Raw genomic sequence first — 72,089 nt, 5'->3', positions numbered from 1 at the left:
GTCACAGCTGCGTTTGCCATAAAGTCAGCAAGATGTGGAGGATTACAACTAAGGAGCCTCTCAAAATCAGAGTTGTCATCTCTGATGGGCTTGACCTTCTATGGAAAATGCAAGGGGATTTCTATCTTGATGTCAACGGGCCTTCAGTGAAGGAGGCTCTCTGATGAGATTGCATCATCTGTGAAGACAGAGCCTGAGCCACAGTAAAATCAGCCTTTACTAAAAGTGATAAGCTGTAGCTGTTTCTACAGAACAACCAGAAGAGATTTGACTCAACCTTGAAGTCACTAAGAAATGTGTATTGTCTAACAATGAAAACTTGCTGCTATCCACGGGGAACCACAACCATATTTTCAACATGCTATAAATTCCATGGGTACATATTGTACAACTAAATAACTTCAAGAACAAGGTATTGGAGTTAGATTGCTGAATGTAACCTGGGTTTTTTTTTCCGAGTTGTTCATTAGCACTTTGCCTAGTGATGGTTACAGTTGCACATGCAAGTCTCCTGAGGCAATAAAGGGATGATGATATCTGCTCAAGGACTACAGCAATTTACAGCAATTTGTACTAATAAACCTGCCCTGATATAAAGAGCAGTTGCTGTCATGTTAAATACTGTCTTCATGATTGGCTGTCCAATTTTAGACATACAGAAATGACTCACAAAGCCAAGCTGGTGCTTTACAGCACAGTTACAATGTATTTGTCTGGACCCTACTATGTGCTTTTAAGGCAGATCTGGAGATTCAGAGGAATATCACCACTCACTGAAAGCCTCTCACGACATCACACACAAGCCCTCCTCCAGTGGAGATGAGAAGAGAGGAAAAACATTTGGATTATATTCCTGGGGTCAGCATAACACTGGAAATGAAAGTGGCCAAGGGGGCTGATTCATCTGTACAGCAGGAGATCCAGCTCCTACAAAATCATTCGGTTGATAGTGAGACCAGTCCCCTGATGGAACTGAATGTCCTCCCTGAGGTTAACATGATGAGCCTGCTCACACACACTGTCAGTGGCTGTGTGGCGTGAGAGGCTGTTAAAGAGGAAATCACACCCAAGGTAGGTGAAAAGTTAGACCATCAGTCTTTGGGGGGGGGGGGGGGGGGGGGGTGCACTTCCTCCCAAAGGCTTCGTGCTTTTAAGAAAAGTTCATCTGTGGTTTTGAGGCCACATAATATTAGGGTGATTATTAAACACTGTATATGTAATAACCAAAACAAAAAAACTCTCTAATGTTAAGAAATATCAGATAATATTCTGTTACTTACAACAGTGAACAAACAAGTACATTATTGCCTTGGTACACAGGAGGTACAATCACACACTGTGGCTTACATTATGTGCCTCAGCCTTTTGAACCACACCCCAAACAGCCAGTCAAATCAAAGATTATGATGAGCTGACTTTTTTCTTTGTTTGCCAAGAAAGTTGTCAACTACAATAAAGGGAGGTGTAGTACTAGGAATGGTCCCTTCACAGCATGGACAAGCCCACAACGTCATTCAAGTGATACTCCACCCAAATTTTATCTTGTGAGCATGTCACACAATCAATTCTTTGTAGACACGAAAGGTGGCTGTAAAAGGTTGTCATTTGCTCCTTTGTTATGGTTGGCAGCTATCAACAGATTAAGATCACTGTGGTTAAAATGATAGTTAACTGCTGATCCAATTTCACAGCGCAAAAAAAAAAACCCAAACAAAACAATAAAACAATAATTATTTGTTTACAGGACCTTATCAAACCAGTTCTGGTTTAAGAGCAGTAGATAAACTGACTTTCTGTTGTATGTGTTTGCCCAGTATTTATCAAACACTCACATTTTCAGTCTTGTAAGCTTATAATCTCCTGTAACCTCACTGTAACAGACTGAATCTCAAGTGAAGAGAGCTTCTGTTTCCCTCCTAACAATGAAATAAAAAACTTTAACTGCAACCTTTCAAGTTTAATGGAGTGATTGGTGAGGTCATGGAAGGTGTTTCACTTTGTCTGGTGTCTGTATGGAAGCTTTGTGGTTTTGGAATAAGCAAACACATTGAGGGGATAGTCTTTGCACCACAGGGAGCATCTTGTCAAACGGCCTTGGTCATTACGACCATGCAGAGCTCTCACATAATCTAATGACTCTCATGAGATGGTTCCCATGCTGTTACAAATCCACCACTATCCACAAAGCATCTTTCCATATAGCAAAACATAAATCCGAAAACACATATGGACATAACTGTCCATTTTCCATTGCTCAAAGATCCTGGCTTTGCTCTTTTTATGTCATGTTGTGCATGTTTGGATGAGCTCTGTAAAGCTCAAGTTTTGTTTATATTAAGATTTTGTTAGAAGAAAATGTAGGGTTTTTCACAGAAATATTAAGTATGAGTCAGTGATCTTCATACTCTTCAAACATCACCGAAGAAAGATGTTCATATTTCCAGTGACTCATATATATGAATGACTAACGTAAAATCACATTTACATGTATTTATTTCATATATATATCACAAACTGTGCTCGACATTTCATTTCTACGTAGTTAGTACAGATATGAGTGTCAGTGAATTACTGCTATTAGATATTGGTTTGATGTGGTGCTTCCTAAGGAAAAGAAAGGGATTTTCATGATTTCAAGCTTATTTGTGACAGAAAAAAAAATCATTTTCATCACATATAATACAGGAAAACTTCCTATTTGTAATGTTGAGTTGAATTTATTCAAACGTTCCAAGGGCATGTTTCAGCTTGCTGTTGTAAAGGCAGTGCAGGAAGACTTAAAAGGCAAACAACTCTGTCTGATTTTCCACTTTTCCAAAGAGCAGGATGAAGAAGTCACGGTTACGTATAAACCTGTGCACCCAAAATCCTCACTGCACACTCTGAACCATTTAAATCTGGACTGGGTCAGATCACATATGTGGATCTTAGTTTAAAACCAGGCAGTTCCTATTGGGAGCTGAAGTAAGTTGTGATTCCCTGAATTTGGTTTTGCAATATTTGTATTCTAATTAACAAAATACTGAAGAGAGTTTCATTACTGTCACTACAATGCTGTGAAACATAAACATGAAATGTGTCATAACAAAATAATAATCCTCATTTTGAGTCGCCATAACAAAGCAAACTTGAATTGTCATTATTTTGTGGTCAAGACATGAGGTCATGTTTCTTTTTTTCCATGTTGCAATAAAGAGACATTAATGTATCACAGCAGATAAAGCAGCCAAAGTGTCCAAAATCAACCAGTTAAAGGTGTGGCTGACCTGTTCTCAGATGTCTGATTAAGTGTAAATAATCAGCAATATTTCATGTGTGTGACATGAGGAGTGTTGCTCTTTTTCAGCTGTTGACTGAGGTTTTTGAGAGTTTACATACAATCACTTTTTGTGAAACATTAAAAGCTCTCAACACAAGTATGTTGCACTGAATTATCTACACAACTGCTGTAGAGTTTAACTTGGAAAGAATTATCATTTTGTCATATTGACCTCAGTATTTTTTTAAACAATTACAAATGATGCACAAGAAACTGCCAATCTATATTTAAAATGTTTTGTTGTACTCGAACTGTTGCACATAACAAATTCTGCTTAGTATCCAGTATTTGCAATAGCTGTACAAATCAAATTAAGGAAATTTATGTTGCCAAAATTTTACCAAGACTGTATGCATACTTGTATTCAGCAGCGCAGACCACAGATTTTGACTGTTCTCTGACCTCAAAACCTGTGGGAGCAACTCGGGTGCAAAGACACCGACTGGGGTGATATTATTCTGGTGCAAAGCATGCATTTTAAATTGTTTGTTAAACTCAAACATATTTTTCAGCATTCCAAGATTTGTATTATGTAGATCAGATAAAGATAATATTTTACTGTAAATCTAGGGAAATACATCATTATTATCAGTAGCATCATTATTATTATTACAGCCAGTGCCTGTGTGTACACTGTAGCTCTTAGAAACATATTACTGTAGTGGAGTAAGTATTTATTCACATATTATGTCTCTAATGATAAATTTTCTAAAGGCACTTAGCTTCAAGAGATTTTACTTTCAAACTCATCCATCATAAAGAGCCAGATCAAATAAAACCCGGCCCAGAGAGTAACATAATATCTGAATATCTACTGTTCACCTGCAGTAAAATCTAGAGTTTTGTAATTATATCACAGGAATTTCTCTCTTTTTTTCTCTTGCTCACCCAGAACATTTTCTATGAAATCTATGTAACCTATGGAGTCGCTTTCAGTTTCAGTAGATTTCACATAAAGAGAGAAGGCAGAGAGGGGAACAAACGTGTCAAAGAGAAAAAGAATGACGGATATACTGTTGATTGGAAACCATAACTTGTGAAAAGTAAATCTGGTTTCAGTTTACATGCTGACCAACTGCTGGTTCGTCCATATGTCTGTGGAACATTTATAGATTTTACATACGAACTTCTGCTCTCACATCAACAGCCTGTCTTTTTTTTTCTCTCCCTCTGTCTGAATTTCGCTCTCCTCTCTGTCTTTGCTCATTGTGTCCCTCGGCTTTTAGACACAGGCTAGGCAATGACACACACACACACACACACACACAGACGCTGTGTCTCGACTTAGATGAGATTTTAAAATGTTGTTTTGAAACTTTGAGGCTTTTAGTAAAAGTCCAGATATAAATCTATCCTGGTCCCATTGTGACATACAGCTTTAACCAGAAAGAGACAGAGAGAGAAGACTGGTTTGGAAATACATAAAGCTTTGTCCTTTGTCCTTTGTGTTCTTAAAGCTTATTAATTTTGGATCATCGCTATTGAACGGAGAAAAGAAATAAGAGGGAGATGAAAGGCAGCACGCTCCTCTGTGTGCCCAGAGTTACTAAACCAGTTTAGCAACCTGGTTTGAGCAGCCTTGTAAACATATTGTTATTACTTTGTTAGGGTCTCTCTCAGAATCAGTGTGCTTCTGCAGAAGTTGGCCTTTTCATGCAGCAAAGCTCCACCTGCACAAAGCTTCACAGTCACTGCACTAAAATACACAAAGAACTTTAAACCTGGATCCTTGTGTTACCTGCCTTTGGACCCACGTAGGTAACAAAACTCTGTTAGAATAATCCACTTAAGATCATGGGAAGATTACTGCAAAACCAGTTGGGATGTCAATTTTGAATCAGATGCTCCTTAGACTTTTGTTTTTTGTTGTTTATTCTAAAACACACACTACCTGTATCTTCCATTTTATTTTTAAAAGTTTGATTTTTTTTTTTCCTTCAGTCAAGGATGATAGAGGCGAGGGCCCCTGACAAGGTTAGATCTGGCAGATTTGTTAGTTTGTTTTGTTCTGTTGCTGTTATTTTATTTCTTAGATCTAGGTATTTTCCTCCCTGTACTGTTTCGCTGTTTATGTTTTTTTCTCTTAAAAAAAAAACTTGAGAGTTGTGATGAAGCAGTGTACTGTATATATAAATAAACTTCAACTTAATGTCAACAGATACCACGCTGCTGATCAGCACTGACTTCTGCTGCTACCACTGGGATCATCACTATTTTCCACTGCATTAGGAGTAACCTCCCGCTCAGTCAGAGAGCGGAGCTAGCAGCCCCATCTTTTTCAGTCTGTTTTTTTTTTTTTTTTTCTGGCAGACTGTTCTCTCAGAGAGCAGGACACCACAGCTGGACTGGAATATTCTGTTTACAGGTTTATTCATGGTGACAGGCGGGCTCAATGGTGGGGTATTAAAAGGTGCATGAAACAGCTTATGCCAAATGAGCTTTTTTTCCAAAACTCACTCAGTCCAGTTTTGGTCCATTAAGGGTAACCATCACATAGAAGTCATGGTTACAGTGAATATTAACACATTAACTATACAATTTTTATTTAATTTCACTTGTCCACAGCTGTGTGAGTCTGCTGAACTTTCCAGAACGCTCTCAGTCCTCACCCCCTGGTGTGGCAAAACTTTCTCCCATGATGAAAAGACGATGCTAGCTATTATAATTCAACATGACAGCAACTGATGACGGAGCCTTGTTAGGGGACTACATATTTACAATAATATGACCAAACCTGTCATTTTACTTGTACACTATTAACTACAAATACTGTATTATTCATGCTTAAACCCCATCAATTTGGAATTAACAAAACATAAACAGTTTACGAGAATTAGTTCTGCCAAGTTCTGCCTCCACAATTTTGCTCAAGTAAATCATCAGCAAAATATACTTTCAGTACTCATTATGCAGACCGCCCCCTTTCAGAGTGTTATTTATCATGTTAACATTTGCTTTTAAAGCCCTGCATGAACCAGCACCAGGTCATATCTGTGCGCTCTTCATCCACTATTCCACCTCCAGACCCCTCAGATCTGCTGACCAGTTAGTGAATGTAGTAAACACCTGTTATGCTAAAGGTTAGTGGGTGAGGAAGAATCACACCTGCAGTGTGTACGTGGGTCATGATTGGTGGTCACAAAATGCCTCATGCTCAGTCTAGATGTAAATCTACATAGTGCTTCCACAGCAGCAGAGCAGTTAGTTTCCTTTCTGTTCAGTCTAACTCTACGGTAATGGTTTGCACAAGCACACAAACAAACAGGCATTAGAATTTACTCAGCGTTTGATGACAGTCATGACAACACAGCAGCATGTCTGTGTGTGTATGTGTGTGTGTGCGTCTCCTGAGCTGAGTCTCGGGTCGACTCAGACAATAGGACAGTCATACTGGTGAAACCACCGGCTCAGCCCCGGCCTGCTCCTCACATTTTCCATCTCACCATGTTCGCTTTGCCTCTTTTTCCCCCTCGTCTTCTCTTTCTGCTCAGGGGGAGATGGGGAGTGAGGGAGCATTCGTTTATACAGAGTCTCTTTCTTTCTCTTTTCCTTCCTTCCCTGTCTTCTTTCTTTCTTTCACCTTCAAAATCCCTCTTACTTCTTTAGCTTCCATTCTTTGTCATACCTTGTACTTATTTTTCTTACTTTTTTACTTTTAATCCTCTTTCTTTCCTCTTTTCTTTCTTTCTTTGATGTTTTAGGACAATTTAAAATACTATATTAGAAAAGAAAAATTGATAAGGTACTTTCCCACATTAATACAAGTAACATGCTGCCTTGATTTTTCTGAAATGCAGTTGCTTTTAAAAAATGCAAAAATCAATATTCAAGATGTGGAACCATGCTGGGTTTATAAAACGCAATACATTTACTGTAATTGGCCTTCAGAAATTATTTTTATTGTGCGATTTTCCAGATGTGTTTATTGTTATGGCTAAATATTGGATGTGCTTAAGTTAGAGTCTATTGTGTGACTAATCATTCATGGCTCGTTTGATCATGTTTGATATCTACCCCGCGGCCTCATTTATAAAAGCATTACACAAACAAATGTAAATCAAACCAATATGCTTACAGTACAGCATGTCAAAGTAATTCTCTTTTTAACTCTGAAGTCAATGTGGAAAAGGTCCCAAAAGTGCATGCACTCACCCAGTTCATCATTTGCAATTGAAAGAAGCTCAATGTGTGTGGAGGGGGAATCTAAAACGACTTCACTCCACTGGTAGCTTTGTAATAGAGATGAAGTGAAATGATCACTCTGACAAAAAAAAAACTGCTCCCTGACAGTCAAATTCTGTCAAGTTCGATGACAGGAAAAGTAATAACCTCTGGAAATTCTAAAGTGCTAAAGTACTAAATAATGATTTGTAATTTTTTTTTGCCTTTTTGTGATTGCATATTCGTGTTTAGTAGGGGGTTTATAAGTACCATATGTAATTCTTCATGGTCTCTGAACTTAGAAATCAAAAGCACAAGAAATACAAGAAGAACAAGAAGAATGTGAAGAATAGGAGTTTCATCTGTAATGTGTCTCAACTCAACTATATAAATAGATGCTTTAATGTCAACAGACCTCTGTATACAGGACATCTACAGAAATCTAATACTTTAAAAGCATAAGTTACAATATCATGAAATTTAGTTGAAAAGAACTATATCATTTTGAGCACTGCACCGTAATTGATGTGTACTGCGTTTTTTTTCCAGTCGTATCTCAATAGTCTCATGGGCCTGTATGTCTGCTTTCCTTCACCTCTCCTCTTTATGAGTGAAGTGGATTTAAGAGGTGAAATCAATAAGGAGCAAGAGCTTTAACCTCTGTCCACCATCATCAGGTCAGTGCTGCTCTGCAAAAGGAGCAGCAGGTCTTTATATGTTGTTCACTCAGCGAATGATCCCAAGCAACATTTTGGTTACTATTTCCTGTATAAACAATATGTGGTTCCAGGAGGCAAAGAACTAAATCAGAAGAGGATTAATAAATCCAGACCTCCTCAGAATCATACTTCATATACACACACAGAATCAGGGTAAGTCAAGTGTACTGTAAACAGAGTTGATGAGGGGAACAATGGCATAATTCATAATTGTACACACACATGCACATTTGCAATATACACACAGGCTTTCACTACATGTAACGCCCCAAACTCTCCCCCCGACACACACACATCTGCAGACTTATCTAAACACAGTCTAATGCAGTTCTGTGCACTATGGAAAGTGTATACACGGAACAAATTTGATTCATAAATGGGCAGGTTTCAATTTGAATCCTCGCCCTCTCTCTTATGGCTGGCTGCTAAAATAGAGCTCAGCGAGTGGAACTGGAGAGAGACAAGGAGGGGGGGAGAGAGGGGGAAAGAGGGAGGGAGAGAGTGAGAGAGAGAGAGAGAGAGAGAGAGAGAGAGAGAGAGAGAGAGAGAGAGAGAGAGAGAGAATCACCATTCAAGGTGATTTGAACGATAGTTTCTGTGTGGAGCTACAAGGCTGGTTGAGTGAATATGAGCAGCCAGCCACCGAAGCCAATTTTATACATGGCTAGGTTTTCTCTTATACTATGTACCTGAGTGCACACACACACACACCTGCACACACGCACACAAACACACACATACCAACACGCACACACAATCCACATATATACAAACAGCCCCCCACAGGTACACACACATGCACATATTCCTACTTTGAAGGATTCTCACAAGCTCTTTATCCTTGTGATGACCACCAGGGCAAATGAAAACACACATATGCACACTAGAACAATTCATCCCACATAACTCTAATGGCCGGTGTGCTCACCTAATGATGAACACAGTAAAAAACACAAATAGAGGAACATACTACATGCCCATAAGTAAGTGGACAAACTAAACTGACAAAATAACTTCTGAGCACCTCATAGTGAAACTCTAGGCATTCCTATGTTGCCAAAAAGGCTAAACCTAACAATTATTTTCATGATCAATTAATTTGCTGTTATGTTCTCAAATAGACATGTTTGCGTACTTTTGGCCATACAGAGTGTGAGAGAAGCAGAGGAAGAAAGTAAAGACAGTACAGATTTGGTAAAGAGGGAAAAGACAGAAAGGAGCAGGGGAAACACTTTGACTGTTTCATCATCATCCCAAACATAACACTGTCTCACAGCTTATACACCAAATATGTGGAACACATTATTATCTGCTGATACTCTCTGTTCTATATTTCTCTACTGTATATGACTGTGTTTTATACCACACTACCACACTATGTCATGGCAAAGTCAAACAAAAATGGAAAAAATACAGATAAACAATATTTGCCAGAGTACATGAGTGCCCTGTACTCTTTCACTCAGGGCGTGGTTCAACAGACAGGAAACGGTCCCCTCTGCTTTTAGCTGGGGCCCTGCACAGGGTGTGTGTGAGTGTGTGTAGTGTGTGTAGTGTGCCCACTAAAACACGCCAATAAGTAAAGAAATACCCTTATACCACTATTTCGTCAGAGCAAAGCTAAGCCATTGGTCCGCCTTGAGTTTCCAAGCTTGAGTCATATCTGAAAGTGATCCCTAAAGCGCTGAGATTTTTGCTCATCCACCAACTTTCATAAACGAATCGCCCCTAAAAGTAGAACAGACGAGTTGAGTAGATCTTACAGGTAGACATCCAAAACAATGCTTTCAGTGCACTAAATATTTTCAACCAATGGTTCAGAATAACGTAATGCAATATCACAACACAGTGATGAGCTATGTATACATATACAGATATATTCATTTCTATGCTATTCTATTCTACTCTATTCTACTTAGTTTGTGTGTGTTTGTGCGTATGTGTGAGTCCAGACGGACGTCAAAGTGGTCAGTTCATGTTGGCTCTGTTGCCAAGGGCTGGACCATTGTGGTTTTGTTTGAGCTCAATGCCAAAAGACTGTGCATATGTGTCTGTGTGTGTGTGTGTGTGTAGAGTTGGGTTGTCCTCAGGCTAAAATGAGCACCAACCACAACAGACAAACAGATCGACTGATAGACAGACAAAAAGAAGGAAAGAAATTGAGAGAGAGACCGACCACAGAAAAGAGACAGGGCCTCCCTGTGAAATTTAGTTTCCAAACAACTCCCTCACACACGGCGCTTCTCAACATGGAGGCCACAGACCTTCACTGATCCTTTACTGGACAGAGACCCGATCTATACTGGTCCTCCAAATATTGTCTACTGGTATTTTTAGATTTCTTTTGCTATTATTTTGTTGAGTAAATGTTAATAGGAGAGGAGCGATACCATGCACAGGCAATGTGTTTACAGCATGTCTGTAAAACCTGAAGTTGATGGAGAAGCTGTGTGAATAAACAAATAAAGGCCAGCAATCATAATAAAGAAGTAATGATTGAATAAATGAATTATTTTGGCAGAATTACCTGTAAGAGGAATAATTTAACACAACAAATGAAACATTTAAAGCTCTGCGTGTCATTGTGAATTAAATAAAACAGACATTTTGCACAGTGTACTATGCTGGCATGTTGATCATGTTGCTATAGATACAGGTTCTGTTGTGAAAGCCTTACAGTTCACCAGGCAATATATTATTAAAGTATGCAGCAGTACATAGTTTTTAGTAGCAGTACTCTAACTAGTATCTAGCATCACCTGCCTACTTTAGAAGTACTTGTGTAGCAAAGAATATTGGTGAATTCAGATGAAGCCATTCTAAGAACCATGGACCAGCCAAAAGAAACTGAGGTTAACCTGTAATTGGGGCCATGTGCTCTCCCATGTTAAGGTAAATAAAAGCCATGTCCATTATTGTCACTTGTGCAGTATATGACTGAGATGTTCGGGCTTTTCATGTCTGAGAACAAGCTAGTTACTATCATAGCTTGTGGCTTCAGAGCTGCCCAGCCGCAGGACCAAAATCCAAAGAGGCCTCGGCCCTGCTAAAGACATTATCGCTTAGAATAACCCTGAGTGTGTCGGGCTCTGCATGCATGCATAGATGTGTGTGTGTGTGTGTGTGTGTGTGTGTGTGTGTGTGTGTGTGTGTGTGTGTGTGTGTGTGTGTGTGTGTGTGTGTGTTTATGTATGTGTAGTTGTTTTGACCAGCAGTTAAAGATCTGAACATGCAATCGACCTCTCTGTGGTGAAGTTTCTTCTTTTCCTTTTTAACTTTTTTGTTGTTTTCATGCATGGCCATCAACCCAGCCTCCACCCCTTCCTCCCTCCTTCTGTCTCATTCTTTTCTGCTTCTTGTCTTCATAAAACTGTTTTTAAACTTTGTATATCTTTTTTCCCTTTTTGATGAGGTTTTGCACTCCCCTCCGTCTCCGTGCCCTTCTGTTGTCTGTTTTTCTCTCTTTCCTCTCCAACTCTGTCTGTCTTTCGCGACAGTGAACCTTCGTGACCCTGAAGACCAGCCCTCTTTTATGGGGATACCAGTCAACTTAAGAATTGGGGCAGCTTCTGTGTCCTGCGGAAAAGTTGTTTTTATCAGTGCACCACCACGGTTTAACTGTTGTTCCAAGGTCATACAACACTTTTAGCGTACAATGTCGGCTTTCAGTTTTGTCTCTCGCACTACAAACCTTTAGAGTCACAGTTGTAACAGAGTCATAAAATAAATTCCTCCATGTTTAATGACTGTTCAGTAGTCAATGTCGCCCATTTGATATTCTTGCAAAAATTAGAAAAAGGCCAGACAATTCATTGTGCTTGGGTTTTAGTGTTGTCAGTCTGAAGCACTATTAACATGAGCCCGCGTGTGATTTACCCATTTGTCTTGTGTCACACATTCACAAGGGATAAACTAAGTCTATGTTTCACTCAGATTTATAAAGCAAACCCTAAGAATTATCTCCTGATACTGCTGAAAGACAGTGAGATGAGCCTATTTAATTTGCAACCAAAATGCATTCTCAACTCCATTTTTTCTTTTTACTGTTGTCTGTTATCTGAAGGGGAAAAGACACAGCCAAGACAAAAAATGTGACCACCCAAATTACAACATGCTGATTCACACGGGAGTGATATTATCAGATGACCTCTGTATTAGAACATTTGCAATGGACTTCTGACTTGTCAAAAAATTGCAGAACTAATAGGTTTGCATGGGATCATCAGAAATCAGTCAAATAGAGGTAAAGTGTCACACCACACACCCATTGGTTGTCTTCTACCATTGCCAGACCTGCACTGACTGTTCACAGCTCACTGTTTGTTCCAGTTCATTCAGGTTAACACACAGAAAGAAACTAAACTACTTTATGGACCAGAGCAATCATTCATTATCCATTACAGTCTCATCAAAATCAGTGTGTTTGACATTAAAGCTGAAATGCCACGAAAACAAGGACTGTCTTGTTAAGTTTGCTGTTAAACATGCACTCTCGGCGAAAAGGCTGACTTTACACACCATGAGCCAGTAGAGTTTACAGAAATGTTGTTTTTTTATGGTTTATATGAGTTTGAATACATCATACTAATATAGAACAAACCGCCACCACATTTGCACAGGGAGGAGGTTGGGTCATAGAGTACGAGATGGAGAGAGAAAGGAGAAAAAATCTGCTTGCTTTGTATCGTTGGCTCCAATCAGATATTGTTACCAGGTTACGGGGATGGCATGCTGACAGTCAGGTTGTAATTCAATGGTCCAATAGTCATCCACTGTAGACAGCTTATGGACAGTCGAGTAAGCCTGTGAAGCACTTGGCAACTGGCATTTGAGACACACGGAATTCCACATCCAGTGATGAGAAGGAGATGAAGTCATCAAGTGGCTAAACGAAAACGGAGCTCAGGATCAAATCACATCACATCACATGCTACCAGATGTGGATGAGGATGAGGTGGAGAGAACACCTGATTATGGAGCAACATAAAGAGTAGAGGAAGGACAAGGAGAAGAGACATGGACATGATGGGATGCAAAGATGGGGGAAAAAAAATTACAAGTTGGAGAAATATGCTGAATGTGACAAATAATGGCAGAACAGGTTGGCTTCTGTTTCTAATTGGAAATTACAGAGCAAAGATTTTTTTTTGCACAGGAGCACCCCAAAAACCTGAGCACACAAACACAAAAAGAAACAAAGCAGCTGGGAAATGACCCAGAGGGAAATCACAGCTCTGACTGACGTTCCCCCGGATCAATTAAAACTTTTGAACCATTGCATGAGGGTTTATGCAGGTGTGTGTGTGTGTCCATGTGTGAGGCTGTGTGCAGCGGCCAGCAGAAAAAGCAGATAACAGGAAATGGAAAGGAAATCAACGAAAATGTTCTGAAAATTAGAGCTTGTGGTTTCACCAGGAGAGATTTTGATTTCCTCCTGGTTAAATCAGAGAGTCTTTCTCTCTCTCTCTCTCTCTCTCTCTCTCCCTTGCTCCGTCTTTACCACAAGACAGGGGTAGGCATAACAATGAGAGTGTTGTTGCTTCTTGAAGAGTATCCCAAAAGAGATTCATATTCAGCTTTTCTGCCATAATTTACATTGAATATGCAATGGAAGAGAAAGAGGGATACTAAGGAGAGAGTAAATGAGAACATGACAGAGAGAGAGAGCTAAGGGAAGGAAAAGAGGAAATATCCAGGGCCAAATCAGTTATCACATAGTCTGTGAAACATTGTCATAGTGTTACTATTCACCATACATTTATTGCCTATCAGCTACTCACATATAGATAGAGATGATAGAAAAAAGGAGAAAAAATAGATTAGAAAACTATAAACAAAAATCATATAGACTGCTACATTTACGTCACAGAGCAGTGCACCAAACCTGCAGTATATTCCCCAAACGATATGTGGTTTATTGTTGTATAAGACTGAACAAGGAGGAGAAAAGATTGTGGTTGCGGCAAATTCACTATAGTAAAGTTATGATTAGGGAGGAGGCAACTACAACACTGAACATATGAGAAGAGGTGCAGAATCATCCAATATGAATGTAATTCATATACTGGGCAGGTTTTCAGGGGCACCCATGTGTCTCACATTTTTCCCAAGTCTCAAAGCCTGCCTGTGACAAGACATAGCGAACACTGTTGTGTTGTCAACAAGTAAATCCAACAATCCAAATGCGCCTGGATCAGCTAATGAAGAGTGTGTGACCCACTGTAATGTTTTTCCTTGAGTTAACTATGTTTTCATTGTTCAAAAAGGTACAGGTTTCTGTTTTGGATCAGAAAGTAATTTTGTTAATTCTTTGTTCAGACAGGATTTTGATTCGATTGACTTGAAAATAAGTGAAACAAACCACATTGGCTTTGGCTCTGCTTTGTAAGGTGAATTTCTCACACAAGACAGAAAAATACAATCTGACCAAACAGCTCTGAGCAAAGTCCTGTCTCTCTCAATGCGTTCACTTCTTTGCTTTCAGTATTTTGTATGCATTCATACCAGCTCTGTCTGAAAGCGATACAAATAAAGAGAGACTGGTGTGGAGGGGGTGGGCAAGAGCACTAAACAAAAATCCAAACCACAACTCAAAACAGTTCTTGAACAAATGAAAAGCAAGCCATTAAAAAGACACATTTCCAAGTGAAAGATGAATTATGCAGTATGTTATAGGCTTGAATAAAACAGAAATGATAGTTTCTGCTGTGCATCACTCACACATACACACTGCATATAATGCAGACAATATAGTCATCACCGTGCCTATATGTTGCACTCTCTCTCTTTCTCCATCTGTATGTCTCTGCCTCATCATCTTCTCTATTCTCTTCCCCCCTTCCTCCCTGCCTTTCATCCCCTCCTTTTATCTCCAGACCTCCCTCCATCCTTCTATCACAACTCCTCTGTCTCACCTCTCCATCCATCCTCTTTCCTTTCCTCGCAACCGCCCATATATTCTATTTCACTCTCTCATGTTCTTGGTCTTATCCTCTCTCCAAGTATACAACAGTATTATATAGCTTCATTATATCAGCTGACAAAAAAATTTAGAGTTGAGTTCAACATTTTATGGATTGTCAATAAAATAAGACACAGTTTAGCTTTAGTTTGTGTAATTTATCTTTTATGGGTAACAAAATAGGGATGAGGAGGCAGCCTAGTGCTCAAAGGATTGCTGGTGTCAATGGTGAAGATGTCCAAACTGTCAAGGTGCTTCCTTCAAAGCCTCTGTCACTTAATGCATCTATATGTATGACAGTGTGTCTCTTCTGCCAAACTTGACAGAGACGGAGGATTTTAAAATTCCTCATTTTGAGCACAAACTTCCCTAGGTATTTTTCAAGCTGTTAAACTTTTGACCTTTGCTTTCAGTCTTTGTGAATCAATTTTGTATAAATTCAGCTGGTTCAGCTCCTGCAGTTAATGTCTAAAAAGCCACTAGATTTGGCGTGAGCAAAATAAATTGAGAAGGTATTTTCAGAGCAAAGATTTTCTAATCACCAGTAATGTCAAAGCCAAACCATAAAATGTCTTATTTTCATACCCACAAGCATCCACAGAGGTTGGGCATTAGTTATTTTAAATGGCGACTTTTTCATTTTGGAGCACAAAATCATTCAGTTCAATAGAGTGCAGAAGTCCTCCAAGGCCTAATAATCTTCCCAGTTGCCATTACTTTCACATTCACAGATACAAGCTCCCTAAACAAGCCTGCCTGTTTAGAAAGTTTGAAAGCACCTCTGTTACCTCAGTGGCTGCTGAGCTGCTGGCATGGATCAGCAACACTTGCGAGCTCCTGCTTATAAATTATGGTCATTTTGTGCAAAGACAAGTGAAATATTACTGACTGAACCTTTAACATCAGCTACCAGCAATCATTAACATGCTCGCAGCATAATTCCCATTAGTATGCTATGGCACCATTTAGCATTTTCACATCAGCTAACCTGAGACAGTGTGTAGCACATTAACGTGTTAGGTTGGAGCACAGATGGAAAAATAATGACACAGATGAAGAATAGTTATGTGTGTCCTGTTTTAGTCTCCTTAGATACATAGGAGTAGTATGTTAAGCAGATAGCTATGTATGTGTGTCAAAACAGTGTAATTTGTGTGTAGGTGTGTTTTAACATAAACCACTCAAGGAGGGTGTTTATCAGACAGCATCTTGTAGCAATGTGTTTTTTAATCTTCCACAGATTGTGTTATTGTTAGAATTATGATAGCCCACCTCAGGACAAATATCTGAATAATAACTTGGCTTTAGGGTTGAGGTTTGAATTGAGTTTTGGTTAGGGTTAGGCACTCAGTTTTGATGGCTGAGTTAAGTTAAGGGGCTAAGGAATACATTAAGTCAATGAGTGTCCTCACAACTAATGTAAGATAAAAATGTGTGTGTTTGCGTGTGTGTCACTATAAATCATATCTGATTATGATGATCAGGCGGGTAGAGAGATGAGTGATCAGAAGAAGTGAGAGGGGAAGACAAACGGAGGAGGATAGTGAGACATATACACACACATAAAGACAGAAAGCCGGATGGAGAAAAAACAGAAAGAGGTAGATGGATGGCAATACAGAGGTCATAATTCATACCAACAAACCTGCAGCACTCAGCTGAAAAATGATGACGCTTCACTAACATTAAGTTACTAATCACTCATCTATGTTGAGTGTGTGTGCACATTTGCATGCATTTGCTTTGAAAGACTTCACATACATTAGACTACTAATAAGTCATTCTGTGTGTGTGTGTGTTTCTGTGTGTTTAACCAGATTGTGGCCTGAAGAGAGTAAGGAAGAAAGAAAGAGACAGATTTGTTTCATTGACTTTAGAATGTTTTCAAATCTCAGCACTCATTCATCATCGCTATGTTAAACAGGAATGCTGTTTTATGTGTCTATGTGTGTGTATTTGTGCCTATGTGTGTTATCGTTTGTGCTGTGAAATACCAAATACAATTTAGTCGACATACAGTTTGTACAGTGCTGTAAGCATACTGTGAATACAGCAAAAAAAAGGATATTTGCATTTACCTGCAAGTCCATGATAAATGAATAAAAACAATGTTCCCCACAATGATAACACTAATGTAAACCACAACTCCTTTTTTAAAGTATTTGTAGAGATAGGCTATATGTTAGAAGAATTTCACAAAGCAGCTATATTCTTTTTTACTTGTTACACAAATGACCCAAAGTCATTGTTCATTAGCTAAGAGCAACCGTTTATCTTTATTTAGAGTTTAATATGGGCCCATTTAATTTAAAACACCAAATATCTATGTGAGAGATGCTCCATTATACTGTCATTGATACAAAAAAATTATACCTTACAGCCAATGAGAATCAAGACATCTGACTGGCTTGTTGCTCATTACATGTAGAGAAAAGAAGTCCAGATCAACTCTGTGATAGCAACCACAAGCTGCATGTTAACAATACCGTCCTGTGTAAAGTACAGCCCATCTAACTACACCACATCCAGAGAAAACATCACGTTTAAGTGGTTTAACGTTTTCTAAGCATGTTCACAACATATGAGAATCTAATTGTGTGACCCTAAATGCAAAATGAAACACTATACATGATACTTATTTAATACTGTGAATATGATTTATATACAAAAAATGTGGAGTCAAGACATTTTGGTTATGTTGGTCTGTACTTTGTTTTTCTGGCCAAAATAAAAGTGATGTCCTTGGTCAAGATATTGAAGGCCCACAGCTCCAGGGGAGCAGTTGTGTAGCCGACCCTGCGGTTTGACCTTCCTGTTCAGGAGGAAAATGTAAAGATGAATTTGTCCTTTGGGGAGTCAATAGAAAAAATAAAAAAGAAAGTGTGCAAGGCCATCTGTGTCCAAAACACAAAACCCAAAGTAGCTGTAAAACACGGTGGGAGGTGTTGCCATCAATACATGTTGAAACTGGCATCCTTCAGAGTGGGCCTGTGTGCAGCATTTCATTTTTTTCAGATACTCATCTCCCAGCAGAGAGTGCGTGTGTGCGTGTGTGTGTGTGTGCATGCATGTGCGCAGTCTATATGAGTGCAGTGTGTGTTGTTGATGACAGCTGCTGATCAGTAACCTGTATGTTGATTGCAGACTAATAGTCTGTGAGAGAGACATTGAGAGTATGTATGTGTGTTGATTGCACGGTGTGTGTGTGTGCCTGTGTATATGTGTGTGTGTCCGCTGATTGCAGAATAATGCAGATCAGATGAAGCAAGAAATCAGCTTTTTGGCTCCATCAATCATCTCTTGGTCTCTCTCCTCTCTTTCTCACTCCTGTCTCTCTCTTTCTCCTTCTTTCCTCTCTGCCTCCCTCGATCTCTTTGAATTTCTCTGTCTCTGTCTTTCTTTTTCTCTTTCAGGCTCAGTCATTGCCCTTTATCTTTCCCACACATGCTTTATTTCCTCTTTTGAATTTGTCATTGAACCATTGAATTTCACACACAACAGAGTTATGCCTGACAGTTACAGGTGACATTTTCCACTTTTTATATTTTCTCTGGGAACAAAACATCAAGGTTAAACCAACACAGGTCTTTAATTAATATTCAGTTTAAACAAAGACAGATTGGATTCATTCAGCTGACATTTGATTGATTTCCATATTCTGTTTAGCAAAATGTAGCTACTTGAAATACTAACTTGTACAACAATTCACTAACCATCTATTTTGTTCACTAATGTTTGGTCCACTTTATTCAGTGTAATTTGCTTAGTGGGCACATGAAACTTAAAGAATGATCACTGAATAGTTTGAGACCTTACTTTTCTTTTACTGTTTCAATATTAAAGTATAACAAAATGTGCATGCATTGTGCAAAAGGAAAAATGTGTGTGCGTGGACAGGTGAAGGAGTTGTGGCATCAAACAAATACATACGCCTGCAGATAATCCTGTACAAAGACAATCATCCATCCGGCAATATGTTCAGGTACCACATGAAGAGGAAACAGGTGTGCCTCTCCATCAGTTCAGATCAACAGATTGCATAATCCTATTATCCTGGTCTGATGGGATTATACTATATGATCTAATATGAATGACCTGTTGATCTCGACTACATTCTGCTTCTAGCGTTAGTGCTGTTCTGAGGAGTTTGTCACAAGCCTGTTATGCTTATTTCAACTGGAACCACACCCTAGAGTGATGTCACACTATCCTGGAGTACACCTGAAAAATTGAGAATTGGCAATCATGTCCTCATATTACACAAATGGTCCTCATAAAGTAAGAGATACGAGAACACAAACACAACATACACACACACACAGATGCTGACAGAAAGGAACAAATACTCAAGGATTCATGCACTAGATGGCACAGACACACACATTTATGCATACACACAAAAATACACACACATATTCAAAGCCAAACACAGACTCATCTACACAAAGTCACGCACATGCACCGAGCCAAACGCATAGAATGTAATGTATCCAGGAGGCTTACATACACACACACACGCACACAAATGCACGCCCATACAATCAACTTAAACACACACAGCAGGACACACATTCTCTCTCTCCTTTTCTCTCTCGCTCTGTCACACACACACATACACACACACAAGAGAGATAAGGATAGCGTAATGGAAGATAAACAAAGAGGGAGAGCAGGAGGAATAATTAGAAACATGAATGTTTGGTATTTGTGATGATGATATGATGATATATGAGTCCTGCTGCCTGCTGGCCCTTCCAGAGAGTTCTCAGAGGTCATTCCGGAACATTCTAGAACATTCCGCCGCATTCTGATGGGAATCCCAGATCTGCCAGTGTAGCTGTCAATTATATCCAGATTTTCAACTTTACTGGGGCCTCAATGCCACATCAATACTGCAATACCATCCCTTCATCTATCTCTGTCTCGTTCCCTCCGTCCCGTCCCCTGTCCCTCCTCCTTTCTTTCCACACTGGCACAATAGCAAGAACAATGCCAGTGTGCCACCACATCAAACACTGAGAGGGAGAGAGAGGGACAGACAGAGAGAGGGAGAGGGACAGATGAAGAGAGAGACACAGAATTACAGTGCGGGTCGAAATCTGATTGTGCATCAAAGCAAAACTGAGGGGAAAAAACTTCCTCTTAAACTGATTATATATCCATGAGAAGAAAAACCACAATGTCTCTCTCTCTCTCTCTCTCTCGATGTGTCGCTCTCTTTCTCTGTCTTTGTCTGTCTCATGGTGCCAATTGTCTACACGCTACCAGTGTCTACTTTTACACATTGCTATCAAAGTCATTTCTGCGGGATCAAATCCAGCTTCCCATACGCTTTTTCACTTGTCTTTTTCTGTGTTCAGCAGCAAGTTTTATTTACGCCACATGTACTGACAACATACTTTCTACCAATAACGATTCTCAAATTCTGCATCTGAGTGGCCCGATTAAGAGGGTTAATGCACCCTAAACCAGACTTGACATGTTTTCCACTTGATCCCTCACAGCTTATTCCATATTTGTGGACATCAACAGCGTCAGTTTTGGGGGATAAGTACATATTTTCCTCATTAGAACTGTTGGCACAACAGTGAATTATAATTCGGTTTCATGGAAAAGCTCAAACAGACTTTTTTTGTTTCATCTACAAAGTTGATCTTTTATTTATTTTCAGTGAGAATTGGTGATGTTCACTGATAATGTTTGAGTTAATGTTCAAAACTAACACAAAGTGACTGTTTCTCACTTAAAGGGATAATGCAACAATTATTTACATTTTTGTGTTTTTTGTTTGCAGTGTAAAATCTTTTGTTGGACAATTTTTGGAGGGTACAAAAATCATGTTATACAGGAAAAAAGAGCTTAATGACCAATTTATCATAACAGCATTTCATCTCATCTCTGCTAATTATTGTCTCTCTCTCTCACACACATACATGCACACACGCTTGCACACCATAAGCAGATTTCGTATCAAAAAAGTGACACTTTATCAAATAAGCTTCATATCAGTCAGTGATCAATATCCTGATGAAGATGTCAGCGCAATCTCTGAAGGTTTAGCTGAAATATCAGCACATACTCTTGTTATAATTTAAAATTAAATGAAAATTGCGCTTTTTTCACAAGGTTTACTCCTCATGAGAAGTAAAGCTCAAATTGAAAACAGCTGTCTTGCCAAGCCTGAGGGTTAACAAAATGATGTTGCTCTAATGCACAAGTTATATTACAGAAAATGTAAGATCTGTTGTTTTTTTTTAAAGTTCAGCCCAGTGTAAGTACTGAAAGTAACTATACCACTGCCTCTGTTCATTTGTTTTGTAAGTCGAGGAACTTTATAGTGCAAATTTCTAGAGTGCCCCTTTCAGAAAACCTTCAAACACTTTAAAATAGGTAATCAATAATTATGTGCACACACACACACATACAATGCATAGTGCCAGGACAAACAAACCTCAACCAATTCACCCTCACACACACATAAGATAGCATGTAAACTGTACTACACAGCTGATTAAATCTTGGTTAATGTTAATTGTTAATGTTAAAACACACAGCTGCACACAATATATGCTCTCTCAGACCCACAAAACCAACACTAGAATATGTACACACACACATACACATGTGCAAACCCTGAAGCAGTGTCCTTGACTCTGAGGACTGTTGTAAATTCCCCAAAGCATTTGTAGATCCAGATGGGACATTTCCTGGTAAGTCAAAGAATATACAAATAGGCAGCTACTTTGTGCAGCAGACAGGTTGATACCAATATCCCACAGTCCCTTGATCCCTGTCCTAGCACCATCCCTGTTATCAACCCCCCCCCCCACACATACCCCCCATCTTTACCCCATTAGGCAATAAATAAATAATATACCACAGATTGCTTTATTGCTGTTATGTTCTATTCATTTAAATTCTTGTCTCAGTTGTTTTTTGTAAGCCCTCTACTGATCTAATTCACTTATCTAATCTGGTTTAATAAAACACACATTTGATGGCAGAAATAGGTTCAGTCAAGCACTAACACACAAACGGACTCAATGTACTGCAGTGTAAGGTTGTTAAACTATAACTTAATGTTAATGACTGTCAATTATTTCAGGTTTTTCATCATGTCTTGTTTATCCTCATATGATGCAGGTCAGTTTGATAATATACATTATGGATTTAATTATTAATATTTATTTAAGCCCCCCCCCCCCAAAAAGAAATGGAATAAACTGATTTCAGATGAGGTCAGCCTCAGCTAAATGATGTGACATGGTTATTTGTTGCAACAATAATCTTTGTAAAACAGACATAGTGAAAAGAGGAAGAAAGAATGGAGTCACACACATCAAATACAACAATAAATTGCATGTTCACAAGCATGAAAAAATAGATTTGCTCAAATCCATAAAAACAAAAATCATACATATTTGCACGTTCACAAGCCAAAGACACACAAAGTTGTTCAGCCTTAGTTTTCACACAGACACACAAAAACTCACACGCATAAAGAAATGTTTTTGTCTATAAACCACGCTCATCCATCATCTTAGCTAATGTCACATGGGTAAACTGTCTATGACGACACATGATGTTAATTTATCATTCCTCCCCAGTGTCTGTGTGTGTATGTGTAGTGCACTCTATTCTCTTGTCATCTCTTTTCCATTTATTTCTCTGTTAGCTCTGTTTCCATTTTTATGATGTTACTGTTTTCATAAATGTGTGTGTCTCTGTGTGTGTTAGAGCAAGATAGACTTTGTGCATATGTGTTTGTGTGTGTGTGTTTATTAATGGAATCACAGAAAATGTATGTTTTATTTATTTATTTTTAATTTAAAAACCTTGTATCATAATTCTACATATAACAAGGTCATTTTTAAAGTTGCAATTGCAAAATTACAATGGTTTGAAAAACAGATTTGTATTCTGGAGAAAAAGAAAAGGAACCAAAAACTTAGTTGAATGCAATACATAATTCATGCAAAACAAGCAACCACATATGCATGTAATCCTATCTGATTTCGTTTTCTTTTTTTTTCTCTCTGCTTTGCACATCTCTGGCTGAGAACAGCAACTCTTGTTTTCTGTTATGAAATCTAGAAAGGAAAAAAAATCAGTCTTAGTGAAATTGTACACCGTTTTGCCTCAACAAAACTACTGTTGTAAATTTCTCTGAACATTTTTTATGAGTTATCTTAATTCAGTTGTTTCCTTGTGTGTATCTCACTTTATCTATATTACCACTGTGGCCAAAAGATTCTCAGCTTTTACTGCTTTATAGATGTCACAAATAAATGTCACTGAAATGGAAAAATACAATGCCAGAGATCTGCTCTGATTAAATCGAGGTTAATCAAATTTAATACATACAATGTCCCGTGCATCCCCTCATTTGCCCTATGTTGTTACAAAATGATTAAGGCCTTGGGTGACAACATTTTGACACTTTAACAGGATCCTTCACTGTAATAACAATGAGAATTTCCCCACAATGGAGATACAGAGTTTTGGAAATTACAGCTTCGGTTTTTGATGTGAACAAAAAACATGCTTTTTTCCCCGTCTTTTTTAAGTGCCTTACAGTGCGCGTCACTTTTTTTTCCTCTGACTAAACCATATTTTACTCATTTAGAAAGCCTGTTATTCATGTCACTCTCATCAGCCAAATCCATAATAAATAGGCTTTTTGTGTGACTCTTTTCTCTCTTTGTTTCTGTCTGTCTTTCTCTCTCGCTGTCTCTATGCCTTATCGCTCTCACCACTTGTGTAGTTGTAATTTTCCTTTATTTAGATGCTTTTTCAACAACACACAGTGTTTAGAGAGAACATTGTGGGATAAAAAAAAAAAACACTTCAGAATATGAGAAAACAAACAGCTAATTTTTCACACACAAGGCCAGAACTTGTGCATCTACATTGTGTAAGGATTTGTGTGGCTCACTTCTTCTTTCCTCTGCTCTTTTTCCCCTCCAATCCTGTCACTTCTTTTTCTCCCCTCCTCTTAACCCACCCAAATGCTGTCATCCTCTACATTGTTCAGAGGCGGTGACACTCATATGCAGACTGGATTTGTGCATGCCAATGTGAGTGTATACTGTGTGTGTGAGAGAGAGAGCGAGAAAAAGAAAACGATGATGATGATGATGATGATGAATAAGGCTCGGGAGAGGAGGGAGAGAATTACCTCTGAGCATAAGGGAGTGAAATATAGACGGAGAGAAAGGCAGAGAAAAAGAGACATTGAAGTAGGGAGAGAAGGAGTGACAACACAAAGCGAGGCGAGTGAGAGGGAAAAATGAAATAGAAGGGATTGAAAGGGAGAGAAAAACAGGGAGGGATGGGGTGAAAGAAACTGGATACAAGAGAGAGAGAAAGAAGTAGTCCAGACTGAGGTGTGAGCACGTTTCACGATTCCCATGTTGTTTTGGATGGTGAGAGAGAGGGATGGAAAGAGAGATGGATAGGCTATAATCGCATTTTCTGTGGTGTGTGCACGTTTCATGAATCCCATGTTGCTTTTTGGCTCTGGGCAACAAATTGAGGGTAAAACTAGCAGCAGAGATGAGGAATGAAAAATTTAAGATAATATTCGAAGCTTTTCCCAATGGAAACCTATCCTGATTCACAGAATATGCAAGTAGGGAGAAGGGGGGTGAGTGAGGAGGTGAAATATTGGAGAGGAGTGAAGCAGTGGATAGATGGAGAGAGGAAGACAATGATAGTAGATAATGAAAGACGAGGAGAAAAAAGTTAGAGAAAAGAGAAGGGGAGAAGGAAAGAGGACAAAAGCAAAGAAAATAGAAAAGGAAAGAGGTATGAGGAGTGAAGTTGGTATGGAACAAAAAACAAAAAAAGCCTACAAGTGCATATTAGATTTCACCTGTAGCTGAGTCTGGGCGATTTCTTCCAAAAACACTGCATAGCTGAGTGTGGCAACATAATGACCGATTACCTGGTGGGTCCAGTGGAATGCATAAACCCTCCAACATACTGCAATTACCAGCCACCACACACTTGTTGGCGTCCTAATCACAATCCCTGTGTGATTCGGCACAAGCTCACATGGGCTGAATTCTTTCCTGCATCCAAATAAAATGGGTGAAATGTTTGCCAGGAGGGATACAAAATGGCTGCCTCAAAAATGGCTCCAGATGGAGTTGTGACATCAAACCCAATATGGTGAGGGACAGGATACCTAACTTGAGGGGCTTGTGGAGATGCTGGCCAGGTCTGCATTAGACCATAATGAGTCCCAACGGTCTGCCTGCCTCTCATAATTTATTCATGTGCAGGAGGCAGGTCAGGTTGTGCCATATTCTGTACTAATGTCAAGTCAAGTTTCACAACGAAAGCTCTGAGCACTTACTGAAATCTTTTACATACATGTACACAGAGTGTGCTCAGGTTTGTGAATATACCATCCAAAATCCACACAAATCGCTCGATAGTCTAACTGATCCAGAGTCTCAAAAATGCTACAATAACTCAATGAACCGTCTACGTGACCTGCATGGCCTGTTCAAATATGTTTTTTTCATTTCAGTAATGACATCTAATTTCTGTGTAATTTCAGTTGCCATTTTCACAGGGAACAGATAATGGATGTATCCATGTGACAGACCCTTACTGACTTAGAGAGAAAGAGAGAATTGTAAATGGGGTCACAGAAATACATAGAATTACTCAATGCAGATAAATCATGAGTCTTCTTAAAGTAAGAAATGTTCTTAAAGCCACCTTTTCTTAGGCTAAGCTAAATGAATTGCTTCAAAGTTATTTAGCTCAAGATAACTTACAACACAACAGCCAGCTAATACAAACTCCATGCTGAAATGATGATCTATTAAAAAAAAAAAAAAAAAAAAAACTAGAGCCACATAGCAGTATGGTTTTCTATGGAACCATATGCCACCAAAAGAAAAAGAAAAGGCTCAACTTTCAAATTTAATTGAAATAAAAAGAAATGCTTGTTCGTGTAAGCCATGGACCAAAGAAGATAGTGATGTTGGGGACACCAACATGGGATAAGCATACACAGTAATAAAGTTCAGATGTCACCACACAGCAGATGTCTAGAAGTTTTTCTTTATTCCAGTATAAGATGAGTACTTTTTTGGGGTCAATGATGTATTTCACATTCAGCTTCTGGTTTTGCTCATCCAGAAATAAAGAGTAACTCGAAGAGATCTGCTGGTGAGTTGAAATCTGAACATCTACAACAATGATTTATCCTGCACTCTTCCAGCAGGCTATTGAAAATTCTTTTTATTTGTGCCGCAGTAAATAAACTCTTTCAAGTCAGTGGTGAGTTCAGACATCTGGGACCCTCTGCAAACCACAAACAAAACTGCTTTTTAGGGATTATAACTCCCCTTGACTCCCACCATGATGAGATATGATGGTGGTGGTCTGGTGTTTTGAAAAACAAATGTTATGCAGGACACTGCTGCATGCTTTCCATCAACACGTCTCAGCTCCAGAAAAGTGCAGAAACACAGGACTAAGAGTGCTACCAGGACAAACTTTTTTTTTTAAGTAACTCTGCCAAATTTCAGTTATTCCTGCTCTGACCTTTAGTCCTGTGTGTTTATCCATGAGTGACAGCAGCCCTCACAGAACTGCTGGCTCATGATAGGATCCAAGAACTGCTGAGTCATTGCATGATGTGGATCATTTGCTGCTAACAATATTCTTTATAGCCTAATTATGACTTTGCATTTTCTATTCTCCTTTTCCACTCTCTGTTTCCTTCTTCTCCTTTCTCCTCTCTCTGGAGCAAAATGATTGCTTTCAGAATTGTGATAAAAATCTGTGGTGACAATAACGAGGATTTATGTCGAGCATAGATGATCACACGTGATATTTTACTTGATGTACTGACACTTTTGGCTGCTCACTGACCTGTAGGTGAAAGACATATGTAAGGACAATCATGTAAGCTGATGCACTTTAGTCCTGTCATAGCCCTCTGGCCTTGGCTAGACCTGTAAGCCTTACTGTAAGTAACACTGCTAAGTCAAACCTCACCACAACAAATTTAATGTAGGCTACAAGAATTCACTTTATGTATACTTCATTTCATCTTTCAAACAGCATAATCATCTCCATCCAAGTGTATGACATGTGAAACTACAAAAATTTCAGCACAACTGCAAACACTACAACAGAGCCCACCATATGAACTGCAAACTGCATATACATATCATATTAAGAATATGCCAAGGGTGTTAGAACAAGCAAAAAAACTGCAAAAAAAGAGCAAGGATGGATATACATACACATTAACACACACACCATGTCCCCTGTCATTCTCTGTAATTCCTTTACACTGACCGTCTTGATTCCTCTGACTGCTAAACATTATATTGAAGTTCTATTAAATGAACGTGTGTGTTTGTGTAGTTCATTTTTTGTGTATCAGTGTAAAGTACTGATATTTGATCTGTCCTCTTTATCAGCAGACACACGGGAGGTCTGAGTAAAAATGACTTCATTCATTCTATAACATAAGAACATTATCTTGTTATTGCTATAATATAGTTACTGAGAGAAAGAGTGGATATAAAAGCTTTATGGATCTCTGTTTTGAAGATCAGATCATGTGCTTATGACACTCTGGGGCCGAATTTACATCAAGACTTCTGTCACATGTCCTCTTGTCTCATATCTTTCCGGCCGTCTTCTGTAAACAACAATTATTAACTTCTTTCATGAAGAACGTTTTAATCCCATTACAGCTGTGTCTGGCACAAATCTGCTGCCTTTGCTGACTCAGTTTTGATTTCCTGTAACCACACAAAGTCTTCAGACTATCATGTCTAGACGAAAAAGGACGTTTGTCCTCACCACTGTGGGGAGGGCTGGTAAATATGGCAACATCCCTCAGACCAGAGCTGTTTCTGGGCTGAGACTGTTTCAATAAATGAGCTGAATGTCTCCTCAACAAATCATGACTCAACCTTGTAACTTAGAGACGAACTCTTATGGTTACATTACAAGGCAACTAAAAAGCTCTGCTCCTAAATTAGCAATGCAACACTTGAATTAAGCGTTTACAAAATATTCAAGTGGGTTTTGGGGGACTCGAGTGGCTGGTCGATAAAGCAATAACATTTTAATGGAGAGGCTGCTGTACATTTTAGAAATAATGAATGATAAACTGTAGGTGATGAATATTTACAATTATGAAATGGATCATTTCACTTTATTTCCAATACCCACAGTGATTTGCTTAGATACAAGTTGCTGTCATTTACACTACTTGCTGACAGCTGAGCTGGAAAAGTCATTAATTAGTAGATCTGCCCTTTGCTGTCTAAATTATAGACACTTAATTATTGTTGCTCCCATACAGTAGATAATTGTTTTTCATTAAATATCTGTACTTGTCCCTAAGATTGCAAAAACCACCTTGAGCAATACATCCTTCCTCTGTTTGGGGTCACAAGATTTAATGGAGATATGGGGGAAAAAAGGAAATCGACAACTTCCACAAAGCACCAATAAGAATGAAAACTAGAAGTACAGCCTCATGGTCGTACGCATTCACCAACCAATCAAGATTGCAGTTTACATCTATGTCCGTCCAGACAAATATAATATATGTAGTGACGACTTTGAAGGAATTTGATGAAAGGCACTGAGTGTATTTGCAGAACATTATGATGTGACAGTGAAGTTGACCTTTGACCTTTTGGATATAAAATGTAATCATTTCATCATTTTATCCTATTAGACAATTTTATCAGTTTTATCATAATTAGCATTTGAATTCTTGAGTTACAGACAAAAGTGTGTACTGTGAGGTCACACTGACCTTGACCTTTGACCACCAAATTCTAATATGTTCATCCTTGAGTCTAAGTAGATGCAGATGTAATGAAATTCCTTCCAGGCATTCCGGATATACTGCATTCAAGTGATTGGGACAGACGGATGAACGGACAGGTGGACAAACGGATGGACGGACAAACATAATGCTTCCAGCCATGGCTGTCGCCGACGCAGAGGCATAAAAAGCCATTTTCTGGTGGCCCTTTTTGACGCTTCCCATTAGCAGCAGAAACCCAATATTCCTTTTTCCCTCCTTTCTCTAGAGGGTTAAGAGGTTCAGAGAAAAACATTATTGGAAGACAGAGAGATGAGGACAGAGGAGAGGCGGAGAACAAGAGAATGCAAAAAGGGGGAAAAGGGTGAGGCTTCAAATCTGTTAAAGTCATGGAGATAACACATGTATAATACCCCACTGGTCTTATTATATATGCAGTTTATAGATTTGCCACAGCCGGAAACAAACTGCAATTGTTAGTGTTCTTGCTTCTAACCAATAGCCTGTCTTGTGAATGAACTGTTCACACTTTAAAAAGAATCTGCATGCAAACCTCCTCCCACATTTAAGTTGAAATGTGGGCTTAAGTTTCTATACAGACTATGCTTAAATTAATTTAAATGTTATTTTAAAATATCTTTAAAGAGTAAATTAACACTGTGTGTACTTTGAGTTAGAAATCAACTTTAAATAAACAACCTAAAACATTTGATAAAAATGGTGGAGTTGGGCCTAATTTCACGCTGCTCCCTCTGGAGCCACAAAAAGCTTTACACAACTTTTTTCACATCTTTTTTTAAAAAAAGAAATAGAATAATTAAATTAATAAAAATAAATAAATAAATAAAATATTTGATTATTGCATCTTATCACTTCATCTAAGAACTCTGATGGCTTTATGCATGCAGTTAGAATATGTTTTACAAAACGGCAGCCATTACAGTTACTCATTAATGTATTTAGATATAAGACTTTACGTTCATATACTGTTATTAAGGAATGTTGTGTTAACTCAAAAAGTGAAATATTTTCTTTTATAAAAACAACTTTTTTTGTGTAGCTGAACGCTGCATCTGAGAACGTCTGTGAATTTATATTCATAATTAGCCTAGAGTGCTTTCATACCGCTAATGGATTCTCAATGGAAGTTTCTCTAAGTGCAGCAAAGAGCAGAATCCTAATGTTTGTGTTTGTGTTGTGTGTATGTGATGTGCCTGGCCACACACAACTGTAACTGGAGAGCAGAAAGTATTGAACAAGGGGGAGTGGAGAAACGAAGAGGGAAAGAGAGATGCCCTAATTGCAGAATGCAGTTGTTCATCCTAAATGACTGAAACATCCTAATCACATATCACTAATTACACTTCTGTCTGTCTGTCTGACTAGCTGGCTGTTTGTTTTTGGCTGCTCGGCTGAATGGGTAATTTACTATTTAGCTTGCTGGCAAGCTGTTTGGCTGGTTGTTTCTCTGGCTGACTGACCACTTGGCCAGATGACTGACTGACTGACTGGTTGGCACGCTCACCGAATGCATAATTGGATGACTGATTACCTGGACTGCAGCCCAGCCGATTGACTGGGTTGGTGATTTATTGACTGGCTAACTAACTGACTTTGATTAAAACCATATTTAAAGAGTGCAAAGAGGAATCTCACCTTGCAATGGCCTGGCTATGTATTCAGTAATACCTGCCTTACCAGTTGAGAGGGAGTGAATCACTGAGCAAACATTCTCACTTTGACAGCTGAATGGATGGATGTGAAGGGTGTAATGGGTGTAGCTCTGCAATAATAAGTAGAAATGCAATGGGAAAATGGAAATGGAAGATTTGATTACCTGCTGTGGCAGTGCAAGTGAGAGTGGCATAATGTGCATTATCAATAACGTCAGAGAGCCGAACAGCAATAACAATGAGGTAATGTAGGTTAGGAAGTAGGTTAAAAGATGTAATTAGTGCAAATGGAAAAAACACTAATACATATTAATTGCTGCAGACTGTTGATACGAGCAACAGCTGGAGACAATGACTGCATAACCCTCAGTCTACAATCTAATCTAAAGTAGATCTAAAGTAGATTACAGCAAATCAGCTTTAAAGTGAGCTTATGCTTTGAAGACTTTATCAGGTAAGAAAAGTGTCACGCTCCTGTGTGTCTCTGGTCCTACCAGACACCAAGTGGTGAACACAGAGACGCTGTCCCGTACATTTTTTCCAAAACATTCACAAGTAACCTAGCCTGATAAGCAGACATTTGAATCAACGGAACAAAAAAGAATCAGAAGTATAAGTTAAGTTTAGTAAAATTCAGGGGTATGGAAAGAGACTACAAATAACCTGCTAAAATTCCCCCAAATCAGCCAGAAACTGGACAAATCACATACTGTGACCCAGCAGCCCAGTTTATGACATAAAGTCAATGTAATCCTTGACAATGTAAATGTTTTACACTCAGTTGGCAGTTTATTAGGTACACCTAGCTAAAATTAAAGCAGTCCTATAGTAAATCCTACCTTCATGATGGTTAGAATTCTATTAATTTTAGAGAGGTGTTGATTTAAGAGAGAAGTGTTCCTAATAAACTGCCAGCTGAGTGTATATTAGACCAAAATGTGCCATCAAGCTGTTGATTTTGTAACCGGTGAGTTGATACATTTGCACATTTTCCACAAATACGGACACAAGTCATCATTTGTTTTGACTCATCTCAAAGTTAAAGTTACTTTAGGATTGTTTACTGTTTGTGACCAAAAAATTACACACACACACACAAAACCCAAAAGACATTAACAGTAATGCATATATATTTACCACAAGTAACCACAAACACAAACAAATATGCAGGTGCAGGTCAGTGACCATACACACATCGAAATCCAAGAAGGCAGTCATGTGCAGACACAAAGCTCAAATGTTCTCAGACATACAGTATGTGCATAACACACACACACACAGAGAAACTGATGTTCAGGAACTTAGATTGATGCAGTGTTTGAAGAAGTCCAGATGGTGTGTGTGTTAAACAGTGCTCCCTGCAGAGAAGCACACTCACAGAGAAGCACACACCAATACACACAATAAACAAACATTATCGTATATCTTTGTTCAGCTGACTGCAAATTAGTTCCTCAAGGACTTCTTTCCGATGTTTTGCAAAATGATATTTTCCCACACATCTTATAAGAGCTGGCAATATTGTTGTTGTTGCTGTCAACACATTGTAACTATAGGAAAAGTTTCATATTCAGTGAAAACTAACAAAATGCTAAATTTCATAGGTTTTGCAGATTTCACTATATATTTATATAGATTTTGATTTCTGGGATTGAAAATGTTTACAAGTGAAGGCAGGGTGCTCTGACATGCTGATAAAACATACTGCTTCTACTTCAAAAAATATTTAATTTTGGATTTCTTAATCTTGGGCTGTATGTAACATGTTTTTTTGTGAAGCTGTAAACAGTAAAATCTAACGCGTCTGAAAAGACAGGAGTGATTCTAATGTTTGCTGGTCGCATGCCCAGAAGTCTCACCACTCGAAACTGATTAACTTGCATAGATAAACAAATAATCCAGTTTTTAAAGGCAGACGATCTTTACTGGACTGCTCTGGTGTAGCCAAGCTAAAGGCTCACATGTAGCTTGCTTGTAGGCTGCTGTGAATGCCAGCATGGTGGCATGACCTGCCTTGATTCCTGTACTGATTTGTAAAGATGCAGAGCATATTCTGATATTTTCTCTAATTAGTAAAGCACTGCTCATTGTTATGCCTGACTGCTGCTCTGCTGTTTGGTGATTAGACTCATAAAACACATGAGAAATGAGAGATGTTTGCTGGATTTATAATTAGTCTCATTTTCTCATTCAGTGCGCACAAACTGTGATTTGTTATGAGGCAAAATGATTTTCGCATTAGATCAGTGCATAAACAGTCAATGCCTCTCACTCAAAGCCTGATCTAGACCTCTGTCACATCTCAACACCAACTATCAGCTTCCCTTTACTCTTTCTTCATTAAAGTCAATCAATTCATCAGTCAAATTAAAATATTTTTATAGATACAATGTATGTGGAGAGCAGGTTTTGTGAGTAAACTATGAGCATCCTTTTTAGTACAGTGCACATAATTACTTTCATCAAGTGATTTATAAGCATGCAGGCTCTCTTTGCTGGTGTCTCTATGTGTTTATATTAAGATGTTTGACCACTTAGACTATCTGGTACCCATTCACAAACACAAAATTAAACCAGGGTGATTGAATTAGCGGCCACAGCCCTCCAGCTCTGTGGTTTATGAATATGCAGACCGTGTGTTGGACTCCTGCTGAGAAACTCTGTGTGAGTCTGTGCAAGTTATGCTTAACTAGTTCACCCTAATTGGCTACTTATTTTTTCTCAGTTAGTGAGATTTAAAGCACACACCAGTCAAAGCCTGTGAGGGTGGAGAGCTTGTTTGTTTGAGGTATCTCAGTTCCTTGTCCTGTGGCAATTAAATCAGATCTGATCAGAGCCCTGGATTTTAACAACATGTTGGACAAGGAGAAACAGCTGGTATAAGGTAAGACAGTCACATATGGCATATTTATAGGTGGCTTAATGAGACCTTATACCATTTGTCACACTATATGATCAATGAATGTTTGTGAAAGTTTGTTTGTACTGTTTTGCAAAGCATACTTATTACAGAAATGACCACTGGCATCACCCACATTGGATAAATATTATAAGAAAGAAAGAAAGAAATCAGGGAAAGCATGTTTCAGATTTTAAAAAAAAAACAGAACTGCATGTGTTAGAGGATTAAAGAACAGAGAGAAAGCAAAGAGTCAAACAAAAATACGTGAAGCAGGAAATCTTGTTTTACAAAAGGGAAATGAGGAGGGGAAGAGATTAAAAGCAAAACTGACATTTAAAATCAATGCAGTCTCTTAGACATGCATGAGTGGAGAATGTGTGCGTTTGCATTTTGGCCGCATGCAAAAGAGAGAGCAGAGAAGAAGACTCCTTTTCTGTTAATAAAAAAAAAGTTCATATTTTTGATATTTGTCAGTGCACAGAATATATTGCAAATTTAAATTCAATAACGAGTCCTGCACTGCCTACACACACACACACACACACACACACACACACAAGCTCCCCAAAGATTAACTGTTATACATGCATTACCATGCAATACAAGCTAACAAATAATGTAAAGACATAGCAATAAAACAAAACCATTTGTTAAAGGAAGATATAATTCAGCAAACTTGATAAAAACTGTTTTAGGTCTTCATTAAAACTGAAAAGATAAACAGCACCCATGTTTAACAGTAAAATGTAAAATGTTAAATATGGACAAGGTCTCAGTCCAGTGGTCATCCATGGCTTGATGTGAAATGTGTTTTTCAAGCCGCTGCCATGGAATCAACAAGTGAAGACAGGGTTGGCACTTTCTTTTAGCAAACAACTCATATGAATATATTATTCACTGACAATGTCTGCTCTGTATATAAATTTATGTCTCTATCCTTGTATATACGGGCACATTGGAATTGATTTTTTGATGCTATGACTGTGCGTGCATGTTTGGCATAAGATGGCAGGCGACTGTTTTCCATTATCACCCCCTCCCACACTGCACCCCAGCTGCCCCTTACTTTACTCTCAAGCCACTAACTAATTTGTCACAAACAAACAAACAAACTAACACACACGCAGTCAGTTCGCCATCACATGTGATTTCAGCATAGTAGAAACTCATTGGCCTTGTAGTCATAAAAAAACGCTACTTAACATAGGGAGAAAGAGAGAGAGATTACAGAATAACTTAAACTGTCGATCATGTAGCAGACAAAAGGCCAATAACATTCGACGTAACAGCATACATATGTGTGGCGGTCTGGAAGAAACCATCAGATGTCATGGCTACTAGCTGGCAAACTGTCTCAGAAGAATGAAAATGAGTGAAGTCTTGTCTTTGGGCTTGTTACACTGCTACAGTTTAATCCCTTCCCTTTCTTTTGATGCCTAAATGGCTTTTGAAAAGGCCTGGGAGATGTTTAAATATCAAGGATTTAGAAGGTTTGCAGCCAGGACATACGTTTCTTTTTAACTACAAGCGAGGGAGGTGGAGGGGGGGGGGGGGGGGGGGGGGGCGCACACACGGCTGCAGCTGCTGCTAAAGCGGCTGTCGGTCTCAGTCCTCTCTGTGCAGCATGTGTTATTTTCTTAACACTTCTCCCTTTAAAGCTGCTTGAAACTGGTCCCGGTGACAGTGTGGACTGAACTGTGAACCTGTTAGTGCCATGCTTGACCTACAAAGCTGCGGAGCCACCAAAAGCTGGTCTTTGCTGCCGAGGTCACCCCCGTACTAAAAACAAATACGTTCACCATCTTTGCAAGATGTACTAAATGAAACCTCACAGCAGTTCAGGGGACCTGGGTTGGGTATTTGTGCTGCTGACTAATGGTGGTTAATGGTGTCAAGCTGGTTTCAAAACGGGCAGTGAGACAGCATTCAAAAATAGTAATTCAAGCTAGATTCTTCATTCCCTTTGGAAATTTTAAAGCTTTACAATCTGATGTTTTTATGACTCCTGCAATTGCTTTTAATGATCCCATTTGTTGCTGTCGATTTTCTGACTTTATGTTTGTTGCTTGTCTGACTGCAACTGTCTGACTGTTTTGTTTTTTTTTAGTCTGACTCTCTTGAAAATAAAGAGCTTGATCTCAGTGGGAGTAATTTTTATCTTCACATTTTCATGTATTGTGTTGCCCTGTTAAACCTAAAAACAACCCTCCAATTATGAGTTTGAAAGTAGTGATTTAATGAACTCCATGAACACCAAAGTTATGATATATTGTGATAAAGTCCACTAGTTGCTTGAAAAATGAAACAAAAAAGTCTTAAAAGTTGTGCTCCCATATTATTTCAATCTGCATAAAATGCAAGTGAATAAAAACGGCATTGAACTAATTTCAAGATCTTTCAATGTTGGTTAAAAAAAAGGGAAAGGAAACCTTGCACACAAACATAAATATTAATCCACATTATAAGGCTTAAACAACCCTTTTTTTTTTTTTTTTTTGCATTATCCAGAGGTCTAACAATAATTTTTTTAGTCCATCAGTTAATGGTTAAGTCTATAAAAGTGCCATCACAAATTGCCAGTGGCCAAAAGTGATGTCTTCAAATTGCTTGTTTGGTCCAACAAAAAGTCTGAAACCAGAAGATACAGTATTCAGTTCATAATAAAATAAAACAAAATCCTCATGTTGGCACCAGCACGTTGAGAACTGAGTGCTGTTAATCGAATAATTGTCTGTCATCTGATTAATTGATTAATCAAATATTTTCAGAGCTAATACACAGAAAGACATGGAAAACTTGGTGGAAAATTTAATGTCAGTCTTCTTCCCTTCCTTTCTTTTATCCATCCATCCCTCCTACAACCTGCCATCTCACAATCAATGTATGACTGTGGAAGAAAGCGAGAGAGACAGAGAGAGAGAGAGAGGCAGAGAGAGAGAGAGAGAGAGAGAGAGAGAGAGAGAGAGAGATGGAGATTTTTTTCCTCATTTCACAGTAAAATCCTCCTGAACAAAAAACTGACTGTACAGGTCATTAAGTTAAACCACACACACACACACACACACACACACACACACACACACACACACACACACACACACACACACACACACAGTTTGGGCCAGACCAGTTACCGCTCGTTAGTTGAGGTAATGTTTATATAGCATTATGCCACCACCACACACAAAAACACACAGACACACAAATGGTTATACACGGCTCCAACATGGGTACTCGACAGTCAGAAAGAGAGACGGAGGGAGAGAGGAAAAAGATGGAAGATCGAGTAAGACGCAGAGAGAGAGAGAGAGAGAGAGAGAGAGAGAGAGAGAGAGAGAGAGAGAGAGAGAGAGAGGCAGAGATGTAAAGTTATATTTGAGTCAGATGTAATAGCTGTAATTATATTGGCGATATGGAAGGCCTGAGTCTGGGTCTGCTGTGTGTGTGAGTGTAAGTGAGTGTGTGCGTGTCTGCATTCGAACAAAGGGCCGCTTGTGTCAGGGGCCTGCTCACTGCAGCTCTTACCGTAATGATATTCCAACGCTTGCCGTTTGTGTGCGTGTGTGTGTCTGAGTGTGTGTGTGTGTGTGTATCTGTATGATGTTGAGTCTAGAAGGGAAATGACTACCATGCCATGCCAGAACCCCCCACCCCACACAGGCACACCCCATACTCAAGTCTCCCTCTCACACACACACACACACAGGGGATTAGTTGTACCTGCATAACATGGTTTGATATTTATGTATGAGGGGAAAAGGGATAGGGGTCGTCATATACAGACTGATTAGGTGTGTGTGTGTGTGTGCATGCCCACAAATGTAAAACTCAAAGGTCTTTCTGTCTTCTTCCACTTCTGTCATTTGTCTGTCTTTACATCTATCTGTTTCTCTTCCTTCTCCTCTTTTATTTTTCTGTCTCATTTTCCCACCTTCCTCTTTTCTCATTCCCTCCCTCCCTCGCGGTTCAGTGAGTTTAATCTGTGTAACTTTTTCTTCCAATTTAGAAACAAAAATAAAACCGTTCTGCACAGTGTGTGTGTGTGTGACGTCATTAGGTGTGTGTATGATCCAGATGGATTTTCCGCACCGCTCTCCTTGATGGGCGGGTCGTTGCACTAGACAAGGTAGCATGCCAGCTCGCTTTCTTTCACACAGCCACACACACACACACACACACACAAATGCACTGTTATTTTATCCGTGGACATCTGATTCCTTCCTTGTGTGTTAAATCCAGGGGAAATATTTCTCCTCCCTGTGCCATCATCATCTATCTGTCTTCTTCTTCAGCAGCAGACACTTCTTATTGAGCGACTGCTGCTGCTTTGTTGATGACCTTTGACCTCTTTAGTGAACAAGGACAAAGATTTTAAAATTCAAAATCTGGGATCTTTATTAATGTATGCATTGTATATTTTTACAGTTTTACTTAAACAACTAGCTTTCATATCACCTCATACTTTACTAATTGGTTTTAATTTAGTGTTTCTCAAATGCTCTGTAACAATTTTTTCTGCCATTTCTTGCATTTTGAATTATAATTGTCAGTTATTTCACATTATAGGTTACTTACATTTCACCTCGTCTCAACACTGCTGTTTTTCAAAGTGCCATAATTTGCGCCTTTTCATATTTCAACGCATAATCGCCTGCTTAAAATGTTCTAGTACTAAAATTGTCAGTTGTGTATGTTTACAAAGTCCTCATTTACAACTCACTTTCATTCAGAACGTCACTCCAAACCCCCGGGAATGTTTTTTTGTTTGTTTTTTATTTTGTGCTGAAACAACCAGAAAAGCTACCCCGGAAATCTCATCACCAGCAGAAAATCTATATTCATTAACCTAAATGCTGTAAATAAAAAAAGGAGAGCCTGATGTAGGTTCAGAAAACGTAACACATAAAAGAGGAAAAAAAAGATTTAGGGGGCAACTGAGAAAAAGACAAAAAGATACAAATACAGAGTTTTAAAGGCAAGAACAAACGCAGGGAAAAAAGCAAATTTACAGAATGCAGAGAGGGAAAAGGAAGAAGAACAGAGAGCCCAGTGTGGTCGATCCATTTTGACTCTTTTAATGCTCTCCTTTCCCGTAAAAAGATGTTTTCCTCTGTGTGGTTTACATATTGTCAATATTCTGTCTCCAATTTAAATGGTTTCAATTCTCTTTCACTACACAAGATGTAACTCAGAGCTCCAGCAGGCTTCCAGCAAAACACCAACACACAAATGGATACAGAGTGGAAGCGAACTCTACTCACTTTTATTTGATCAGTTCAAAATATAAACAGTACCGCACTTCATTTGCTGAGGACAATCCTCATTAATTTCTGACATTGCTCTTAGGTCAAAAGTTTTTGCAGTGGTAAAATCTGAAGAAACTGTATTTTGTAAATTGACCAACACACAAACACCCTACCAGAAAAGCACAGGTTTCCTGATGCAACGAAAATAAAGTTTAAAAACTGTGAAGAAATACAGAAAGGCAATAATAAATGTTTTTATTATAATTAGCTATATAACTTTTAAAAACATACATCACAACGCAGCTATGCATACGGTGAGTATGTTCGGTCTTGGTCAGCCTTGCACCTGCTGTCAGAGTGCAACAGATCAAAGTAACTAAACACAATCTTTATGAATTAATTTATTGCTCTTCAGTCCTGGTCCTCCAGGTCCAGAGCACTGCTGGGTTCCTGTCAAACCACCTGGTTTACTGCATTCACCTGCTGTCCCACATGTGACTCATTTCTGGAGTTGTTGGCCCCAGTGAAAACCGGCAGGGCCTCATGTCCTGTGGAGCAGGATCAAAAACCACTGAACTAATTTAAGGTCAGTGTCCAGTGAGTAAGTAGCTTTTCTTCTTTTTATGATTTCTGCATTTCAGCTCAATGCAGATTTACACTTTACCATTAAATGTGTCAAGGAGGCAAAGATTCTTTTTAAAGTATCAACAGCAGAAAATAGATATTTTAACAGCTAACAGATACAGTAAGTTAAAGGCCTTGACCAAAATGATGACAATTTTACAGACTGGACCCTCTAAATTTAAGAGATATTGAATGATGGTCATAATGTTTTATTTCTCCCAGAATGCCTATTAGTTGCTCAGAAAGTGAACTCACCAGTCACAGAGAAAAAGATCTCAAAACTTCAGAGATGATACAAACAGTTAGCTCAGGCAGATAATACTGTTTTTCCTGACGTCGGATGAGAGCGAATCTGCTGCCCAAACACTAGCTGATCATTACTACTGGTCGTTACCATGGCAATTAATCTTCACTCCACTGCTACCTATTTCCTCTCTCTGGTTGGCTTGTTGACAGACAGCCATCACCCAAATCAATCCCAGGTTGCACTGCTGCAGCATCCATCACATCTCAACAGAGAACTCAATTTTTCTTGTCTTTCTGTCTTATTTTCTCTTTGCTCCTCCTTCATCTGTCTCTCTCTCTGTCTTTATCCTGCTTTCCTCTACAACTTTTGTTTGATTCACACAGTCACTGTTTTGTCCCTTTTTCTCTCATCTCTGACTCCATCCTAGTTTCCCTCTTCATCTCTTTAAAGTCATTAACCTTACTGGCATCAGTGTCTCTCAAAAACAATGACCCAGAAACAACAAATTCACAAAAATCAAAAGACGACTGTTTACATATTCAGTGTTCACTTATTTGGAACTTCATCTGTCCTCTTCTGAGAAAATGAATGTAGATCTTACTAAACACAGATGCATCCAGTGATGTTAATGTTCCTAATGTACTAAGTACGTAATGCCATCTGGATTTAAACCTATTTGATATAACATAATATATGACTGACAATTTACCAGACATTTTCTTTTGTAAACACACTTCCACCTCTATATAACACTTTAAGCCAAATTTTCAATGCTTAGTTAGGGTTGCAAGTGATGTTAATTTTCGTCATGGATTAATCTGCTGATTATTTTCTCAAAAACTGATTAAGAAAATTGTCACAAATTCCTAAATCCAAGGGTGATTACTTCAGATTGCTTATTTTGTATGACCAACAGCCTTAACCCCAAAGATACTCAGTTTACTGAGACAAATTAAAAGGAGCAAAACTTCATAATTATGCTTAAAAATTACTTAGACGAAGGCTCAGTTATCAAAATAGTTGACATTTAATGTCTATTGACTCCTTAATTAATCCACTACTTCAGCTCAAGTTTGTTCTGTTTTCCCAGAAAACACAACGATACAAACCGCTCTGACAGTCTATATCTGCTGGATATCACAGAAGTTATAGAAGAGGCTTTTGTCAACTTAATGTGCCTACTAGTTGTACTGCCAGCTGGGAGCAATAGAAGGTGTAAATAAATACAAATAATGATCAGTGAACAGCGAATGTCGGTACAAGCTGCTTCAGGGATCCTTACCTTAATTCTAAACTTTAAGTTTTCTGTTGATATTGTTTGGAAACTGCAGTGATTCAAATCACATCTGAACGGGAACATGAAAGCGGCATCACCCTTTGTTAGCGATTATATCTCAGACGTGGTTCGGGAAACTAATCCCATCCGAATGGGGCTTTTGTCCCTCTCTCTGTCTGTCTCTGTCTCCCTCTCTCCCCACTTCAAGCACACCAAATGAAGACCATATTAGCGGTGATGTATAGATGAATGATGTCATCGTTCCTCAAAACCCTCATTGATGTTCATGCAGTGATACAGATCATAATCATTGTGATTGATAACTACAACCCTCCAGCGCAAAAGTGCATGTGCACGTGCACGTGTGTGCATGTGTGTGAAACAGTTAATAAGAATTAAAAGAAAAGGAGAAGAGACAAGGGGTGAGGCAGTGAAAGAGAGAGGCCGGTGGAGAGGTAAGGAGTGAGTAAGAAAGGGGGACCGCAGAGATTTAGGGTGAGTATGTGAGAACGAAAAGATTAAGAGACAGAGGGGAGGCGAACAAGAGAATAAAAGAGAGGACGACAGAGAGAACGAGGGAATGAAATAGAGAAAGAGACAGAGTTGTCCAGCACTCTATCACACCAAACAAGAGTAATGTTAAGGCCTTAAGGATCTTTCACACACTTGATGGATGGGTTTTGTGTGCCCATGAGAGTGTGTATGTGTGAGTATCCATGTGTGTGTGTGCGTGTGTGTGTGAGAGAGAGAGAGAGACATAGAGAAAGAGATGAGGAGGAGGAGTGTCAGTGTGTGTGTTATTGCTGCCTCCAGTGGCAGAAAGGCAGAAAATGTTGATGGCCATGTTCTGCACAGCATTTCCTCCACTTCATTAATACTAAACACACAAACATCCACACACACATATAGTGACACACTGTAAAATACTCACGCTATTTCATTTTTATATCATAATTCATCTTATTAGATACACCATTATTTAACTGTTTTTAAATGTTTAAAAATAAAGTGCTTTTAAATAGCAAGAAAACTGCTGTGAACACAGATTTTGACTTTTGCTTAAATAACTAACTAAATAAGACGACACTCTAGGTGTAGTCTCACAGGAATGATTTATACACAGGCAGCAAATTGCACTGAGCATTATGAATGTTAGACCTGCTTTGAAAAAAAAAGGTCTGCACAGGTCTTACAGGTCTGTTTTAAAGCTGACTCAACTCACATTTATATCTGATCCCATATCACCACAAATGACCCAAACTGGGGTAAATCCATAAACAATATAATGGACCAGTAGTATAATAATGTTGTTGTTTAGTGATCACTCTTCGTAGCCATGCTGGTGGTAAGACTCTCAGGATCACTTTGGTCCAGACTGAAATATCTGAACATCTACTGGATGGATTACCATGAAATTGTGAACAGTCATTTGTGGTACCCAGAGGATGAATCCTGCTGACTTTGGTGATCCCCTGACTCTCAGTGGCAGCATGAGGTTCACATTTTTGGTTTTCCACTAAATGTCTTGTCTGGAGTGCCCTTCAATTCTGTACAGACATGTCTATTCTGTTCTTTTCTGTTAGTTTCTGCTCTGTTCAATTCTTTTCTGTTCTATTCTTCTCTGTTCTGCTCTGTTCTCTTCTTTTCTATTTAATTCTGTTCTGTTCTGTTCTGTTCTGCTCTGTTCTCTTCTATTCTATTCCACCCTATTGTATTCTGCTGAATTCAAGGTCTCTCTCTCTATGTGTGAAGTTGTTTAGAAGTCTATAATTTTCTGGCTTAGTTGTACTGCCACTGGCCCAAAACTCTGCTCATTCATCAAAATGTCTCTTTTAAACAATCCTCTCTGTCTTCCTCTCCCTCACTCTCTCTCTTTCTCTCTCCATCCTCCTTTTCTCTCATTTCTCCCTCCCTCCCTGTCTTTCTTTTCTGCAACCGCTGCCTCTCTGGCAGTGTCTTAATTTTCACATCAAAGATGCTTTCTTGGCACAACTGTCAAAAATCAACAATATTTCCTAAGCCGTCCTGAATGCAGTGCAGTTTTGCACAATTGAATCAAAACAGTATAGAAAATTGAGAAAAGGAAGCAGATTATGTCAAACACTAAAGAGAAAAGGTTCTTTAGTATACAAATAATTGCTTTTTTGGCTCATATTAACAGTGAAACCACTTAAGGCTTTCTTTAATTGCCAAGCCAGGAGCTTCTGGTACTGTGGAGAAACTTTGTTTGCAATGAGACTAAATGGGACCATCCTGGGCTTGGCATCTTGACCAGAAGAGCTCTCTGATATTATTCATGTATCAGGAATTTTATGCTTTTCTCTGTTTCTTTGGAAATATCTCTGTTTGTTTTTCTATCATTCCCTGTGTCTTCTCTCTCTGTGCTTGTCTATCCATCTCTCTGGTTGTTTCTGTTGTTTCCTGCTCATCTCAAGATGTAAATCTCCGACTGTCTGTATATCTGTCTATGCCCCTCTCCCTCTCTTTGAGCTGTGACAGGAATTTGTAATTATTTTTCCTTCGTAACTCATAAAACATGTTCAGCTACAGCCCAGTGACACATAAACACACACACACACACACACACACACACACACACACACACACACACACACACACACACACACACACACACACACACACACACACACACACACACACACACACACACCAGTCTTGTCCTGTTTGTAATTATCAATCCATTTGGGGATTTGAGGATTTTCTCTGTAAAACTTAAAGGCTTGTTTTTCTGTTGAACAAAACCACATCACAAAGCATGCATGCACACACACACACACATACACAAGAAGACACACACACGATGACACACATTCACAAAAAGACATCATTGTCTAACATGGAAATTATACACACAAGATCACGCACTCACACTCACACACACAGGCGCCACAAGAATCTCCAAGGAGTGGAAGCCACAGTGTTTGAAGATAAGGATTCTTCCTTCTTCTTCATGTGTGTCTGCATGTGTATGTTTGGCTCATTGGCCTCTTATGAAAAAGGAAGTCTGAGAGAGTAAACTTTATGAAACATATTCATCAACAAACTGATGCACAGCACTAACTTGCTTTTAGTGCACTTTTTACACACAAACAAATGCATAATTTCATGCACACAATCTCATATATACACACTTTTTTTTTTTAAGAAAAAGTGGAATAGCCATTTCCTCTAATGCATTCCAATACAGGCCAATCCCAGCTGATAGCAATCACGATTCAATTAGAGACTGGACTGAACTCCTGCCTCAATTATTCATTAAATTGCTTACAACCTATTGGAAATATCAGAATATATGCAAACGCACCAGGATAGACACTAATTTAGAGGTGAGGGACTCATTATATTGATTTTTTTTTCAACAGAAAATAATATAGAATTTTTGGGTGGAAATCACCTTTTCATAAGCAATCTGTTTTCTTCTGATTGCATTTCTTTTTCCATTTCTTTGAAAAAAAAAAAATCTGAGCAGTCATCACCACCAGCATGAAAACTATGTTTACCTGATCAACCACTTTTGAAAATCTGAATATCTTTTGGGATAAAGTGGATAAGAACTCAAATTGATGAGTTTTATCAATGAACAAGGCAGTCATTTTCAGAGACATAAGCATAAAACTTTAAAGTTATTACGTTTGTCTGAGGACTGTCAATCTGCCACTGTGACCAAACAGGTAATGATTAAATTCTGTGGTAATTCTTAAAATACTTCTCAGAGGGAGACTGATCACCAAATGGGTTTTTTGACATTTCAGAGACAGGTAGAGAATCCTAAACTTGGTCAAACTGGTTTGCAGTACACTTAAGCTTCCTGGGCTTAAGATAACTGAAGACAACACCTGTACAGGCTGTAGGGATTGTTCATGACCCCTTGAGAAAGTAACATACAATGACAGTGCAGTGAGACACAGACACACACACACAGACACACAGACACACACACACAGACACACACAAATACAGTACAGTTCTATAGACAGATAAAAATGTAACGAATTTCTATAGTCTGTCAGTGTGAGTTTAAAAAGCCATTTGTCATGTTTGTCCCATGTTTCCATAAAACAATGACATTCACAAACACACACGCAAGCTTTTGTCCCAAGAATGGGATGAAAACATAGTACGCCCACACACACACACACATACGCACGCACGCACGCACGCATACACACACACACACACACACAGAGAGAGAGAGAGAGAGAGAAAAGGGGAGGAAACAGGCTTTTTTTGATGACACTCAGAATCTTAATTACATTCCTTAAAATATATTATTAGTGTACCAGAAAATAAAACCCAAGCATTAAAAAAAAAAAATCACATAAGCTATGTGCGTCTGAGTGTGTGCGTGTGTGTGTGCACGTATAGTGTCTGTGTTTAATCAAATGTAGAAACAGCGAGTTGGTAGAGCCTGGTTTGAAACAATTTTTTTGTTTTGTGAAGCCATTTATGAAGAAAATGAAAAATGGAGAGGAGAGGATGAGATCAAGGAGGTAAACAGTGAGGAGCAGTGGAACAAAAAACAAAGAGGAACATTAATACATGTGAGTGACTTGTTTTCACTTGATACTGTCCTCAACTGCCCCCGCAGAATGTTAATGAGAAGACAATAAAAATACGGCTTAATGCACAATGATTTAAGACACATCTACTCTTGGTTAAAACAGAAAGTTCAAAATGCCAAATGTTGAAAAGATAAATAATGAATTACATTTTTTGAGGTATGTTTGCACATGGAAACGTGACTAATGATTATTTTCCTATCAGTGCATCTGCTGATTATTTCCTCAAGTAATCAATTTAGCCTACAAATTGTGAGAAAAGAATGAAAAAAAATCTGCTCTAACTTCTCTTTCTGCCCAAGGTGACGTCAAATCCAAAGATATTAAATTTATTATTAAGTCTGACACTTAAAAGCAGTAAATCCTCCAGCGGAGAAGCTGAAGCCAGAAAAGTTTGACATTTTTGCTGAAAGATAAAATGACTAAAACAATGATTTGATAATCATAAATAGTTGCAGATTGATTTTCTGTCAGTAAAAATCAACTGATTGACTACCTGTTGCAGCTCAAAAACATGAGAGAGAAAAAATGTACGTCCTGCTCCACCAAAGCATCTTTAGAAATCCTTTTTCTCCTTAATGGAAGGGCCTGAACACTCTGAGCTGTACCTGCTAAAGTCATTATAAAGAGCCTTTAAGCATTTGGTATTGGACGATTTAACAGCCAACTGTGATCTGTATGGCAGAGCAAGAGAGTGGGAGAAAAATATCAGAGATACACACAGCCTTTAACAAATACACACAGACATAAACAGCATATTTTCATGATTTAAAATGTGTTTTTCAAAGTCTCAAAATGATTAACCATTTTGTCCATGTACACTTCACATTTAAATTTTAGGCATTTGGATGCTCTTATCCAAAATGGCTTACACTGAGTGCAACAGTAGATTTTGCATCAATCTTCACCAAAAAAAAAAAACCCCAAAACATCCAGTTTAATTAGAACAGAGAGTTTGATAGTGATTCAGTAGGTCAGACAGATTTCCATCACAGGGTACAGGGATTATTTCTTTGTCACAGAATAATCTGGAGTTCAACATGGGTCACAGGATGTGTCTTTTGAGTCCCTACATGACACAAGTGCTATTATGTTTTAATGAGACTGGGTCCCACAGTGAGAGACTGCATTTGCTCAGTCTGGGTGCCCACATGACAGGAGAATTAATGTGTTTTAATGAGTCAGTGCCAGGCAGAGTGAAGGCATTTACTCATCTCAGCGCCGAATAAGAGATCTGAGAGACTCTTCCTCAAATGACTTCTGCACCGGCCGAGGTAGTTCAACACAAACGGGCATTATTGATAGAGCAGAAACAGAAAGGTTCAAAAAGCTCTTGAACTTGTTTGGATTTCAAAGAGAGGGCCGAAGTTTGGAGAGATCTGTCAATCCCAAACTTCACATTCAGTGATGTTTTTTTCTTTTCTTTTTTTTTTTTAAAAGGCACAGCAAAATGTACTATTTTATTTTAGATCTATATGTTTTGGTAATTCTCCATGTTTTAGATCTTGACACTGCTGCTTTTCAGTGAAAAGAAGTCAATTTAACCTACAGCAAAATAACCACAAAAACCCCAGTGCATGACTACACACTGATCAGCCACAACACAACGTTAAAACCAGTAACTGATTTTAATTTTGTGGCTGAATGGTGTGTATTTATATCTATATAAGCAGTTTAAACCATATGCAGTATATACACACATATATACATATAAACCATTTATTGTCGCTGGTTTTAAAAACAAACAAAGCCCAGACTCAGATGTTGCAAGAGGCTTTTGCCGACGGCACACCATATGGAAAAGAGTAATGAAGATGGAAGAAGACAACAGCTGCCTGTGCAACTTACATCTGCAAAGACATGGCCCCAATTTACACGGTCGAGAAACAGAGATTTCGTGAGTTGGTGCTAACACTCAACCCAGTGTACACAATGTCAAGCTGAAAACCCTTCGAGCTGCCTCATTTATATCAAGAGTGTCGGGCCAAAGTAGAGGAAGAAATCCACATTTATTTATTTACTGAACTGAGGGGAAATGTGCTATATTGTGACATCAGTTGTTATCTGGATATGAAATAATCTGTATCAGGATATGAGAGTTTGGTCAAATCACACAGCTCTAATTCCCTTTTGTTTCACCGTGTTTACAGCTGTGCACAGAGCATCGCTCTGTGCTTCTGTGGGCAAACATCACAGAACTCACTGAAGAGGCTGTCAAACTAAGCGCAAGAAGGTAAAATAACTCTGACATGCTACAAAACATGCTCCGACATATGGTGGTTGTCTTTTGCTACAACACACTATATAGGACAAATGGAGTAACTGAGGCGCCCCCATGCTTATTCTATCTTCAGGCCAGGCCATTATTAAGCAGATATCACATAGTCTGATCCCAGCAGAAGGAGATGCACAGAGCAACAACATCAGTGCCTCGTGAGCACCAGCAATCATTTCAGGAAACCTGACAAAGATTAGTACTGGAAATATGTTGAAATGATCTCTCACCACAGGCCTCTGGCATAATTTTGCACCTGTGTTAGAAAATAAGACCTCTCCTGTAGGACTGAATAACAGACTTGCTAAGATGGAGATTTGTTGCAGTGTGTCTGCACTGTGAGGTGAAAAAGGATTTGTGACATCCAGAATGAAGGGTGCCATAGCCGACAAACACCTTGGCAGGTGTGAGGCTGCCACACTTAAAAGGCAGATTAAGGGTCTGCAGGTTTCTCTGGAATATAAAAATATCAGATATGCGAGTGAACCACCAATTAAATGTGAGAACATGGCAAACCCATTTTCCTCCATCTCGCTCCTTCCCTACATTTGTTCCTCTCTGTGCCTACGTTTTTCGGTCTCCATTTTCTCTTGCCATCTCTCTGCCCTTTGGTGTCAGTTCTCTGTTCTGGCATTTACGAGACAAATGCTAGTGTGTCACACCTTGTCACTCATGGCACACACACACACATTCACGCACGCACGCACACACATGCACGCGCACGGCTAAATGCTAGAGTGTCAGCAGGCCTGTCAAATCGAGTGTCAGCGTGCAGGGACCTCTCGTTTTGGAAGGACACACACACACACACAGAGGCATAGACACAAATCACGTAGAAACATGCAGAGATGCACAGTCGGACACAGTGAGAGTGGGAAATTAACAATATGCAAACAAGTAGCCCACCATGACTTGTTGACATCTAAACAATGGAAACACAATTACTCTTCCTCACCATCAACCCCACACCCACACACACACACACACACACACACACACACACACACAGATATTAAACAACAGCAGGCTTCAAAGCCTGGGCAGAAGTGAGACAAAGATTAAATTCCTCTGGCGTTTGGTACCAGAAGCAGGTGGTGATAGAACTTTGCAGCAGAAGCAGTTTGGTACCAGAGTGATATATGAACAGTCCCTGCTATTACTTCATACTAGACAGTTTGAACCATTACACTTTGAGTAATAGTTGCCCTACTTTCTTCCACTTTTTCTTTGGGCATGTTCTTAAGCTTTTTTTATTCTTCAGTTTCTTTAAGAGGGACCATAATGTCGATGTTCAGTCCCTTTTTCTACAAATCATTAATACTTTAAATTACTGAAGACTGTTTTGCAAACCATTCTTTTAGCTGTAATGTTTTCAATTTTTGAATTTGAATGTGAAGTTTCAAGAGATTCAGAAGTCTGCTATTTGATTTTTATACCACATGTAAATCAGTAGAAGCTAATGACTGCTCGAAAAGTAACAGAAGACATTCTCAAAAATCAGAAACTCAGGCATGCACTGGAAAATGGTCTGCAGTAATATACAGAGTTTAAACTTGAAAACAGGTGAACAAACATGTAAGAATACATGCAATTGGTACAGTCTGATTTTTTTTTTCTTTTTTCATCGCAGATGGCAGCAGTAACTATTTTCAGTCATTTTTTTTTTTTTTTAAATGCTGCCTTCATTGCATTTGATGCAGGTAATTTTGAAAAATGAATCACATAATAAGTTGCTATAACGATCAGTAGAGTAGTGATGTCTGGTTCTCAGACACTAACCAGAAGCATTTCACCCTGGCTGCTGTCAGCTGCCTGTGTGCTGGGAATCAATCCTTACAAAGTATTGTTCTTGTCAATGGTTAAAAATACTTGTAGATACTCACCACCATTTCAAGTTTCATTCCCAAAAACTACTCTCTGTTATGTTTCACTTAACATGGGGTTGTGTGCAAATTCCCCCCTATCTGGCAACCACAGTTTTTCTCTTTGATATTAGTCCAATTACAATATGGATCTTCCACCTCTCTGAAGAAGCTGACAGGTCCAGTAAATAAACAGGGAATCTGTTGACATCTTGAATTTACAAACAGCAAACTGTGACAGTGCATTGTGCTTCAGCAGCCAAAGTTTCAGTTTTACAAACATATTTTTTATCCCAATATTCTCTCTCTCTCTCACCCTTTCTCTCTCTGTTGTCTCTAGGGAAGCTGAGGTTGACATGTGGAAGACAAATCGGGCCATCACCACCTTAAACGGAGAACCTGCTTTTAGCTGGCATGGAGGTTACAGCACCCACACACAAAAGCACACACACACACGGGCAAACATGCACACACAGATCAGAGTGTCATCAGTTGTCATATGTGACCTGACAACCTTCTGAGAATGAGAGCGAGAGACAAACTGGGAGACATGGAGAGACACAGAGATAAGTGCAGCACTGTACAGTATGTGTTTGTGCAGAAAGTCAGTCAGTCATCTAATAAAGGCACACACACACACACACACACACACACAGACACATTTTTTTTTAAACACTCCTCTTTTACTCTGTCTCTGGTTCTCTCTAGACTTTAGGACAGCTCTTATATAGTAATGTATTATTCTTATAAAGAATTGTGTGTGTGTGTGTGCGTGTGTGTGTGAGTGAGTGAGGCAGAGAATGTGTGTGTGTGCACACATTGGCAAAAGCAAGTGCAAAAGTGTGTATCTGTGTTTCAGTGCGTGTGTGGGTGTCAGAGGTGTGCGTGTGTGAGTGTGTGTCTGTGTCTGTCCATGAGTGTGTAAGGTGGCGTTGCATTTAGAGGCGAGCGGCAGGTAAATTGAGGTCAGGTGAAGTCAAAAGAGAAAGCCAGACAAAAGTCTGGGTCCACACACACACACACACACATGCACACACACTCACACAAACTGAATGGTAAATCTATGATTATAAACAGCAGTTAGTTCATTGGCTCAGCATGTTTTGGAGTACATGGTCAGAACAGAATTTCTCCATCATTTGTGTCTGTGTGTATATGTGCGCACATACGTGTGTGAGTACTTGTACATATATTCTTGTGAGGACCAAAATCAGCATAGACCTTACAGAGGACATTTTGGGAGAGTGAGGACATTTTGTCCATTTTGGCTGTTTGAGGGTTTTAACACTTGGTTTTAGGGTTAGAGTTAGAAAAACCCTTTTGATACTTTGTTTTTGCTGGTGAAGAATGTGAGGTTCATAAAATAAAACTAAGGAACACATTGTTGGAAGTCAGTGCGCTCTTCTTGACATATAATGTGATACATGACATATGTTAATGTTTTTGTTTAGCCAGTGAATTCAAGCAAGGCCACAACACAATAATAACTAATAACTTAAGAGTTCTGCATAGTACCCACACAAAACTGAAGCTTTCTAAAACTGAGGTCAATGCTGTGGACAAATAGGTAAGCCCACTTTTTACGACGACAAAGCAGGAGAAGTTATGTGACGTGTATGTGAAAACTGCTGCAAACAGCTGCAACTCACCATTGTACAGCATGTTTGTTTTGTTGTTTCCCCTCATTTGCTTTCTCATTCATGTTGGATATCTGGATGCAGATGTGCTTTTGAAAAGGAAGTGATTGATTTGAGGATACCAAACAACAACAAGACAATAATTTGACCATGTTTTTTTGATAATATCCTTGCTTTTAATTTGTCTAACATACACTTGTTGCTGACATTGTATGCGCATGTGATGTGTTACTGTGTGTAACTTTGCATCATGTGTCTCACGTGTCTCTTACTTGTCAAGTTTGTTTAGTGCTGTTCTGTCACTGTGCATATGTTTAAACTGTGACCTGCCAGGGGGCTGCAGATGAAAATTAGCATTAAGCTAACTCTGGCACTATGCATTAAATGGTAACATTTATGTTTAATATTTTACAGGGTCCCTTTCAAATAAAATGAATAAATAAACACTATAATCACCAAGGGCCTGCACACAGTCGCAGGCACAGCTGCAGACCACGATCTTTAAAATCTGAAGGTCTGCAGTGAGTATGACCACCATGCATCAGGCCTTGGCTCTTCTCCTGTGTGTTGCAACATATTTAACACTTTCAATTAACCTGTCTAACCAGTGTGTTTTATCTGATGATGTTCTCCTTCCTTTGTCTACAGCTTCAGTTTTATCTGTTTCCTTAGACTGACATAGGGTCATCATGTCTCTATTGCTGCTGTTTACTTTCATGTATTCTATCCTTCTCTCGTTCAATCACAGTCAATCACAGTCAATCACAGCCAAAACCTGTTTATGGTGTGTGTGTTTTTTCATACATAGTTACCATTTAAAGTCCATTTGTTAAAGTTTATGTTGCAATTATTATTGTAATAGTTCTATGAGAGTAGCAAAATACATACTTTAATCCAATACTGACGCATATTTTCATGGGTCAGAAGTGGAAAGAGTGTGATCTTTACCATTCAACGTTTCTTTCGTTAACCCCATCACACTCTGTGAGAAACTGCTCACATCCAAAAAGTAATCCTGAGCCCTGCAGATGAGAGATTCAACGATTGAAAGAGAGGGATGAAAAGTTCTAACAGCCATGATAAACACTGGGAAAAAGAGATTGAATAGAGATATAGAGGCATCGACCGACACTTAAGCTCCAACAGGACAAATAAAAACTCCTCAGTGGCAATCATGCAGCTGGGCAGGGGCAGTGGGAATGGAGGAGTTTACAAGATATAATACCGCAAAAGACAGAGAGGAGAGGAGGCTTTGCTTGATGATTCTATGAGAGAGTGTTTTAAAAACAGCAGCAGAGACACTGAGACATAGAAAGAATGCAGGTGTGATTGTACCGCCAACCATAAACCTAAGAGACAACTGCTGTTATTAAACTGTCACTGTGGAGGTAAACTCTGTACCACACTCTGTACCACAAAGTGTGTGTGTGTGTGTGTGTGTGTGTGTGTGTGTGTGTGTGTGTGTGTGTGTGTGTGTGTGTGTGTGTGTGTGTGTGTGTGTGTAAAATCAAAATAAAACTGTGGATTTGTGCCTTTCAAACCCATACGGCTGGATTTCCACACCACTAAAAAGAAGAACGAGGTAACCGTGGTAAACATCAGCTGACGTGTCACTGCTGGACGGAAAATGCACTTAGAATGAAAAAGATTTCTGGATGCTGGTTTCTTGAGTTATCTCCTCTCCACTGCTCCTCCTCAGGCTATGCCCCTGTCATGTCTCGTAACACACATGGGGATATTATTTAGAGGGTGCAGAAATTATTGCTGTTGTTAAATTCTTTGCAGGACACTAAACTTCCCGCACCGGCCTAGAAAAGTATAAAGATTGTAAGCCTGTTATAGGGAACATCAATCCCGCTGTCTGCCTGTTTTTGAGCCGCACGTGTACTTTTACTTTGTACTGACCTTTCCAAACACATACATACCAAAAATAGCAACTATGTTATTATAGTAAAAGGTCAGTGTGAATAGATTGTACGTACTGTATGATTGTGAAGGAGTGCGCACACACCTGTGTGTGTACTTACGAATACGCACGCATATTTTAGGCTACTGCGAACAGTCTTATAAAGCCTTATCTTCTGTGTTCTCTAACTGACGTGAACTAACTTTATGTGTGTGCGTGCATGTATGTGTGTTCACTCTCAGGTTTTGGACCTGTAATTGCGTCGCTGCTGGAAAAATCATTTCTTGATGCAGGTAGAACGAATCAGAAATAAATCAAGCTAGCAGTAACATTTTTTACTCACTCACATACACTAGCTGCACATACTGATCTCTTTTCTCTCCCTAACACACGCCCATGCTGTAATGTTCATTAGGCGTATTTCCATGGTCACGCACACAAAGACTTGCATATGCACACAGGCTCACACACACTGCTAAAACAGCATTTTGTCCATAAAGTCTATTTCCATGGTTAAGTTGTGATGAATGGGACTCAGTTGAAGTCAATGAGATAGCGCAATGCCATAATTCAATTCAACACACACTCATGCATGCACATGCGCACACACACACACACACACCACCAAGTGTGGGCCATAATTCAACACTTATACATATACACACTTAGAGACACACAGTCACATTTGTGCACAGAGTCAATGACACCGCAGCGTACCATAATTCACTGTAAAGATAAATGCCCAGTGTGCATTATCACTGAGTCTGTTCAGCTGGCTGCTGGCGTGCATGTGTGTGTGTGCGTGCATGTGAGTTACAGAAAGTGAGGTTTTTTTTTGTGTTGGCATTACTGCTGAATCTCCTTAATGGGGTGACGTCAGCACACCAGGGCTGACATACACACACACATTTATGGTACAAATGTTATGAAACAGTTTCTATTGCCTATTTGTGCTAATGAAAATTTCACTAAAGGAATATTTATACATATTTATCTTAATTTTCTGGTTTTTATTTAAGGTGCGATGCACACAAAGAACATTCTGCAGGAGAAAAAAACAAAAACTTGCTCCTTTCCAGTGAAATGCGTGGGTTATGGGATGAAATCTCCCAGGCAGACATGTCACTTTACAAACTTCGAAAAACTAATAAATTAGCCTTTAATGAGGGCTTGAGGGAAAAACACTACCTTGAAACTGCAATAAGTGAGGGCAAGTGGTTTAGGTTAAAACGGAGGATGCTTTTGTGTGGGATTTATCTTTTTCCTTTTGACATGTTTGTGAGGTATTTGAGGGTGTGAGACCCTCATAGGTTTCTGAAGTTTCTTGTCTCATCCAAAGGTTGCGTTTGGCAGTTCTAATATTTTTACTGCCAGAAGTGATGAGGGGGAAACTGGCACGACTGAGTTGATTTTATTGAAAAAGAATAAACAGAATTAGGATTTGTTATTTAAAATATGTCACCAAAACACCAAGATGCAAAAGCTTTTCAGATATATTAACATAGATGAACCTATATAAATTGTTAGCTGATGCATTAACAGTTGTTAGTCCCAGACAAATTATCTAAAGTGGACCGAGAAGAGCTACATTATTATGTAATGAGTTTGCATTTTAAACTATAAGCTGTAAGTTAAAATTTTTGTTTTTCTATTATTACCAGATCACCAAACAACATTTTTGACTGTTCTTTTTGCTTTTTTGAGTCATGCTTTAGATGTAACGTCTGCCTTAAAAACTACAAAACTATGGGTCAATCATCTGTCCTGTATGATCTATCATGAAACAAGCAATGCATGTTAATTAAAACATACAGTGGTACACAATAAGATTTGACATCCCGTCCCTGTATTCATGCTTGTAATATGCACCCCTCCCATACAGTAATTCACAGTATGCCCATCAGTATAAGACATGTGGTTATTCCTTCATGTAACTTCTTCTGATTCTTAATTTTGATTCTGATGTCTTTTATTGTCCCTGTGGGGAAACTTGTCTCGGGTTTCATCATGCTGTAGATCTGCCTTAATTACATAAAGCCACATAAATAAGATATACAGCTCAAACAAATTACAGAGAGTAATAAATAAGTACATAACCCTATACAACACATGAATGCACATCATCTAATCCGCTCATCCTAAATGTGTACAATCACAAGTGGCATGTGTTAGGAAATCCAAAGACAACACCCTCTCCTCTTTGGTTGTTTTGTGGCAGCTACAGTTTATATCACTTTCCTCTAGGAAAACAGACTTTAGCTGAACTGCTGTCAGTGAAAACAAGCATTAAATGGGACGACAACTCTCTTCCTCTGGGCCTGAAATAAAAAATGAGGTCATGCTGCTTCACCCTGCAGCTCTGGAAGAGATGCAACTTGCAGTTTTTGTTAAACTTTAACACTCCTACAGAGCGTAATATCAGATTCCCCGTGTTCAGAGGTGCAGCGTGGCTGGATGGTCCAGGCCAAAGGTTCAGAAACAGAAGCCATTAATAATGCTTCTCTGTCTGCATCTCTTCATCTTCCTCCCTTCATTAGGCCTCTCTGTCAGTTTATGCCTTTTTAGAGGATAAACTTTATTACCTCTGTAGGGAAATTCTGTTGGTCAAATGCAATAAAAAAGGATACACGATGAATTATACAGCGATCTGAACTCACCCTTCGCTCCCACTCGAACATCAATCACACACTCGCCCATGTACACACATGCCCTCACGCCACCCGGCACACACGCACACACCCACACAAGAGAGATTAGGCTTCAATAAAACCCAAAGCATCTGAAAACAAATGTAAAATACAGAGCCTGCTGCTCTTTCTCTCTAAATCCCTCTCTCTTGCATTCCTCCTCATCTTCCTCCGTCCATCTATTCATGAATTCAATTCCATCTCTCCCTCATTTTCTCTCAGAGTCTGAACTAATTTTGAAAAAGCTATTCACGCTTGCATTTCAGGTCATTTTTATAAAGATGTCCATCTGAGATGTCTAAAGAGAAACAGAAAAACTGTTAAATCTCCTAATTTTCCTTATTTTAATTGGCAGACAACAAAACTGTATTACAGCCAACATCTGGTAGAGAGTGGGACACGGTCTGGTTGTTGTCTGCTGGGTCACAGCTGGTTAAACCTCTGCATTGTTCCTTCCTGCTCTCCATGATCATCTATACTGTGTTTTAATACAGCCAAACGCAAGATGTAGTTGTTCTCCTTTACATACTGTATTTTTCTGTCTGAGCTTGAGTTCATTCTTTACCTTGAGAATAGTAGCTAAACCAAATAGTCTTTACTCTGTCCATTTAGTAGCTTTTTCCACAGGTCTCAACCACATCTCATGGTCTTCGTATGCACATGATTTGACTTCAACTAATGAATGACACCTGTCAATCAGGAACTCAGTGCAGCTGCACTAATCAAAGTCCATGATAACAAAATAATAGCAAAGAAATAGTTACAGAGGAGTGCTCTTATTCGCATTCTTGCTGAAATTAACATACTCCTCGTATGTTCAGTACAATAGCACCAGCAGCGGGTTAGCTTAGCTTAGCATATGACAGGAGGGATGGAAGGATGTTTGGTGCCAGTGTATAAAGTAGCATGTTCTTTATGTAGAAGCAGAAACAAGGGTGGAAAGGAAGGGGTAGTGGATGGGCATGTAGTGACTTGGACTTTAATGCAAGAGACCAGAGACCTTGATCAAGTGTTTCAGTTTTCTAACCACGACAATGCCTTCACCCCTGCTTATTTACCATAACCATGACCTAAACCATATAGTTGCCAAGCGCAGATAATATAGAAAAATGTTTTCAAACTCAACCATGTGGACTAATGTGGACTATTCCTCCTCTCATTTTTAAGGCATCAAATCTCTCCTGTCTGCCTCTCTTCAGATTTTACTGTTTCACTACACCCATCCCTCTCTCATATCCTACACATATTTCTGTTTCCCCCTTTCTCTCTCTGGCAAGCTCTTCTTGCAATGGCAGCTTGTCTGCTCATATTCAGCTCCCATCAGTACCACACGCACACACACACACGCACGCACGCACGCACGCACGCACGCACGCACGCACGCACGCACGCACGCACACACACACACACACACACACACACGCCACATACATCATTGGAGGGGAAACAAATTATTCCAGGACAGGAGAACTGTTTTGTTTGGTTCACCCTTGTTTGTTTTCTCTGTCTCTGCCCCCACCCCACTCACTCTCTCTCCCTCTCTCACCCCCTCTCTCCCTCCAACAGATGGGGTATTTTAATGAAATCAGCCTTGCCTGTTCCCATCTGTGTGAGAAATGAATTTCACCATTTTTTAAATGAGGGAATTCACAATGAGACAGGCTGGAACGCAGGGAACCCCTGCACTGAGTTTTTTTTTCCCTCTGACTCTCCTCCGCTCTTGTACCTATTATACTTTAAGTGCATTTGTCCAGGTCTCTGTGTACTTGTCTGTCTATTCTTTCTTTTTCTTCTTTTAACATAAACCTTTTTTATTTATTCATTAAGTTATTTTTTATAACACATCTTTGTTAAAACTATGTATTCACTGTTAAAGACACAGCTAAAACATTTCAGCATTTTGGGAAACATGCATTTTCACGTTCTTGCCAAAACTTTTAGGTGGAAGTAGCAGCCAGTTAGCTTTAGCTTAGCATAAAGACTGAAAATGGGGAAACAATTAACCTGGCTCTGTCCAGTGGTAACAAAATCTGTCTACCAGCACCTCTAAAGCACATTCACACGAGAGTGATATCAATACTCTCTGAAAACTCTCAGTAAGAAATCGAAAGCATGTTTCCTAAAATGTCATATTAATCGTCAGTAAATATGTAGATATATTTCTACTTCATGGTTCATGCACTTATTAATATTGTGGGTCTTTAATATATACAGTACAGTATAGAGGTGTGTTGCATGATGGTAAATAGACACCATTTACATATCACTTACGTATTGCTTTTCTAATCTAATTGACCACTCAAAGCTCTTCACATTACATGCCATTCTGCCATTCACACACACACACTCATTCACACTCTGACCTTCCGATTAGTGGTAAACCCGCTCTACCTCCTGAGCCACAGCCAATAAAGCAAACTGTCTAAACAAATCCAAAAATGTTCTCTGCAACAATGATGGTATCTTAATATACAGGCTAATTAAATGAACTCTAAGAAACAGAATACTACATTCTGTGGCAATCAAAACTGCTTTAACTGTCATTATATTTGTGTTTTATATATTTTTAATAAAATAAGGTTTTAAAGGTTTCTTTATATGTGCTCCAAGATGTAGAACTCATGCACTCTTTATAAACTACGGTCTCTGAAAGGACGATCAATCAGAAAAGGTCGCCGGCTGAAATGTTGACTTTTTAGAGACGTCAGGTTTTCATCAGTCAGCAACAAGAGGTGTGTGTTGTGTTTTCAAAAGAGAGTTTGTATGCGTCTTTTTGCTTGTACACATGCATCTGTGCTTGTGAAAATTTACCCTGTGAGTGTGTGCTGGCACATATGTGCATGGCAGCGTGTGTTTTTTTAGGTGTGTTTTCAGGAAGGGAGCTGTCAGACATGATGACTGACGTCACCCTCATTATACACACACACACACACACACACACACACACACACACACACACACACACACACACACACAGTTGGCAGGTTAAAGCAGTTAGCTACTTAGAATACAGAGAAGTCATTGAGACAAACTGCACCTGCTTTTGAAACAGCTTAACAAGCAATTACACAGGGAAAGAAAGAGACACACTAGAAGACACACACACACACACACACAGAAACACACACACACTCCCCACACATAAAGATAGCTAAATTCAATTCCAGACAGACTATTGGGAAGTAGCCAGAATAATTACTGATATTCTCAAAAGTGAAACAGAGAGACGAAGAGGGAGAGAGAGAGAGGATTAGAGACTGAAAGAAACGGATCCTCAACATCGAAATTTAACCGAGAAGCACCTCTCTGTCGCACTACCTGTGTGAATGTGTGTGTGTGTGTGTACGCGATGGCGTCTGTAAGAGGCAGGTGATGCGTTAGTAATACACTAGTTGAGGCAGCAATTAAAATATGCAAATCCATGAGTGTCGGGGCAGAATCTGATAGGCTATGCTTAACTGCACTCAGAGTTGATTGATCATGAATATACATGAGTCACAGCAACATTTGATCAGAAAATCACTAATGCATACATATACATACATATACATACAGATGTAGATAGATATGATGGATAGATGAGCGTGTGTTAGTGTTTACATGTGTTTCTATGGTTGTGTGGACAAATTTTGGTTCAAAATCATCGTTGTGAGGACGTTTTGGCCGGTCCTCACAAATATGAAAAGCTGTTTGAGGGTTAAGACTTGGTTTTAGGACTCAGGTTAGAATCAGGTTTAGTTTAGGGTTGGAGTTAGGTGTTTAGTTGTGATGGGTAAAAGGGAATGCATCACATCAGTACATGTCCTCACCACTGTATTAAGACAAGAATCTCTGTGTGTGCATGTGTTTGTATGAACATGAATGTGTGTGTTCGATTTGATTGTAAACAAATATGCAAGCCTGCATCTTCCTTATAACCCTCATCATCAGGACTCGGGCTGGGTGCCTGGAAAAAATGCAAATAATTTTTGTTCCAAAAATATGGTAATGAGGTTTGAGCACAGAATTAATTAGACCGCCAACGTTCTACAGAGATTCTACAAAACCTGCCAGCCGTCAAACTGTGCGATGTGTGATTATGAGAACATTTGCATATTTGTCCTATTAAGGGACATTAGCAAGCCTCTTGGTCATATTAGATGTAAGAAAGATGGTGTTTACTTGTTACGATAATGAGGGAGGTGAAAGGTGAAGGAGTCAAAACCCCACAGTGGCTGGGAAACTCTGGGTATGAGGACAAATGAATGAGTAATTTAAGGTTAAGCACTAAGGTGTTTTGGGACAAAGTGTTGGCCGGCAGAACTCTGTAATACGATATTTTGTATTAATAGCTCAAGATAGTGCACAGTGTTACTAGATTCAGCAAGTCCAGCTGAGATTTCTCAACATCTGACACCAGAAAAAGTGCAGCAGGACACAAGGAAGAGCTACTTCGAATATTTTCCAGGAGGGGCAAATTTTAAAAGAGTTTAAAGCACCACTCATCTTTTTCATTATTAAAGTCGTATTTCTAGTCACCAATATTCACTCTCCTATTACCTCTGGTTTGGGCTCAGTTGTTTTCATCAGGTATTTCCTTATGTTGTCTGTCTTCTGCTTTAGTACTGAGCAGGTAGAGAATAGTGGGTTTATAAAAGTGTGATGAGAGTGGCTGAGATTGAACCATACAGGAAATGCATGACAATAAACTACAAGACGTTTAAAACATCCACAGAGCTGAACTTTGGGTGAGTTCAGGACTTTGAGTGACTCATCATTCAATTTAATTCTGATATCAAAAATAAATTGCAGGTTCAAGATTAAGGCTCTACCATTAAATTGGCCCTGAGCGATTTAATGAACCTGCAGCTCCTCTGGTGGAGCAGCTGGGTAATGTGTTTTTGCAGAGCAGAAGTCACTGAACTGCTTGAGTATAAAGCAAAGCCCCGCTTACACAGAGGATGGACCCTCAGCAAACAGGCCCTGGGTAAATAAAGGAATCGCTGATGCCGATTAGCATTCAGATATTCTTCTTAACAACGTTGGCTTATCTCATGTCTCTGTGTCATTATGTTCACCAGCTCCACTCTCTGCCTGTCATTTAGCAAGTTTCAGGTCAGTGGGCTCCAAGCAGGCTTTCAGCAGTGCGCTCTCGTTCAAATTACAGACAGGAAATGTAGACATGAATGATAACCAGCGACAGGCTCTGCACTCATAGAGAGAGCAAACAGCATGTACTAATATCTGTGTGTGTATGTGTGCATGTCTGTGTGTGTTAGCTTGTGTGTACTGAAAGGTGCAGCAAAGAGCCCCATTACTTATACTTTTCTATAATCTGTTTCTGGTGTGAATCTTTTGTGTGTATGTGTGTGTGTGTGTGTGTGTGTGTGTCTGTGTCTGTGTGTGTGTGTCGGTGTGTCTGTGTGTCTGTGCGTGTGTGCTGGGGGGTTTAATCAGGGCTAAGCATAAGGCTTATGTGTGTTGGGGAGGATAAAATGAATCATTACTACAACATGAATCATTGCTACAGTCTACCATTACTGCTACTTCAGGGCCTGAACTTTTAAAGCTGAATTAGAGAAAATGGATTCAAGCTTCTCTTCAGGGGGCTAATCTTTGAGCTTCTGTTTTCTCTGTGGTTCATTTAAATGGGCATTTTCAATGAGAGTTAAATAAACACAGGAAGTTGTGTCTTCCACTTTGGACAAAGCTGTTATGGTAAGCTGTATGGGAGAGATGTAATAAAAAGGAGTTGTTTGGAGGATTAGACAGTGTCACTGCCTCAAAAACACTGAGGCCTCTGGTTTGACTGCACAATTAATCCTCTTTGCGCCGTACGTTACTGTCATGCTTTGTGTGGTGTTCCTGATGTGGGCATGTTATACTCTGCTGACAAAGTTAAACTTTGACTTGTAAATTACCACCTGTGACAGCAAATTGGTTTAACAGATTTTGCATGTTAAATTAGACTGAACTGCAGTCTCATTTTCATGTCATTATTTAGTCTGGCATCACCATGGAGGAGGAGGAGCTATTTTTCCACGACTAATCAGTGCAGAGTTACGTGTCCATTCTGGGAACATCATTTTTCAGTTGACATGGAAGTTGTGGTAGCAACTGCAAGAAGGAGCCAACTTACACAACTACCTGGGTGTGAGGGGGAATCAAAACGGTCTGAGACCGTGCCCATAACAAACAAAAACTGTACCTGGTTTAAATTTGGCTGCCATCCCCTTAGAAGCAGTCACCTTGTGCAGCCATACAGCGCTCCCAGTGCTCCTACCATGCTTGGAATGCTCCCTGGAAGTCCCGATCCGTAAGCACGTCGAGCACCATCTGTAATTTACACTTGATCTCCTCCAATGCAACAGCGACCCTTAAGCTCAAATTTCATTTTGGGGAAGAGGAAGAAGTTGTCGGGAACCAAATCTGGCCAGTAGAACGGGTGGGGAGTGATGGTTATGCTGGCCAAATTTAAATCAGCTGCAGTTTTTGCTTGTTATAGGCCCAGTTTCAGAGTTTTTTTATTCCACCTCATATCTGCGTATCACCCACGCTTGTTTCTCATTTTAAGTTCATCTTTTTGGCTCAACTACTCTGGATGTCTTGACTTGTCTTATCTCATGTGCAAAGCAGGGAAACAAACGTCACACATAACACACACACTTGAGCTGAATGCAATACAAGTCAGATAGATCAACTTTTGATCATAACACATGATCTTCATCAGCATATGGCGTTTACCCAGTTGTCACAGAGTTGTAGTTTTGAGAAACTTTTTAATGTCGACATCAAAACTTTCAGTTCACTCCTGACTTTCAATCTAAACAGTGAAGTGAAACTTTACTTATCTGAAAAAACATTACAGTACAGATATCAGCAGTTTATATAAATGCTACATGTTATTTTTAATGAGCGCTGTTGGCTTTTGCACTGCTGATAACATTTAACACTACTTCCACGAGAGATGTACAGTATATATGTGTGTCTTCAACACATTTACAAGACTTGTCAGGGACCACACACATCGATGCGTCACTTTTCCATCCACCTTACAGTATATCACTCTTCACACATAAATTTAAATGCTCTTGAGGAAACCGGGTCATTTCAGAAGCTAAATACTATAAATATTTCTATTCCTGGAATTCTTAACAAAACAAGTACTGTGTGTGCATGAGTGTGTGGCTCTGTATGTATGTGTGGTGGCATGTACCCACCGTGTGTTTGTATCAGTGTCCCAGTAAAGCGTGACCCGCGAATCTGTCTTTTAATGAATTTAATAGTTCCATCATTTTTCTATCAACCATCAACGCTGGTGTTCCACACACACACACACACACACACACACACACACACACACACACACACACACACACACACACACACACACACACACACACACACACACACACAGGGTCTCTACGTTGGTGTTCCTTATTATTTACTTCAATTGGAGAAACATGCCAACTGGAAAAGTGACTAAGCAGACATGTGTGTGTGTATGTGTGTGTGTGTGTGTGTATACACCTTATTCTTAGAGGAATCTGTTGAGCAATCTGACTGTGGAATTGAATTATGTCATCATAGAAACAAGGATTAGGTTATGGGATGTTTAAGAACGGTCGATTAGTGTTACTACCGCAACATATGTGAGAGGGAAACATGAGAGGCAGACAAGCATGCAGAGGAAGAAAGAGCGATGCAAGAGTACAATGGAGGAAACGAATATATCTCCACACTGAAGTGTCCACCCTAACCTCTGACCTGCCCAGAGCGGAAAACTGAAAAGAGAATATACTTTGAGAAATCCATACTGAAAAAGAAAAAAGAAAAAAAAAACCTTCCTGGATGCCAGCTGTGTACAAGAAGCATCAGTAGCTTGTTGGGGAGATGTCTGGCCCAAAAACAAACCTCACCTTAACTCAAGCTCACACACACTGACAAAGAGAGAGATAAAAAGGCAGAAAGACAGAAACAAGGAGAGAAAGAAAAGGGGAAGAAGAGGAGAACCAAAGTGAAACAGTCATCAGACTTCAAAGAATCCTTTTATCCGATCTGTTTAGAATTTTAAAATCGGCAGTCCAGATCCACCAAAACAAAAGATGAAACGATAATCCGATAATCGTTACAATGTTTCACAGAGGGAAAATATTTCTGAATATATTTATGTGTTTATGTGATCGCTGGAGTGAAATGTCCTTAAAGCATGATAAAATGTTTAATTTAGGTTTAAGTGGATTTGTGTTTGTTCCTTTTGTTTGGTAGATTGGGCTTTTTTTCTGGTTACTGTGGACATCCACACATATGTGTCAGAGTATGTCTTTCTGTGTGTGTGTGTGTGTGTGTGTCTCAGAGTGAGAGAGACACAAAAACAAGAATAAAGAGCTATTGTCAGCAACTACTGTACCACATACAGTGCAGGCAATCTAACTTGACTCCTGGGCATTTTGATTAGAGTACATCTGGGTGTACACTTTATTTTATATTTGGATTTCATTGCAGTTTTCATTTAATATTAGGACTGTAATGTTCTGAGGCTCAGAAACACCAGCAATGTCTGCAGCGCTAACAGTGGCCACTTAAGTGGACTGAAAATCACTGAACTTGCTTGCACAGAGAAGTAAATTCATGTGGTTCTTTTACATCTTTTACAAATTTTTACATAATTTAAAAGGAAAAATTGGCTCATTTGAAAAAAATGATGCGATGCTGCCACTCGTTAAGTTGTTACAATGGAGAGCATGCAGACAATTTTTGATGTCTGTATTCTCATCACTTAGCAGGGAAGTTCATCGATGGGCCAATCTCCCAAACCCCAAGTGTTTTTGGTTTGTTTGTTTTTTTTCTTTTAACAACTGTTAAATTATTCTGTAGCTACAAGCACTAGGTTGAAAATAAACTGTTAAATGCAGCCTGTTCATACATCCTCATTTACATGGAAATGTCTGTTTAGACTATCTGCACTTCAAAATACCCTAAGGCCATGTAATCTTACACAAAGTGGACAGGGGCAGTGTTTCCATTCTTGGGGTTAATCACATGTTGGTATGGCAGGAAGGGAGAGGGCAGAGGCAGAGGGAGAGAGAAAAAGAAAAGGCTGGAAAACAGGATCAGGACTGAAGAAGAGAGGGGCATGGGTGATAGAAAAGGAGAAGTGCACTTGGCATGTTTGACAAAGGCCAATTCTAATATGCACCCACCCCACACACATATGCACTTGGACTCGGCCGTATACCTATTGGCAAGGATTACTGACCAGATCAATGGGAAAATTGCCCCTGGATCTCTGACCGCAGGGTCTCAGCCTGGGTAGGACTGAAGGCGAGACTACTGGCAGTGAAATCTAAAAATATGTACGTGTCAGTTTAGCTCTTGAAACTGAGTGAATAAATTATATCATAACGTGAAATAAGCTTAAAAAAACTGTTTTATGGTGCCTAGAGCACTGGTTCCCTAAGTGGAGGTCAGGGTGACCCAAAGGCATTAAGAAAGAAAGAAAGAAAGAAGGAAAAGGCATTTCCATTACACACAGCTATGTTGGGTTTTTTTTCCTGATTTTTCTTTGCTTTTTCATATGAAATGTTGAATACTTTTCCTCAGCAGGCCTATAAAAACTCTTGAAATTAAAAGGAAAAAGAAATCCCTCTTTGGTTAAACTGCTAACAGCTTTTGCCCACATTCAGTTCGTAACCTGTGCTGAGGGGTCACAGTTACATACATAAGTAGAGTTATACTGATAAATTGGCCAGGTCTGATAATTCAGTGAACATTAGTTTATCGCAGATATTGGGGTAAAAGCATATCATTTATTGTTTGTATAATTTATTGTTCGATTCTAAGAAGCAGAATTCCAAAGACATGTTGGAGGTAGTTTCAAAACAGCTACACCCTTACATACTTTATCCACCAGAGGGCAGTGACAAGTTTTTCCACTTAGTATGTATCTTGGTCTCAATTTAATGAATTCAAAATTATTTGTGTATCTTATGTGTTTATGTAAACAAACAACACAAAACAAAACATAAAACTCTCAAACATCAATATAAAATATAGATATCAGCAAAAAAATCTAGCATCAGTCAGGCTCGTGGTTAAAATATCCACAAAATCCTGACTGACACCAGTTCAGACTACCAGACTACAACAGTTTCCATTGGAGCAAAACCTCTCCTTTGACGGCTACACTCTTCCTGAATACAGAAACAAAGGCTAGGATAAACTATTCAACCAGCCTTGGAAAGGATTAGAGCAGAGGTGTCCAAACTGTTCCACAAAGGGCCGTGTGGCTGCAGGTTTTAGTTCCAACCAATCATGAGCACACAGTTTGATCAATCAACTGTCTGAAGACTGAGATCAGTTGATTAAATGAGTCAAGTCTGGTGTGCTGCTGCTTGGTTGGAACAAAAACCTGCAGCCACGCGGGCCTTTGTGGAACAGTAACACTGGAGAGCAGATCTCATGCTCTTCACTCTCCATTGAGCCTGTAAGAAAGATTATTTTGAAACATAACATTACTGAGAGCCGTCTCACTGACGACACTAACTTCTTTTTTTTTTTTTTTTTTTTTTTTAATTATGGCAAGTATGTTAGTTTGAAAAGATGAATAAGTCGATAGTGTGAGCGGCTGCGGTTGCCTCCTCAACCCTAAATGTGCTCCTTGCCAATGCACATACACTGTGTATACAAATGTGCACATAAGCACAGCTATATACACATACTGTACATACACATTACTGCTTTGAGTTGGCAACAGAGACAGACCATCTTTGTCATTCCTCTCTCTCTCTCTGTATATTTCTGTTTATATTCATCCCACTCTTTGAAGTGGTCATAACATTGCGTGTTAGTTTTGATGCTCTAATGAATAGACTGTTTTCATGTGACGCACTGGAAAATGGAAACTATGATTTTCTCCCTCTCTCTCTTTAACTCTCTCTGTATTTTTCTCACCAGAAGCACTTTGCATCTCCACTGTCACCTTCTCTTTTATCTTTTTGACGAATCATTGTATTTTTGTTACTGTTTTAGGTAATTATATCTCTCCGAATATCGATCTTGCATCTAGTTTTCCCTCTCTTTTTAGCCCACTCATTCTCATTATTTTCACTTTGCTTGATGTCTTATATTTATGTTATTTTATATTCCTTCTGTCTGTATTCTTCTCTGTCCTCTGTTGACCTAAACTATGTTTTGACTTGCCACAAATTCCTTTCTGTAACCCTTGTTATAGCTGTGTATTTGTGTTTGTGTGGTTTTCTTTTTATAATTGCATAACGTTGTATGGGAAAATGTGCAGGACGTCATGTTGTGCTTATCATATTTGTGTGAGCTCGCAATGATCAGAAATCTCTGATCTGAGAAAAATGAAAATAGAGAAAGATGCAGACAGACAGTTCCATACTTTAATCTTATGGCTGGTCAGCATTAACATATTTGCAAATTCCAAAACTATATGTAGCTTTACGAAGCCGGACAAATCAATTATCTATGAGGTGAATTTTACATCAAATAAATGTTATATCAATCAAGACTCTGATCTGCAGTTTAACTTTGTTTCTGTCTGTCCTGAGCTGTTTTTCTTTTTCTTTTTGAGTTGCCCCAATTTTTTCTTTTTTATACATCTGTTTAGTTCTTGTGGTTCTTCTTTTATGTCAAATTTGCATGTTAGTTTTTATGCAGAGTTTGTTTAACGCCTCAAGGCTAGATGAATCCAAAAGTAATTCCTGTCACTATTGTTCAGCCAGTTTCAAAAACACATGAACATCAATTTTAAAAGATTATTGTTAAGCCTACAAAGTTGTGTTTTTCTGCTGTAGAATGAAATGCACTGACCAGAGTTGGGGCGTATTATAAACATGTTGCTTTTCATTATGTTTAACCAAGAAGTGTTGGCCTGAACTATAAATACGCTTTAATGCGTGACTTTAAAATACATAGGCGTATTTATTTATCTTGGTGCATTTTGCAAAGGAAAGGGGCAGGAGCTGTGGCCAAACCCTGCTGAACTATGGTAACGGTCCACCAAACTGACACTTTCTTTAAAAAAAAATAGCCCGTTCCCAGACTTTCCACAGTTGTCATTTATCCAGGTCTGTGAGTATGCATGTATGTGAGGGAAGAAGAAAGAGCGCCTGTGTATTCTAACTGTGTGTGTGTGCGTGTGTGTCTGTGATTGCTTTCCCCCTGTGTTGTGTGATTAGATTTGTCTCCTTTACCTTCAGGGTTGTTGTTTTTGTCTGCCAGCCAGTATATAAAAGCTATGGGTTTACACACACAGACACACACACACAAGTTTGCACAGCTATCCTTGTTAGGACATTGAATTGGCTTCCATTCACTGTGGACAGCCTAACCCTCACCCTAAACCTAACCCAAACCTAATTCTAACCTAAACCCTAAAACCAAGTCTTAATCCTTTAACTTGTGGGGTCCAGCATACTGGTCCACACAAAACTGTCAGACCCCACAAGTGTAGTGGGCTCCCGGTCTCAGGATCCCACAAACATGGTAAAACAAAACCACACACATACACACACACATTATAGACCCTTGTGGCACAGCAGTGCATAGTCATGGATGGGTGCCAATAATTCATCTATACTACAGTATTACTCATGTAGAACGCGCACACACACATACACACACTGTACACACACGGCAAAGCCATTAGTCCCGCTAAGCTCCAGACACTCATAGCTTTGTAGTAATAACAGCTGCTATTGTCGAGGATAATAAAGGCAATATAGTAATGAAATGCATTGACAGATTTGGCTGAAGCTGTTTAAGTGATGAAATACGTAAACGCAGCACAAAAAGTTCTTTGTGTACGGGAAGATCCAGAAAGAAACACTATCAGGTAGGAACAACTGTTCAGGGAGTTCCTTGTGTTGTGTTCCTGTTCTCAAATACAGGACTAAAAAAGAAAATTTGCTCAGCAGGTGTCTGGAGGTGTCAGGAGTAACATTTTTGATAATTATTATTCAAAACAAAAAAAAAAACAATATCGCATTAAATACCTTTAATGGGTGTCCAACAAAAATACAACACATTGTGCTGAAGACACAAAACCCAGGTACATTCACATCCTCTATCAGTCCACAATCAAATAAAAATGTAATAAACCCAAGGGAGCATTTAGATTGTTTATAACCTGATAGCCCTCATTGTTTATTTTATGCTGCATTACACAGAGGCACATGCACCAAGCAGCCAAAGCTGGCAAAGAGTAAACAATGAGACAATGATGTAGCATAGACAATGAGAGTGTTGAGAGGAGAGGACAAGAACTAATGGAGTGAATGTGATGACTATTAATTTGAAAGAATTACTGAATCTTAATAGTAATTTGTAAGGCAGTTTGCGTGATGTAATTTGTGGACACCTCTACGCTAAAGTGTTCATGTCTGTTCCAAACAAGCACACTTGAAAGCATGTCTTTCCTCAAAGACCTCTGTGGTGTTGCCTTGTTTGTACACACAAAATGTGAGGGAAGCTGTGTGTCAAGAATGAAAATGAGAACCAGAAAGAACTGAAGTTCAAATCCTGCTTACTGTCTCACCTCCGCACACCTGGCCAGTCGCTGCGTGAGGTAGGAGCGCTTGTCAGATGTTGATTTCAGAAAGTTAACAAAAACTGACTGTCAGCCAAAGCTCCTCCAGTTTCCAGGTGTGAGAGGGAGGGGGTTTCAGACACTGTCCGAAAAGCTGACAAGCAGTTCTAATGAAGTACGCCGACATTTTATGGTTGTTTTTAAAACAACAGCTCTGTGTTTAAAAAAAAAAAAAAAAAAGCCTCCTCTTTGATTTCCATGAAACCACAGGGCCCAGGAAAAAAAAATTCATGATCATCTAGCAAAAAATGACTAACGCTGTGTTAATGTTCAAGTGAAATCCTTGTCTCAAAGTCCTATAAAAACCTGGCTAATCTGCCCCTGTGTTCTAGGTCTGATAAGCCTACAAACTCATATCTAGATTGTGTTTCATCTTCTCACCAGTGCCTACAGCAACACACCCACATCAACCCTGGCCCTTAAGTTTTTTTTTCAAGGCAGTGCTACTTTCACACTAAAAGACTACCCACATAATGGCTGTAACAGTAAACAAGCACTATTCAATGTAGCATCAAACAGTATGAGAAACAGTCTTGAGGCCACAAGGACAAATGAAAGTCAGTCATATGAATCACTGGGTGTTCAATATTGTGGTGCTATTAGAATTAAAATGTATAGACTGGAATCATGTTCTCAGAGGGATGTTATATAGGTTGGAGTCAGTGTAGTGAAAAGTAAATTCAAAGTTTTCCTCGGGATTCTGTGACTGATTACCATTTTAAGCAGGCAATCACCAATCTGTAATGGATTATACTTTGAGAGTAACTCTCCAAACTTTTCTGCTGGTTCACATGAAAAATTTGTGAGGCGAAAATGGAAATAACTCATTCCAGTACAGTTTGTGTCTTGCACCAGCATCGTTAATTTCGCCCACCGCAACTCTTCTGCTGCAACTTGGTCACAGCTTGTTGATTTTTCAGAGGTACAGTTTGTTTCCAGTCTGTGCTGCCACCGCCACCGCTGCCCTCCCACACACAGATACATAACACACACACACACACACACACATCCACGCACACACAACTGGACAGCAGTCCCCTTGTATTACCCACTGTGTCAGAGCTGTGACTCAGTGGATGTCGACTACATGATTAAAGGAAAATTCCACCCTCAGGTACTCTTTCGCTCTTACATACCATCAATCTGCAATGCTCAGTGCATTCCAGCAGTTATTCGGTGATTAAGTGTTGCAATTTACTCGTTCGGCGTGCCCGCTCCCTCGCAACCTGTCTTCTACTCCAGTTAATGCTTCCATCCATTTCCCAGACTGACTTTAACCAATCCGCTCAGAGCAGAAATGAACTTGTTGCTTTCAGCTGTCAGTGTGTAGGTGGAGAGAGCAGTAGTGAAAGCAAGAGAGTGAGATTTGTTCCTATCAAGAAAAAGTGAGTCACACTCTTTAGTGCAAATGCTACGTGTCTTGAAGCTGCAATGCATTATGGACTATCCATTATGGGCAACCGTGGGTGGAAAAATTCATACCCACTTCCTGTTCCTGCAGTAGATTTCACCATCTGTGATTGTTGACCGTCAGTGAAAAAACAAAGTCCCTGCACTGATTGAAAGAATGATAGAAATCTAAAAACGTTACGCCATTAAAATTCACTGAGCTGCACCGCAAATATCTCGCATGATGTGACTACAACTTTAATTTCTCACAATATCTGATATTCGTATTTTCCAAATATGTACTTTTATATAAGAGATGCTGTTCAGAGGGAAATCTTCCCAATCATTTAATGTCATAGTTTACAAACTAATTCACACATTGACATTACAGAGTTTTGTCTTATTTTAAGTCCTACAGAACATACTTTTTTTTAAAAAGACACTTCCTCCGCCTCTGTTGTTTAATTTTGTTTGTTTTTTGTGGCAAAATGTAAATAAATCTTTACCGCTGAATACTGTTCTATTTATGTGAAGATAACAAATAAGTCCTCTCTGGGATTCTTCCTCCCCCTGCACATTACTTTCCATTGTTATTTTATGCCATCTGTTTAATTTAAACTTATGCAAATAAATAACTGTAAAACTTATGGCCAATAACCCACAAGGAAAAATAGAACTCGACAACAAAATTGACCCAGATGCAAAATAAATTACTACATTCTTTACTGTCAGATGTGAATAGTTTTAGAGTGGATTTTTTTTTCCTATTAGTGTCTAGAAGACAGTTATTCCTATTGTCAGATTTGTATTTGGAAGACTTTTTGGTCAGTTTTAGTCATTTTACTGCCCCTGTGTAGGAGATTAAATCTGATAGCGTCTCCTCTGTGTCCAGGATTTATTCTTCTACCATCTCTATATTAGCAATATAAGCACTTTTGACAATGCTAGCTTGTACCGTTCACAAAAAAATTTGGAGGTTTAACCACAACAAATCATCTCATGACACAACAATATACTGCCCCAGTTTCCAACCTCCCATCCCTGGAAGCCAGTTGCCTGTGTATCGTCTGTAGACAGAGCTATCTGATTCACAGGGTGATGCTTGGAAATTAGTATGAAAATAAACCTGCCATCACATCGAGAGTAATCGCTATGACTTGAAACCTTTAACCACAGGGGAATGTTTCCCACAGGATGTTGTCTCCTCTCCTC

The sequence above is a fragment of the Toxotes jaculatrix genome, chromosome 13 (assembly GCF_017976425.1).
Source record: "Toxotes jaculatrix isolate fToxJac2 chromosome 13, fToxJac2.pri, whole genome shotgun sequence".
In the NCBI taxonomy this organism is placed as follows: Eukaryota; Metazoa; Chordata; class Actinopteri; family Toxotidae; genus Toxotes; species Toxotes jaculatrix.
Note: the sequence above shows the minus strand (reverse complement) of the source record.